This window comes from Musca vetustissima, unplaced genomic scaffold (genome assembly GCF_032173495.1).
Source record: "Musca vetustissima isolate MV318-11 ecotype Yass unplaced genomic scaffold, APGP_CSIRO_Mvet_v1 utg6013, whole genome shotgun sequence".
Classification (NCBI taxonomy): domain Eukaryota; kingdom Metazoa; phylum Arthropoda; class Insecta; order Diptera; family Muscidae; genus Musca; species Musca vetustissima.
Genome location: NW_026889308.1, coordinates 1,106,731 through 1,178,819, shown reverse-complemented (window position 1 = coordinate 1,178,819; position 72,089 = coordinate 1,106,731). Strand labels below are relative to the sequence as shown.

Genomic DNA, 72,089 nt, shown 5'->3' with positions numbered 1-72,089 from the left:
TTGAAATTACATACGACAATGATGGTCGTGTGACAAAGGCTTAAGCGTTCTATTAGTATCGTATGGAACGTTTTTAAATGTGGTTGCACGGGTAATGTGGTATCAATGTAGACTAGCCAGAACAGCTGTTGGTGCATTGAGCTGTCAACAAAGTGTTATTTAAAAAAAATTAAAACATAATTGTAAGTGAAAATCTAAAATTTTTTGTGGATTGACAATAAATTTCGCACTACATTCTGAATTAAGTTGTGTAAAATAATCGTGTAAATGTGTTAGTTATATTCGACATACCGAATATCGACAACAGTTTTTGTAGTAGTCGATTACTGTTGCACCTGCTTTTAAAATAAGTGTTGTGTATGGTATACAAACGCATCAAGTACTTAGTAAATAGGAAAGGACGAACTCCTGAACAACACCGTGGATATGGATATTAATAAGAAAATAATTTTCGCTGTTCGAAAAAAGCCTTGTTTGTATAATTCAAACAATACAAAGGAAAGAAATGAGGCGTGGAAAAATTTGTCAGATGAGCTCAAAATTGATGGTATGTTTTAAGCAATGACCATATTCTGTAATTTTTTACAATTGTTGCTATTAAGCCTAGCTTAAGCCTAGTAGTATAGGGACCATCGGGTATCTTTTAGAATTTGTTACCACATGTAGTCCTTATTATTATTTGATATTCTGTCTCTTTATTTTTAAAATCATGGCTTCAAATGCTTTTAATTGACACCAATATCGCCTTAGTGAATTTTAAAAAATCATGAGAAATTATAAAGGTCGCAACGGAACTTTAGAGGTCCATCTCTTACAATAAAGCCATATTGGCTCGAGTTGTGTGGCATGTGACATCTCTAAATTTGCGTTAACATGTTTCGCTGTATATTCTCAAATTTTTTGGATGTAGTTTCTTTAGTGGGCCCGGCAAACGTCTTGCCTAGCAATATTCTTGATGTATAATTTCTCGCAAATAAGGTTTGTTTGTATACCCTACATCATAAGGTGGAGTGTACAGATCTTTGTATTTATCAGAGCACGCATAAAGAGACATTACAGTACTGAATACATACAATATGATGTTTATGAGCCAGTCTTGTTGCTATTTTTTCATTCTAAAGTTTCGGTGGATATACATTTATTAATATTTGAATTCGTGGAAAATTTAAACTTAATACATTTATATATATATATTTATAAGACTATTTATAAGACTAAGATAGAGCTTTAAAATTTGCACATACATTACTACTAATCCTATTTTTCGCTTTTTAGAGTAGATCCCATATAACGGTATCTCCAATATTTAAAAGAATCGTTTCTAATTTAATATAAGGATACGTATTGAGCAGGAAATCTCAGTACATATAGGGTAAACGCACCTAATTCCGGCATGTGCCAATAGTCGGAATCTGTTTCATATCACTTCACATAAATAAAATATCCTATAATTAAATATGAAAAATACGTTGAATATTCTTCAGTTCTTTTGTTTGCTTTGCGGGGTCTACAAGGGGGCCATATCTAAGGCTCCCCCCATATGAATGTTAATGTTAATAGATTTACCTACCCTTGAAAGTAGACGTTTTATGCTAAGGGCGATTTTTATAATAAAATTGATACGTGGCTTAATTGATTCCTCTATTTTGTTAAGTGAAATAAATTTCAATATTCCATCCCGTACTACCCGTAACTTTATCCCAATAAATTTACCGATCGCAAGGTTATAACTCGCGAAATATGAACATATTGCATATAATTTAAATTCAATTCTATATAATGAAGTGTTCTTGTCAAAATCTTAAAATATTGTTAATAAATAATAAGTTGCGTGGAAGCTGTGATGTTGGTAATGTAATACAATGGGTGAAAATGTGTTGAAGCCAACGAGTTTTTTTGAGTTCCTTCCTGATTTGTGGCTAAACTACACAACGCACGCACATGTGATCAGTGACTAAGTTGCAGAATACCCCATGGACAATATGGTTCTAACGTATGATTTTTCGATATAATCACTGCATCCACCCAAAATGGATGCTGATATTTTGAAGCCGGATTTTTCGTGTTTTTTGAATTTTTCTTATAATTAGGATGCGCATCCAGATAATAGAATAAACTAATTATAGGATTGTAGAACTCGTGATTCTGCTCCGTTTAGTGTATATCTCATGAATGTGCTCACTGTAGCTTCTTTGCAAAAATACATCGATACGCGAATAATATGCGTATTTTATCCAAAATTTATTGTGGAGGCACATCCGCGGTTCTTAACCGATCCTTTTAAAATAGGTGTCTTTTTGTGTATTTTCATTGCAGATTACTGAAATCTTATGCGCATAAAAATCGTATGCACGTTGCGTGATTTTTAGCCATTTTTAGGACTTTTGCATAGTAAAGTGCATCGTGCGGCACACTTTCACCGCTAAATTAAACATCGAAATATTAATAATTATTGAAAGACATTGATTCGTTTTATACGAAAATCGCATGCGCATCAACTGATTTCAACTAATTCGCGAATTGCAAGCTTTTCAATATTGATCATTTTTATGTATTGTAAGTGCAATATATTTAGCCATTAATGAAGTCGAAACTTTTATTAGATGAATCTACCGATATTTAACAATCATCTAAAAGAATTTGCAGAAGAAAGCGTCGTATATTTAGAAGATTAAGGCAAAACCGTATCCTCTTAACCATACTAAAAATATCGAAAATTCAAAAAAAAAAAAATGTTTTAATTCAAAATTTAATTTATTTTATTATCCGATATCTTCATGTTTTTATTTGTTTCTCGCGACTATTAAACCGTATTTCAGTGTGATTTGACTAGTATGTAAAGAAAACATTGGTGTTTAAGCATTTGTGAAGAAATTCGCTAATTATAATTTAAGTTTCTTAAGAAAAAATTAGTGGTCATGTCGATATCAAAAGACTTGTAACTGTATTAAAATTATATATTTTTCACAAGAATCTTCTTCGTAACTGTAAAGAACATAGAGGATAGAGGAGAATACTTTAGATTTTAAAATCATTAAAAAATATTTATAATTATGGTATTTTTATCGATGCTGCCTTTAGGAACAAACATGTTTAAGGTTTTCCTATAGTCGGCATATGGGTGATCATTTTGGCTTAAAATTGGAAAAATATATAAAAGCATCTTTTCGATCAAGTTTCTTAAGAAAAAATAAGTGGCATGTCGATTTCAAAAGGCTTGTAACTATATTAAAATTATATATTTTTCACAAGGATCTTCTTCGTAATTGTAAAGAACATAGAGGAGAATACTTTAGAATTTAACATCAATACAAAATATTTATAATAATGGTATTTTTATCGATGCCGCCCTTAGGAACAACAATTTTTAAAGGTTTTCCTATAGTCGGCATATGGGTGATCATTTTGGCTTAAAATTGGAAAAAATGTTGAATAAGTGTTCTAAATAACGATTAATTTATAAAAAATTCTGTTTAGAGTGGTTTTACATAATGGAAGACATGGATAAAATGCTCCCGAAGTCGACACCATGTTTTATAATTGCAATATTGGAATTGGATGGTGAAATATTGCAGTGGATGGTGATAGGTTTAAAATGCGAAAATCCTTAAAGTGCCGACTACTCCCTATTTTTAGACGCTGTGGTGGATTTGTGCTCGTTTTCCAATATACAATATTATCCAAGTTTTCGGGTAGCCCCCATATAATGGTATCGCCCATTGTTCGGTATTTCCTCAAGTGGTGTCAAATCATCTTACCAAAAAATAATATATATCCATTCCTATTGGATATATATTATTGGAGTGTAAAACACATTGTTGGCGGAAATTTTTCTATTTAGGTTTAAGTTTTGATATAGTTCCTACATTCAGGTTCGCCCATTTTTGGTATTAAAAAGACGTTGACCGAATTTTCCATTAGAGTTTGACATAACGGATTTCTGTGAATGAAAAACGTATTCCCAGAAATTATGCACTACATATTTCCCTTTTAATTCAGGTATTTTCGGTATTTTAAAGTTCTTAACCCCTGAGTGTCTGTAATTTTGAAGATAATTTTTTCAAAGCACGGACAACCTATTACCACATAATGCTGTATATATCCGTAGTTGACATATTGAGGTATTTGTAATTTTATATTCACATCTTCAATTTTTATAACAAATGTTATTGGCGTTTTTTTTTAATTTTGCTGTTTCTTGATAGTTGTTCTCTTTCCATATGAGATTAGTGATAAAAATTTGCAAAGAAAATATAATTGCACTTTATGGACAACGTGTACATACAATGATCGCGTGTACATTCAATGACATACTTCTCAATTATTTCTTTTTATTCTTACATAAAATAGTTTCAATACAATGTGAATTCAATTGAAAAAATAAACCAGTGAGCGGAGCAGTATAGTCGGACGGGGCTGACAATACGATACCCTACACAACTACCACAGAACTCTATCTTTCTGTGGATTTTTATTCCGAGCCTGGGTAATATTTCGTGATAGTTGCACTCTCTTGCCCGATTAAAGGTCAACATAACCTCTTCCTTATACTGACATATTTTCCGAATATTACCAATATTCAGTACAGCCCTTCTAATTACTTGTCCATACTCCCTTCACCGTGGATTGTTTTGTGATGTTCGGCTTATAATTGTAGCCTATATATGGAATCAAAAAAAAAATAAAATAAAAAAAGTTTTCGGTCCACTTCATCCCAAAATTATTATCTGATCATCACCGAAAATTATAGGCGTTGTCCTTGACCATAACGGGAACCTCATGGAACATTTCAAAGCGATTAGCGCTATATGTGGTAATGGGTTACTAAACAACTACAAAATACAAATTTTTTCATTTTTCACACAAAAGTCGGGGTCCCTTTGACCCGCTTATTCTTTGGCCCAATCCCCTTCTCCATATAAAAATTCGATATGTTTTGGGCCATAATTGCGGCCTCTGGAGCGACCAGAAAACCCGACAAAATTTAGTATTTTGTCCATTTCACCGATCTTTACCAAAAACAGTAGGGGTCTTCATTGGGCCGAACCCATCCTACATGCAAAATTTCGTGAAGATTGATCAATTACTGTGGCCTGTATCGTGTTTACAAATTATAATGGACGGACGGACGGACACACATGTCTAGATCGATTCAGCTAATCGAGATATTACGATCGGTGTACTTAATGGTGGGTCTAGGACCATTTTTTCGCGGCGTTACAAACTCTTGGGGCTGCACGCAGCTATAATACCCTGACAACTTAGTTGTGTAGGGTATAAATATTTTGAAAATTTTCAATAATTGAAAATTTGTATACCCAGTTTGATTTAATTTCAGGATGTCATATTGTGTAAGAATCGCACGTTCTTTTTGCGCAGGCTTTATTGCAACAATTTTTATCTACTTCAATTGCCTTTGCCCTACTGATAATTTCTGGGTATACTATATATATATATATATTTATATATATATATATATTTATATATATATATATATATATATACTATATACATACATATATAAAGCAACGTTTATTAAAATATCTTACAATATTGTATCGACTAACTGTCCGGCATCTTTACGTAACAAATTTGTATTCTCGCACTCAACTCGTAATACTCAACTTTTCATTCCACACTTCTCCTCGTTGATTTTTGAACGATCATTTGTTGTTCGAGTGGCACGAATTTGTTCTGTTTGAGTAAAAGTATTTACATACTATGCTGTTGCCGCGGACGCCAAACACCTAAAACTCCACATGAAATCAAAGCTGAATTATGATGTATTATTACCGACTAATTTCATATGCATGTAATTACAAAAACAAAAACTACAAAACAATTGTCAAATGTCGCTAAACTTTTAACAGAATCAGGTTAATCCTTATGTACATACAATTATATTATTTTTGTTTTCATATAACACATAAACATTTAATTTTCAGAACAGCTGTTGAAAATTCGATGGTATTTATTACTAAAACGCTACCAAACGGATGAACTTAGCAAATATGGACATTTGATGCGTTTCGTGGAACGTAAATGTGAAATTCAAAGAAATAAGTGGCCAGAATTTGAGATTTCGGAAGATGATGTAACAGAGTGGCGCAGTAATAAAGATGAAAACGTTTTCTTAGAAGTTGAAGATTTGGAAACTTCGTTTGAAACTGTTGGCAAATTGAAAGAAGACAGCAGAGGGAACGTGGACCTTAGCTCGCATAGCGAAAACAGCGAATGTTGGCAAAATAATAAAACGAAAGAGTTTGCGGGGAATCAGGCTTCTGAACAAAAATACCGAAAAAATAGTGCTAATGGCGATAATAGCCCATCTAAAACTTCTTCATTGGATCGTTGCGAAGACGTTATATTTGGGGAACTCGTAGCCGCAATGCTTAAACGAATGGACGAAGACAAGAAACGCACTATTAAAAAAGAAATAATGAACATACTACTTACATAAATAAAAACATGGCAGGAAGCTTCAAAATATACATTTCGGTCTGCGGTCAAAAAGGGAGCTTCTATTAACAAAAAACAAAAAGACGTAACTACAAGTGGTTTTATTTGATAAATGCAAAAAGGCGTAACTAACAAAAAATTCAAATTTTTACTTAATTGTTATTACTGCCATTAAACTAAATAACTAAATTTGTTAAAAAAATATATAGTCAATTATTCGTCATATGCAATATCACCCTGCCGGGCATACTTTTTAATTTCACATGACATGTTTATAGTTTTCATTCAAAACAGTTTTTTGCTTCTCCTACACAATTATGTTTTTGTTAGTTAGGCTTTTTTGCATTTTAGCTAACGATATGCGAATATATTTCACCATGAATCCTTTTTTTTATTAAAAAACTAGGTATCTTTGCAATTACTTTTTAAAATATACACAACATTTTTAACGTTTTATTTTGCTGCTAGTATTTGGATGTATATAGGTGCACATTAGCATGGTAGTTGTTCAAACGAACTAGGCCATCCTGTAGATACATATCGGTTTAGTCGTATCCCCCGTTAGAATGAAACCCTTATACATGTTCCAATTAAGTCAAACATTTTATATAGTTTGGAACTACATACTTCCACACATGCACAAAACCTGCAATTTTGACACTACACCTTCTCATAAATGTATATTTAAAATTTCAAGTGTAATCGGTCCCAAAATATCCACGCCTTATTCTGGATCTACATAACTATCGTTTGAACTATATATATATATATATATGATAAAAAAACGCATGTAATAATATATATATATATATGATAAAAAAACGCATGTAATAATTTTCTATTTTCATACATAATGTCTTAAGTGTATATAGAGAAAAATGTTCTGACTCCGAAACCGTTCGCGATCAAATTTTTGGTTTATGCGCGCAAACGTTATCAAGGTTTTAATTTGGGGCATAAGACAAAAATCTTAAAATAACGCCGTTTATTATATTGATTAAAACATTGGTATATATATCTTGCTTCGTAAAATATGAGAAAAATAATAAAAATATAGGAGATCAGGTCATTATTTGCATGATATTCATGAAGGAATAATGCCATCGAAGGTATAATGTCATCAAATTGACATACATATATAAAAATATTCACTTCTTGTGTATAAGTATACACCCTGCGAATTATAGCAAGGTTCTTCCGATAAAGCTTGGGGTTCTATAAATAAAAAGTGCACAATAAATCTAAAATTTTTAAAAGATATTTTCGCCACAACAACAACTTGTGACAGAAAATGCAGATGTAGGGCTGTATATTTCCTGAAATTCGCCTTCTGGATGACCTGATATTTGGGCCATGGGTGAAGGGCATAAAAACATTTTGTTCTGATTGGTTGTATCAAATTTGCCTACATTTTGAAATGTCAAGTCGAATTTTATTTGCCTTGTTTACAAATTTTGACATATAATGTTACCAAAAAAGTTGCTTTGTTCAAGGTTTATTCATAAGGTTAACAGGCAGGCGAATTACCAACCAGAACAGAATAAAAACTCAAAATATCTTTCAGGAAAACGTTATTGTGGTAATGTGCACATATATTTTGGATCGAATAAGTCCTGATTTATATTAGGCGAGCTTACTTGCGGCAATTTTTATCGATCTCTTTTGAACTTGCTCCATGCGTCTATACAAGGCAATTCGGTTTCCAATTTTTTTTTTTTATTTGTTGTTTTTTACATTTAAATATATATAAAATGTCAACAAATACGAAATACAGAAAACGAATTGCCAGAAAATTGTCGGTACGAGCAATTTTTTTTTCATTTCTACAAAGACTTGCCGCAAGTAAACTCGCCTAATTTAAATCAAGACTCATGGTACAATTATAAAAGGTAACAGCAAATCCCAGCTGATTTGATTCCAACGTAATACTAGTGTCGATATGAATTTGACAAATTATGTTTTTAAAAATCTCCCAACAGGAAAATTGGGAACGCATACAATTTGAAATTGTTCTTTATTAATGTGCTCCCGTATTCAATTTACTCAATCTGCCTGCCAACTAATGTATTTTCTTTCATATATATTTCCTACAAAATAAGTCCTAATTTAGATTAGGCGAGTTTACTTGCGGCAAGTCTTTGTTTGTAGGAGAGAGGGGCAAGGGGAATAGAAATGAAAAAAAATTGCTCGTACCGACAATTTTCTGGTAATTCGTTTTGTGTATTTCGTATTTGTTGACATTTTATATAGTTTTAAATGTGAAAAAACAACAAATAGAAAAATATTTTGGAAACCGAATTGCCTTGTATAAACGCATGAAGCAAGTTCAAAAGAGAACGACAAGAATTGCCGCAAGTAAACTCGTCTAATCTAAATCAAGACTAAGTTATTTTAAATTTCCGTAAAATACCACAGGTGGTGCACCTTTGAACATACGCAGTAAACTCCAGTAAAAAACGGAGTTTTTAACTTTTGGCTTCCATTTCTCAAAAATTTCAAATGGGCTAATAAGATTACGAAAAACAATCTAAATTTTTGTTTTTATGTCATTTTATGTTTTAATAAATTTTGATCAGAATTTTTTAATTTTCGAATATTTTTGTAAATATTTTTTAATAAATAAATGCATTTCTGATATATATGAATGCAATACATATATATTTGAACATAAACACTGTAAAAAACCATGTCGTTCAAAAATACCAAGCTTTGACTTCGCAAAATATGTATATCAAGCTTAAAGTATGTCATATGTATATTCATTGTAAAGGTTACATATGTACCTTTTATAAAAAAAAAAACCAAAAATTATAAAGTAAAAAATTTTATGAGGCTTGAAAGAAAAAAGCGTTCAAATAAATGGCACACCTTGGACATAATTGTCATCATCAAAAAATAGTTCCACTGAGCTTATCATCACATACAGTGGTGGTCACAGCATTAAAACATTTACTAGTGTTCTGAATTAAAAAAATTTCAAAAATTTTTTTGATCAAAAAATGTTTACCACAGTAAATGTTTTAATTCTGTGACCACCACTGTATGTGATGATAAGCTCAGTGGAACTATTTTTTGATGATGACAATTATGTCCAAGGTGTGCCATTTATTTGAAGGCATTTGAGAGATGAATCTATTAGAACTACCATCAGTCCTGTGAGTAGATGCTGACGTTTAGAGAAATGTTCAATCAAGTGATCATATTAGCTTGAAGGCGTATTTTCGACTACCAAAAGATGCCGTTGTGTACATGGATGAAGCCTTAAACCCTGATTTCCGAAAAGCATGGCGGTCAACAGCAATTCCTCCTCTCTTAAAAATGTGTGCAGCTCTGATGTTTTTTGTGGAGAGAAGTTTTCAAAAGACCCATAGCAATGACTTCAACCTTGGCATGGCTCAACCGACAATGTCGGTGGTTTTCGCCGAAGTTATCCGGCTAATAGAGGAAAAACTGTGTAAAATGTTGATTGTATCCAAATTAACGGAGGAGGAAAAAGGAAAGAATAAAATTTTTTTATTCGAAAACTAACATCCAGGGTGTTGTCGGATGTATTGATGACACACACGTACATATCATGGACCCAAAAGAAGATGTTCGCCACTTTCTGCCATTCATTTGGAATGCGTGTTGGTGGGCCATAGCAGTTAAGGTCTTCTAAAATGGCCTTCCACACATCATCGATAGTGACATTGGTTTGACCAAAAGTCCGCACGCCGCCTGCTACATTTGGGTGAGCTTCCATCCGGGCAATAAGGACCTCAAATTGTTCTTTTGTAGTAATATTTACCATTATGGGAAGCCTACAAAGTTCAGTTATTATAAACAGCAACCAGCAATAAATGGTTGCCGAAAAATTCTATTTGAAGCAACTTAAGTTGACAACAGTTGCCATCCATAATGCAAGTTTGGCAACTGGAAACGCAACTAAACTATGGTTGCCATCCGTAATCGACCCATAAATATTAATATTTTTACTCTGTTATAGTTGTTGCAACAAATAGCATCGAAACAATAAACAGCTGTTTCACATGCCCTTGTATGTTGCCATATTTTCAAACTTTAATCTATTTTCTTTTAATTATAAAGCTGCTGTAAAACTACTGGGTTCTTCCTATTTCACTTTTATTTCGTTATAAAGTTTAAATAACAACAAAAAATAACAATTAAAACATCAATAAAATATTGAAAATATTACCAACTTAAATTGGAACGAGTCTTTTAAACCACCATTTTCAAAAATTCGAATCCACATCTCGCATTTTTTGCTCCACCTTATTCATTCAGAATAAGACGGGAATGTGAAAGCGAAACATTTTTCACAAGCGAGATCTCTCCTTAACAAATATCTAGAATAAGGCTGAATATAAATTTTAACTGAAGTAGGGGAGACTGGGGCACCTTCGGCACTTTTTTAGAGCTTTATATCTCAGTACTTATTCACCATATATAACAACTTTATGGCTGATTATTGTCCTCTGACACTTAATTATAAAAAATAGTACAAAAAAGATATCAAAAAATAGTATTAGTTAAAAATTTTACAGTTTTGTAAAAAAAGTCAAACCCGGGGTAGCTTCGGCATTTGATGGCACCATAGTCATAGCCGGGTAATTGTCATCGCTATCAATCTGGTTGAAATTCTGAACCTCTAAAGGGTCTATTTGGTTTTAATATGCCACACAATGTTTGAATTATAGGGCTTTATTTTCTAACGGCGGACGTTTACATCTCAAGGTCGCACACACCATCAGAAATAGGGATTTTCTATCGCATTTTCGTCAATACAAGCACGTTTGATCTTATATATGCAATTTCGAACCATATTAAAGGATTAGTTTTAAGGACAAACTCAAAAACATTTTAAGGAAATAATATCGCACAATCTATATATGGCCGAATGTGTCCCACTTTAAAATGCCGAATGTACCCCGAATGTACTTTTTATAGTTTTTTTCATTTTTTATCAGTTTTGTAAAAACATTATATTTTTGAATATTTTTATAATAATACACATCGTAGTTACCCGCTTTTTAATAATATTGTCTTAAAAATTTAAAAAGTTTTATACACGAAATACTTACGAAATGAAATTGATATATTACAGAAACATCTATAAAAATACAAAAACCTATGTATCTAAATAAGCTTATTAGCTAGAAATTTCAAAATTTGTGTCAGTGATTTATTTCGATATTCGATACCTATGTATCGAAACTAGTGATGTACGGTGGTGAGAGCTTCATATCGAAACGCGATTGCCGAAGGTGCCCCAGTCTCCCCTACGTAGAATTGGTTAAGAATTCAAATGGGATCATTTGAATTTCAAGTGAATTGTTTTAGAATGAAATCATCAAAGTTGCAATTTAAATAATTTGAATAACATCTGAAATTGCGTTATTCTACGATTCTTGTAATAAGTTAGCTACTTGTCCTTGAAATAACAAAAAAAACACACATTTTTTTTAAATTTATTAACACTTTGTAAATAATTTTTATTATTTGTATATATTTCTATAAGTTTAGCAAAAACGACAGTTACGTACAATAAATGTATAATAATTTAGTTTCATTTGTATCTGAGGAAACACGGTACTAAGAAAAAAGAAAACGACACTTACATCTATAAACTCTGTTGTTGAGAGTAGTTCTAATGTAATATAAAATGTAAATTTCGAATTTGTTATTACTTAATGCTTACCTTATATTATACGAATTTGTTTAGTTTTTATTGTTAATTCCATTGTGCAACAAATCATTTATAATCAGTCCAAAACGCACATTGTAGATGGCCAATGTAATATTTTTTGCAAAATCAGAACTTCAATGCAATCGGCAACCGAAAGATAATCAAAATGCATATTCCATGTGTGGCGCATAGATACTTACATTAAAAGCTAATTGAAATTCTCCGAATGTGTCTCTGCAAGGTTTATGGGCAAAGGGTAATATATTTCATATTGAACAACACTACGGCAAGAAATTATGTTGTCTTTTAGGTGACAGTGAAGAGAAATATTCCAGTAATATTCTATTAATGGCCCCCACAAATATATATATATACCTACACAGTTGATTTTTTTGTTATTATCATTGTATTGTATCACTGTACAATGATAACATAGTAAAAACATTAATATCGACTAATTTTCTTTCAATCTTTCTGCATATTTTTCACATGTAATTTTAAGTTTCATTGATTTCATATATTTTTTTAACAATTACAAATGGAGTAACTTTCTAGTGACATGTTACGACTTACAATTGAAATAACTTGAATTACAATTGCACTTCTCAAATTACAAATGAAGTGTTTTGGAATTACTTCTGTATGTTCTGTTTATGTTAAATACATGTAATGTGACACTTAGTGGAAGTGATGCAAATGTGGTATAGGTTGGTAATGTGGTATAGTCACTTTTTTTGTAAACTGAAAATGTTAGAATAACTGAAACATGTTCTATAGTTTGCTGTTCTCAAAAAAATAAGATATGACCTGTTTAATTTATTTAAATCACGTTGAGAATCAGTACCAAAAATAAAAATTTTCATGAAATTTACTTTTTTTCGGTTGAAGTTTAAAAAATTTTTTTTGTTTTACGGATGTAGTTTAATCGTTATTACTAAAGCATTAAAATAATCAGTATGAACTAAAAATCAAATAATATGCGCGATTGCACCACATAATCACCAATTTGGAAAAAAAACTTTCTTCAGTAAACACAAGTGTAGGTAATGTGGTATACCTTGATTCTGCATGAAAAAAGGCCAGCACTGTCATCTGTTTATGTGAAAATAAATTTTTTTACACTTTTTATGGGATTTCAAATATTTTCTCAAATATCTCTTAAATTGTTAGAATAATATTATTTTCAAATTGATACATGGAAAGACAACACATGTAGCATGTTAAGTGTAAATTTTCAATTTAATCGGATAAAAAATAAAAATTTGGCAATCTAAAAACAAATTGTGTGTCCATATCATTGCGTATTAGAGAAGACTAAGGAATGAATTCGCGACATGGCCTAGTTTCTGTATGTGTGAATACTATGTCAAATAAACTCAAATAAAAATTGAAATATATTCAAATTTAAATGAAATGAAAACCATGGATGAAAATACAATGTTAGAGATGAAACAACAATCTGTTGCGTATATTCACTTTATATTTGACCAGTACAGAGTTGCTTTTTTGTTTTTATCATTGTATGGTATTACTAGCATATGCCCACTACTTCGTTAGCGCATGTGAGAATTATTTAAACATGTCTAAAGCTAATCAACATACACACCAATATTGACTATAATTAAAATGTTAGTACCACTTAGTTCCTTTGTTATCTTATACATAGTATGTATTTCGAAAACTACATACATGTCTGAACACAGCACACTGATTCTCACCGCAACACAAATCTAGTTCCATACTAATTTTGGTACCATTTATTACCTTTCGTACTCTTGTAGTACCACATTAATATAAACCAATAGAAATCTTATTTCTAAATTCCAGGATCTCAGACCGATCGCTTCGCCAAATTTGTACCATTTAGAACACATCAGTATCAATTTCCAAAACTTCATACATAGCCCCATCCTACACCCTAAATTCAAATTTCAAAACCAGCTAACGAATTAAAATGTTTCGGTTTGTCAAAGGGAAGACAAAATATAAGTCCGCTTTTTATAATAAATTATAGTTCCATGTCATAATTAATTTTTTTTATATTTTTAATTTTGTCAACATTCAGCTTTCAAAATTGAAATGAGAATATCCCCTATCGAAATCTACGTTCAACATGTGTGTAGTGGCAAAAATGAGCAAATTATTAATATTGTTTATATTTTTGTAGTTTCCAGCCTCTATAATCTATAAATATAAGTTGTAATACCATTAGCCATATCTTGAGAACAATGTGCATCAAAAAATTAAGTCTCGATCGAATGGTTCCCATTACCAAATATTAAAAGTTCAGTTTCAAATCTCTCTAACTACCACAACAATTGCCCAAATTGAATCAAACTGAATAGGCCACAGGTCTGTGACAGACAGACAACTGGGTGGAATGTGTAGATTTTCTGAAAATACTGTGTTGCAAATATGATGAGATTGCCTTTTCTTCCCAAACTTGCGAATTTTTATCTACGAATATTGTAACATTGAATTTGAATTATAAATAAATTTGAGAATACTTTGAAAATTGTCTATAAGTTCGAAAACGGAACACACACACGAAAATATTGAGTTATGGTTTTGTCGGAAAATGGTCAACAAAAGTGAAAATATGTATTTCTTGAAATGTGCATTCTTCAAATGACATACATACGTATACAAATGCTTGGGGCTTGGGGCCTTATGGCATTGACTAGTGTACCCTTACATAGCCGTCCATGCTCCCTATTATAGTTTTAAGTTTTATAATTAACAATTAAAAATAGATAGATACCAAAACGAAATGTGCCATATTGTGGATGCAATGTGCAATTTCTGGACTTAATACATATTAAAAAAATCCTATTGTCTACAACAATGTAACTTCTTAAGAAATACGAATAAAGTGGCTATGCTATCAACATTTCTGGACAAATAGTTTTGTGTTTTCAACAAATTCCGATTACAATCAATTTGGAAAAGGTCTTTTATTCATATTGCTTATATTTTAGTAAAGGTTAGAATGTAAATTTGTTTACACGGGTTTCTTAAGATATAGGATGTTTGTTTTGTAATACGGTTTATTTTTATTATTTAGTGTCTTTTGGATAATTGTATATATCTTTCTTGCGATATTGTGTCGGATGAGGGCTTTGATACTTGTATACTCGATACCGGCCAGATTCGAGAGAAAACATGTGTAGAACTGGTGTACATATTTATTAATAGTTTGGTTTTTCATAATTTGCTCAACACCTAGATAGGAAGAAGTTTCAAAAATAGTTTGTGTAAAATGTAATATGTACGTGTTGTAATTTTTACGCCTAATTCCTATTATGTAGATGTGGACCCATTTTGAGGATGACTTCCCCATTTGTTTTGTAATGTTAGTAACCTTTTTATACACTGGTAAATAAAGTGTTAAGGCTGGATGTACTGGGATAAATTGTATTGAGGTATTGGGGAACAATTACATTGACTGGATTATAATTATTTTCGACGCGGGTGTGAGGTCGTATCGAAGGAATGTATTGTTTCTCCAGTATACTCGAGCGCCAGATTCTCTATTACTAACGTAGGAAAAGGTGCAAAGATGCTGCATCATTCGACTGGAAGAGTAATGTTTGACATTCTTTCCAATTTGTGCATGGTGTATATTGGCTGTATGGATGTCTGCGTTTACAAAACGTGTAAATTTTCACAGCTTTTCGATTTGGAATCCCTTGCCCAAACTCGACCCAAAAGTCCTTTGACTTTGAGACTGGTTGACGTACGAGAACCTCGATACTTTCTTGGGCTGAAAAAAGAAAAGTTTTAAAATTACCTCATAATGTATGTTTTTATTTTGCAGGACTTCGCGAGTAAACGTTATCAAAGCAACACCGAATGACTGAAACTGGCTGTAAAATGGCTTGGCTCTTAAGAGGGAACACATACGAGGATTTAGGCATGGCATGTTAAGTTGGTATAATATGCAATGCGAATTTAATTAAGGAATATAAGAGACCACTTTGATTTTGGACGCCGTTCTCTTTTATTCTTCTCTGCTAAACAAAACCAACTTTACATGCCACGCCTGAAGTCATCGTATGTGTGTTTTCCTTTTAGGCTGAGGTTCTTGGCTGTTTACGTTTCAAATGTCGCATCACAAAATTTGAAGTATTATTTATAGAAATGACGGACGTTACTGTTACTCAAAATCCATTTCAATTCTTTATTCCATCCGCAAAAGCCTATTTTGAAGGGAGTGAGAGAGCGATAGTGATGCTGCATTGCTTGCAAGTTTCGCTCACTCACTCCGCTTCCAATGTAACAGCCAATTTTGATTAACAGCCAAGGTGTCAGTGTCAATGAACAACTACGGGAATAGGCACTAAAAGCATATCCATATTGTATTACTATCTTGTAAAAAACTCTTATTGACCCCAAGGGTTTTTTACAAAATATATTACAAGTAAATAAGTTTCCTTACCTGCTATGAGCACTTCCAGGCGGTGTACTTATATCCGATAGTACATTGGTAGTTGGCCCCAGTGGGGTATTTGCATTAGCATTACTGCTTAAACATGCACCACTCAGCGGTGAACAGGCTCGCCGCTTGGATTTTCTAATGGAACGCTTGCGAAACATATCTCTGTGTAGAAAGATAGGAATACAGTTGACATGCCATATTTTGTATTAATAAACATTTATTTCATCGATTCCATTTTGTTTTTTATATAATTAGTCTTTTTACATTATTATGTGATGAGATTATTATTTTTAAATCATAATTGCACCTTAAAAATGTCTGTCAATATATCATTCGTTATAACGAAGGTAGGCTGTATATATAATATAATTGCAAGGAACTTGTTTTGAGCTGGGAGGGAACTAGCAAACAACTAGAGATAATATTTAACAGACTGTTTATCTATTACATATAAATGAGTCAAATGAAAAATAAAAATCCAATCACAAATTTGAATATTAAAAAATGTCAAATGAAAATGTTCAGTATTTGTAAGAATTTTGATACATAGTTCGCGATTTTACAATTCATTCGAAAGTTTATGATGAGAGCATATTCGTCGTACATAAACCCAATTTGCCAAGAAAGAGTATAGGTTTACACAAGGCACATACATAAGGTAGTCGCATCGGCGAATTACTACAACAAAGCAACTTTTTTGGTAACATTTGGTCTGTTCCCGTACTGCAAGAATCTACTACTTTTTACCACGACAACGAATTTTTCTTTGTGATATCGAAGAAAATAGTAAAATCGAGTAGATTCTTGCTGTACGGGAACATTCCAATTATATATCAAATTTTGTAAACAAGGCAAATAAAACTCATTTCGCCTTGACATTTAAAAATGTAGCAAAATGGATTCAACCAATCAGAACAAAATGTTTTTATGCCCTACACCTCTATGTTATAAGTATGTGTTGCCTCAAGAGTTTGTAGCTGCACGATATATTTATTCTAGATAGATATATTGATTCTAGAATCGTTCTAGTCATGTGTGTTCGTCCGTCCTTTATAATTTGAAATCTGATTATCACAACCCGAGTCAAATGTCGATTGAAAACAATTATCATCTGAAAACAAATTTTCTGTACCGGCATATTTCAATAATTTCCATTGTTAAATTCTGGAGATTTTGCATGTAGATTCGGTTCTTGTCTAAGACGACTTTTATTTGTTTTGGTATTGATTGGTTTACAGTAAAATTTGAAAAAGTCACGAAATTTTAATTTTATTTTCAAAAATTTATTTTATTTATGTATTTTAGGTGAATTAAAATTACAACAATTTGTTTTGACATTCAATGTTACAAACAACTGGGTCGATGCGACTACCTAATACATCTGCCTTCGGTTAAAGTGTAACAACGTTGCCAACGAGGCGTACAAAAATATTCAACTTCCCCACTATGGCGAAACGTAGTGTACGGCCGTATTACCAAAATACGTCGGGTCCATATCTCTCAGCAAACTAAACAAAATCGAGGAAAAACTTGAAAAATTATAAAATTTGTCCAATTACTTCATATTTTTTTTTGAAAAATTCATATTTTCTTCATATTCTGTTTCTTATTTCAGGGTTCATGCATACGATTTTATTCACCTCAAAAGTTAAATACATGTATTTCAATGAATGTTACCCATATACGCATTGCGTATAAAAATATAAAGTTGAAAATTTTCAACATTGACAAAGCGTATTTTGGATTTTTTGTTTTTTGAAAATAGAATTCCAGTCATTGAAAAATTTGTTTTTTTATACATGAGAAAATATTTTCATCCTTGCGTATTTGGGTAATACGGACGTTCAACAAACCCTATAAAGGTGAGAAGGTTGGTATTTTAATACGCAACGCACTGAATTTAGGTACGACGGGCCTCATGAAATGAAAAAACAAAAATACGTTCTGTCATAGTTGAATTTGTTCAACTTTGAAAATTCGTATGTCGACGTCAAGGTAGATATATAAGGGAGCAGCATCGGCGAATTGGGAACATGATATGTCAAAACGGCAAACAAAGCGAATTTTAATTAATTCGCTTTGACTTTTAATTCTTTTTTTGAAATCATTAAAATGAAAATCCGTATTTGTAAATGGAATAAAATGGCGGTGGAGTGATTTCAACTTGCACGCTGAAAATGTGTTTATAACGCCACGAAATGTTTGCCCTATACCCACCCTTTCGTATAAGGGATTGGTAGATTGGTGAATTGGCTGAATCAATCAGTCATGTGTGCCAGTTCATCATACTTCTGTCCGCAGTTATGAACCAATCGTCCTGATATTTCGCATTTAGGTTCGGTTCTGGTAAAACACAGCACCCATAGTTTATGGTAATGAAAGGTTTGGTTACTCTTGGGGACACAAGTATGACTCGAAATCCATAAAATGTTACATTTGAAGCGGACCTGGGCAACTAATAAGTATGGATGTTTTAATAATGGACACTAAACATGATATGTTAGATTTTGTGTGAATAATAACCAATACTTAATTTTATGACTCGGGGAATGTATGAATTTTAGGTAGGGCTGTAAGTGCTTAACTTGTTTTGTCAGAGCTGTCAGAGTATATTAGGGTATTCACTTCAAATGCAGTATTTTTCGGTTAATTCAGCCTACAATAAATTGGTTTGCACGCTTAATTGAACCACATGAAAATATTGCATACGAAAATACATGTACATTTCCTCGGATAATTAAACCTTGTTAATTGTTTTTCCCGCTTAATTGGTTCAAAATTCATGTCATCAAAAATAAATTTTCTCTTATTTTTCACCGGTTAATTGCATCATTATTGAAAAATAATTGCATTATTATTGAAAAATCATTTTTACATACATATTTGACATCATTCGTGAAAAACACTAGGTGGCATCTCTACTAATTGAAAACATACCGCTCATTTGCTGCAAGACAGGCATAATTCAAAAAACATGATTTTCGAGTTAATGTTGCACGATTGTTCGCTATAATAGACCTCATATTGTGTAAACAATTCATATGAATATCTCTTACACACTCTAATTGAGAAGGTGTAAAAGTTCCTCTGTCCCATATAAAGCCTTTTTGAGTTATGCCTGTCTTGCAGCAAATGAGCGATATGTTTATTGCTAAAGAAAAACCGCGAAAAAAGCGAAAGGTTTTGAAATTGTGTTTGACAATAACATTGGAAATGAAAACGAAACGTACTCTTACACTTAAAATGCGCATATGTGCAATTATGTGTGATTTCTGTAATTGAAATTCAATTAAGCGGGTATCGGATAAATGGGTAATCGGAAAATACTGTAATGTTTTCAATGAACCCATTCTATGTTGGTCCCAAAACGTACCGGAAAAAGGAACGAATTTTTAATTGTGCCATTATGCTTCGGTAATACAACAGTATGTTTATTTAGGGGATTCGTTTTATTAAATACACCTTGGTTCGACTCATTTTGCCTATAATATGTTGTTATATAGACCAAAATTGATTTTCTTTGGCATTGAAAGCGAAAGAAACATTTCTTTCCATGTACATACATATACAGGCTGTAGTTTTCCATATATACCAAGGAATATTATTACTTACCTAGACTTCTCGGGATTTTCCAATTTTAAACGAATTTGCGATAATAAGCCCACCAGTAATTCATCAACATTGTGATTGATTCCCACCGATGTCTCTATAAATTTGCAATCGTAGGCAGTTGCCATTGCTTTTCCTTCTGCAAATGACAACAACAAAACAAATATTTTATTAATCGTTGTTTTAATGGTTCTTCGACTTTAAAATAGATTTTTTTACAATACGAGCTATGCAATAGCTACCCACCGTCGGCGCTGACTGAACGGCTGCGTGCCAGATCGGCTTTATTAGCTACCAGAATCACGGCTTTTTGGGCAATATTTTGATTTGTCCATAAGATTTGCAAAATATGCTCAGCAACATTAAAGCTATCACGATCCGATGCTGAATATATAACACAATATCCATGTGGATCGTAGCAGGACAAACAATCATCGGGCTGTGTTTAAAAGAAATACGGATAAGTACAAACATATTTATGAAACCAAATCCATTTTCCGTTACCGTCATTTCAGCGTAGGGATGATCGATGAATATCAATTCCGATTCTTCTCCGCTTAATAATACTGATACCGACTTCTCACCAGAATCATCATCTGTATTTGAATAAGACATATAGAACAATTAAACGTAAATTTTAACATTCAACGGGACTATTCATAATGTGAATGAAAGTGGTAGCATGCGTCAGAAGAGCCATACTTTTTAACGTACATAGGAACTGGTAGAAGGCGGAACTGGTAGAATTTAATTTTACTTTTAATGTGAAACATAACGACGTAGTTATTTTAACCAAAGTCAAGCGTGACACAGCACAAATGAAACATTTTAAGAAATTGCATTCAATTGATGTTGATAAACACAGGTGCATCCAGGAATGTTTAACAATAACCTATTACAGAATATTAACATGTAATCACTGATATAAAATTATTTATGAGCTAAAAAATATTTATCGTCACCTCAAATGCAAACGGTCGTCCAGAAGATGTATTTGTTCTCTTAAGCCTATGGACCTAGCAAATTAGGTCCCTACTAGTTCGCTATAACAGTACTCGACTGTATATGTCAAGGTGTATGCATAATTACTATCTGGTGACACATTAACAAATAAGCAATGCAAAATATAAGTTGTGTCTGCTTACTGGATATTTACTAACAATTATTACCAAATGTTACTTTCTGTTTATTCCAACATCCAGTAAAAGAGAGCGAAATGAGGGACCTAGTTTGTCAATTCTATGCTGAGAACTTACTGACCTTACTTACTGGTAAATTCAGTTCGATTTAGCAATTGCAAATAAAAAAAAAAAATTATTTTCTGATGAAAAAAAAAACAAAATGAATTAAAAAATTAAAAGGCATTTTTTATGTTTCGGGAGAATCTTATAATTGGGGGTATTCATATTTATTGAGTCCAGTGGAAAAATTACGTGATATTTGAAATCATCAGATAGATATTTTTTACTAATACAAACATTCTGTATCGCCAATTAAGTGGGTGAAAACTTAGAGAGTCGCTCTCCTGCTCGTATACATGTAGCTGTGTGTTGTACTTTTTCCATCAAGTGCATTAGGTGGGGAATATATTAACATAGATGTAATTTTAATAGATATCTATATAATACGCAACATTCTTCATGCATATATATATACAGTGGCTCCATCGCATAATCGGACAAAAGGAGTATTTACTAAAACCAGAAGATTTTTGGAAGCAGGTAATTTGATGATAGATCATCTTAAAATGCATTTCTATTGATAGTTTTCATTATATTAAGGTTCTGTTTACTGACGAAAGCAAATTTAACTTGCACGGGTCAGATGGAAAGATGTATGTGTGGCGTAAGCCAAATGCTGAATTTAATCATAAGAATACAAAAGCCACTGTTAAGCACGGAGGAGGTTCTGTTATGGTTTGGGGCTGCATGTCGAGTGCGGGAGTAGGCAATTTGCATTTTATTGATGGTAAAATGGACAATTTTGTCTACCTCAACATTTTAAAACAAAATGTAAAGCAAAGTGCAGACAAATTGGGAATCGCGAACAACTTTGCCTTTTATCAAGACAACGATCCCAAGCACACATCAGGTGTTGCAAAGCTTTGGTTGATCCATAACTCCCCAAAACTTATACAAACACCAGCACAGAGCCCAGACCTTAACGTAATTGTGCATCTTTGGGAAGAATTAGCTAGGAGAGTGTATGGAAAAAAATTTAACTCCTTGGTACAGCTTAAGGTGGCTTTACTGGAATCGTGGAACTCCATAGAGCCGGAGGTATGCCAGAATTTGGTCAAATCAATACCGAAGCGTTTACAGGCCGTTCTGGACAACAAAGGATATGCAACTAAATATTAATTTTTCGATTTTTTTTATTTTTTTAACATTGATACTTTGCTTTGTCCGATTTTGCGTTGAACACAATAAATTGAGTTAATTTTGTTTTTCTGACGAAATTTACTGTTATCACTAGAAAAGTTGTTGTTTTTTTGTATTGTTCAGAAATATAAGTAAGTAATGTGTAAATAAAAGCGAAAAAAACTACACATTTAGACAATTTTTTTGAAATGTATAGCATTATTATATCTGGCAACCACTTGTCCGATTATTCGATGGAGCCACTGTATATGGAAGTGCCAACCATTTCTCGCAAACTAACAATTGCCGCTAGAAAACAAAAAAAGTTCTATAAAAATATTGTGTCGCTTTTACTTATTTTGGGTTAAGAGCTATGCTTACGTTTGATGACAAGGGGGAGGAGGAGATAAATAATTGCAATAAATCTGCTTACGTAATACTTGAACGGTCCCTTGGTGTATACAATTTCCTATAAATGTTCTATGGGATTGAGAACTGAGGATTGTGCAGGCCAACCCAATACCTGTACCTCAATGGATTTGCAACCTAGATGTGTGTTTTCAGTCATTATTCTCAATAAGTGGCTTATTCTCTTCATCCAATGGAGTTGAAATCCGTTATTGTTTTCGATTTTAATACCTCACTATTCTTTACTCTATACATTTTGCCAATCCGGCATTAAATATGCTGGTGCTCTTATGGAAATGGAAAAGGTTGTCGAACGAGTAATTCAAATGATAGCAGTACAATATACATACATAAATTTTACTTTATACATTCTTCGTGCAGAATTTCGATACGTAATAAGCGTGCCAAAAAAAAAAAAAAAAAATTGTTCGAAATCGTAATCAATGGGACAAATGTTTGAATGCATTATGTATGTACATGTGGATGCAAGCAGTTGAGGCTACTCAGAATAAATGGTGTATATTTTTATGAGCTTAGCTTCATTTTTTACCGTCAACTGGCTTTTCAATGTGTATCAGAATGTTACAATTGCCTGCTAGTCGTCCACAATGTGTAGATGGTGATTGTGTTGCTTGGATATGATGTAAAGTAGATTTCGGGATATTTAAAAAGGACAATTGTTATTGCGTTTAGGTTTAGAATTGAAAACAAAGACATAACAGACAGAAAAGTGTAACAGGGAGGAACTGAACAGACCTGCATATGTATGTGATTATAGATTTCAATTACGCTATGTTAGAGCAGTTTCAACGGTCGAATGAGTGAAGGAAATCAGGAAAGGATGGGTGAAGCGCAGCACATTTATGGCAAAGTGTGTGGTTTTCATCACTCTGGGTAGTTTAAAAAATTACTTGACTCGGTCGGAATGGTTGGAAATAAAATTGACCGTGATACGTTAAACTTGTTTAAAGATGAATTTTACAACATTGGTAAAAAGAAATTTACGACTTGTGGATGAATCAATATCAAAATCATACTCCCAACACGATTTTGAAAAGAAAAACTAGGAATTACCGAGGTTTTTATTTACTCATGAATATACGTAGAGGCAAACGTTTTCGCTTTTTCCGTCCTCCAATTGGCACATTCGTTAGACGGCTTTGGCGAAACCATGCGACAAGTGATTGCTCAAGCTCCACGAGGATAGACGGAGAGATGTGGTAGCGACTTGCCATGACAAATTCGATATTATTCACTGCATTAATGCTCACAAGCTTTATGCGACCGTTTTGTGGCATTCAAATTAAATTCACTGAGATGCAGAAAAATGCGATCAACGTTAGAACAATGAGAGCTGGAGAAAAAGACATAAAAACATGTTTTGCCACTTCAGTTTACCGTGAATGCCGTACGATGAGCACAAGAAACTCGCTTTTTCTCCAAAGAATGCGGCGTTCCCGCTACATCAAATGCACAAAACAAAACACTCGAAGTTTACGAATTATCGAGGTTTTCGAATATTGAAACATTTTACGAATTATCGAGGGGACCGAAATGTATGGAATTTTTACGAATTATCGCGATATCTTCAAGCGACTTGGATTTTGTTACGAATAAGCGGGGTTTACGAATTAGCGGGGTTAGGAATTATCAGGATTTTACTGTATTAGGTACACAATGTAATAGAATTGATCCATCGCAAATGTTTATACTGCTTGCTATCCCAGAGTTAGAGACACATTAATTCTCTGACAAAGGCCTATTCAATACAGGCAAATGCGCATATGGATTTGGAATTGAATATGTGCTGATACACACACCCGCCATTTAAGTGCACGTCCAATGATTATTCATTCGCATACCCATACGAATAACAAAGGCTTCGAAATGAGATTGGCTTTCAGAATCATCACAACATATGGAAACAATGAAACGGCCAAATTAATATAAACTATAAAAATGCAATGCTCATGATGAGTCCAAATGAAAACTTCTGTTGTACACTTACCGATGCTGGTATCGTAGGCATGTAGATATTCTGATGTCATAAATTGCGAAACAAGGGAACTTTTACCCACAGCTGGGCCACCCATCATGAGTACTCTGTAAGAAGAACACATTTTTATAAGTCGCATGGAATCGAATAGTCACTGCAAGGGCGAGGTTGTACCTGTAAGGCCCATTGCCAGGATTCGAAGTGCTACTTTCCCGGCTTGAGGCCAAACTATGTGTGGCGGAATTACGAGTTGATTGCGTTACTGGAGGGGGTGCGGTTAGATGTTCATTGCTAAAATTACAATAGTTTAAAGACACTGAAACGAGTGTCGACCCTTTGTGACGACTCACCTGGAATTCGAGCTGGCTACACTGTTGTTTGATCGACTGCGACGGCTCTTTAGTGAATCGCCACGATTTATTACACCTTTGCCTGTTATTGAGAAATGCCTTAGTCTGTAGTATTCCTCTTCGACGCCAGTGTTGGGCATTGACGCCACTCTATTCCACCGAAGGAAATTGCATTTTGTAAAGGACGAATAAGAAACGATTTATACACAATAAGTCTATGTATTAATATTGCCAAACGCTGGCCAATGTCATTGCCGAGCCTTGAAATACATACCTTGAACGTTGTTGCGGCAGGCACAATTGATTTGGCCTACCCGACGCCCGACTTCCCGGCGTTTTCACAGACTGTGAACGGCTGTGGTGTGGTGAGCCATATCTGAAGCAAATAAAGCGTTGCGGTTTCATAGACACTAATGTCCGACTTCAACGATAGTCTTACCTCATTTCAAAATCTCTCAACTCCTCGAGTGTTAGGGTATTGGTAACGTCCAACAGTTGTCTAATGTTGTCATCACGCTTTTGTTGTTGGTAATGTTGGCCTACGACGACCGGTGCCTGATTTAGTTGATGCGAGTTGCGTTTGCGTACGTTCACTGACGTAGCATTTTGTGGTTCCTTATCTTGTTCCACACTAATGAAATCGTTTTCGCTTTTTATCAATACGGTTTCAATTGTACTGTCTAAACTAAGCGATGGCTGCAAAGAACAAATAAAAACGGCATAATTTGAAATCGAATATTAGGTAGTTTCATGCAGTCATATGTTTCCAATTTTTTCATAAATTTACTTTTGGCAACATTCAGTTTTCACAATTTAAATGAAAACCCTTCCTTCGGAATGTATGGATAGTATGTGTTTAGTGGCAAAAATTGCTAAATTATTTGAGAATCCCTGCTTCTAAAACCTATAAATACAAGTTGTAAAACCTATAAAAGTTGTAACATCCAAATTTTACATCTAGAGAACAATGTGCAGCTTTAGAAAATATAAATTTTTAATTTATTGAAAATATGTCAAACGACATACACACAATTTAATGGAAATTTAATTGAAATTGATATATGACAAGGCCTGTATAACAACGTTACCTAAATTCCATGGCACTACCCATGGTACAATTATAAAAGGTAACAGCAAGTCCCAGCTGATTTGATTCCAACGTAATACTAGTGTCAATATGAATTTGACAAATTATGTTTTTAAAAATCACCCAACAGGAAAATTGGGAACGCATACAATTTGTAATTGTTCTTTATTAAATGTGCTCCCGTATTCAACTTACTCAATCTGCCTGCTGGGAAGTTTGAGGAAGCAAATCTTTCTTCAAGGAATAACTCGCTATTCCCTGCATTTTCATATGTGTTACACATATATATGGCAATGGCTCAATTATAGGAAAGATGTGGAAGCGATAGAAATATAAAATTGATAGATTTTCATTCATGTTTTTCAATTTTTATTTTGAGGATTCGAAAATATTTCATTTTCAAAATAAAAATAAATTGATGATAATTTGTTTGTTTACATTTTTCTGTCAAATGAGTTGACACTAGTAGAACTTACAACAACAAATTTCCATGTGGTTGTTGTATCGATTTTTGTACAACAACACTTGCTGTTAGCTTCTATTATTATACCATGGGTCGGACAGTAAGCACAGTAAGTTTGCTGTCAAATCAGGTTTTGAAACCTATACATATATACAAAAATATGTTAGACGTCAAAACGAAAATATTAATATTTTTTCAACATTCAATTCAATATCAATTTATATCGTCTTTGTGAAGCACATTTGGACCATGGTATAATTATTACAAGGTGTGTATTGTTTGAATACTATGTCAAATCCCAGTAGTTCGAGTAACTAGTTATGAACTAGATATTTTTCTAATTACCTGTAACTACCACTAGTTACCACTTCAATGCCCTAGACTGGTGAATTTAATATGGTTATGTCATTGGGGAAGTCAATATTTAGTTATATTCCTAGTTATATATAGCAAATTGAAAATATAAAAGTTATTTTGAATACATATTTTTTATTTATTTCATAATTATGTTGTACAATATATATTTCGGCATAATAATATCTGATTTTTCACACCACCATTTTTCTATTTCTTTTGTCTCTCGACTGTTTTTCGCATCTGTCCTCTATGAAATATTGAAGCATCTGAAATAGAAAATTACAAAATATTTCTAAAGATATGGGTCTGTTAAGTAGAAGCTTTTGGAGAATTTTTACCTATGTATTTCAAACTTTTATTTGTTCCCCCAATCTGTTGGATGACATCTATTGAAAATCTGTACAATAATTTTGTTTACAAAAATTACGTATGTATTTATTGTGTCGCAAAACCAGAACTTACCTTAGATTCAACAAATGCATTTTAGATTCTTAAATTTTTATTTAAACGGCACTTCATCTTCAACATCGTGAATATTGATTGCTTATATTTTTGTATAAAACACACATTTTTATTAAACATTTGCTTTCACAATTCAAAAAATTATAAAGTCTAAAGAAAATGACAATTGTTTTTTTTTTTCTGTTTTGCTTTTTTCGATTCATTACTTTTCGCATTACCAGTAACTACATAAATAGAAACGTTTTCAATCAACAAATGAAGTCAATAGTATATTTTGTGTTCCATTTTTGGGTATAAAGTAACTAGATAACATAGTAACTAGTTATATAAGTATACATAAGCAGACCATTGATATTTATTGAACAACTGGGATAAATTCAAAATATATTGAAATATATTCAAGTTTAATTGAAATGAAAATTATATTTTTAACACGCTCTTCGGGAAGTAATTACTTTGTTATGGATGAAACAAACATTTGATGGTATCCCTACTGGATTTTGGGAAGAAATCATAACCTTTCATTCATTTTTCGCGTTTTAGTTTTGATTTGGACAATTTCAGAGTTTAAAAAGGAGTTTCAAGTAAATTATTCTACAAATTATGAATTGTGTTGTGTTTTGGATGTGTTTTTCTTTCTTCATTCATTCTTGCAGTACATATGACGTGTTCATATGTATGACACACGCAGTTATGGTCCCTACTACCGTACTGCTAAGGCCGATGAACCCTTGTGCACGGGTGGGATTTAAAAGTGTGTAGTAAGTAGACTCGTCAATCTATCAAATGTCATTTTAACCTTCACAAAAATGACCCAGTTGTTCAATAAATATCAAACTACTGGGAATGCATGAAGAAATTTTCACCACTAATAAATGTTTTTTTTTTATATAAAAACAACAAACTGGAATTAAGCCTGATTATTTTGCAAAAACAGAATTAAAATGGTACCCAAATTACCCACCAACACTTGTGAAGTTGTAGACGCATGTATGCTCAAACTGTTTGGATTATTGCTTTAACTAGCAATACCAACAACAACGTTATGTGCATTCGTCGCAAAGTGATGACACCAACGAACTTCACAGTGAGGTGGTATCGCTGGTAACGGAAGTACACACAGAAAAAAAGCGAATGTAAAATCAACATTTTGCAATTTTGATTTTACATTCGCTTTCGCATCAAATGTAGAAAAAAGTTTTAAAATGTTTACGTTAAAATAAAAATACAAAACAAAAAAAAAAAAAAAAAAAACAGCTATAATCTAATGTTAGTACAAGACCATCGCCGACTTTATCCTTATCAACATCATTTGCTAATTCTAAGTAGTCTAAGGTAAACTTTTAAAACATACATCTCATCTACATCTATTCCATATTAATGATGACAACATATATATATATATATATATATATATATATGAAATAAATATATGTAAACTTAATAAAAGCTTAAATTTTACAAATGAAAATAATAAATAAGTAACCAAAATATACATAACATTTCGACATGAATAAATATATAATAAATATATTTCAACATGAAATTCCCAGTGGTTTTAATTCGGGTTTCATATCATTTCAACATGTCTTCATGTTATTTTAATATGATTTCATAATTAATTCAACATTAAATTCGTATTAATCCAACATGAATTCTTGTTATTTTAACTTTTAAAAATGTTAATGTTAATTATTTCAAAATGATAATCACATTGATTCAACTAGAACAACACAGTTACATTAACATGATTTCGTGTTATTTTTAGAAAAAAAAATGTTATTTTAATTTTACTGTTAAATCGTGTTGAAACAACATGAAACGATAATGAAACAAAATCATTATGAAAATGTCATACATTCCCAACTAATCCCAAATTACCCGCCAACACGACTGAAAATCAAAATATTTTTTTTTGAAAATGAAACCCTTTTAATCTGCTGAAGAATAATTATTTTCAAAGTTGCCACCAAATAATTTGTGTACGAAAATGATGGTATAATTATTAGAAAGTAGCACACAGCTACCAACTGATAACAATTTTATATATATATATATATATATATATATGGGAAATTACAAAAATCTTTTAAATTCCTTGAAACTGAGGTTTGCAAGGTTATAAATCGCGAAATATGAACATAAAAATAAAATTTAAATTCATTTCTATAAAATGAAGTGTTCTTGTCAAAATCTTAAAATAAATAATTAGATGCGTGGAAGCTGTGATGGTGGTAATGTAAATGTAAAATGGGTGAAAATGTGTTGAAGCCAAAGAGTTTTTTTGTGTTCCTTCCTGATTTGTGGCTAAACTACACAACGCACGCACATGTGATCAGTGACTAAGTTGCAGAATACCCCATGGACAATATGGTTCTAATGTATGAATTTTCGATATAATCACTGCATCCACCTAAAATGAATGCTAACATTTTGAAGACGGATTTTCGGTGTTTTTTGAATTTTTCTTCAAATTAGGACGCGCATCCAGATAATGGACTAAACTGATTATAGGATTGTAGAACTCGTAATTTTGGTTTGTTTGGTGTATATCTCATGAATGTGCTCACCGTAGCTTATTTGCAATTGGATTCCAAAGACGAAAATTTGGTGCGTAAATTTGTATAAAAAACCTATTTTTTGAGTCCTAATATAAGAAAGTAGATTAAAATTTTCGTGGAACCCCGCGTGATTTTAGTTTTTTTACGTGCCGGATCTAATAAGCCCATCCATGTTCAATTCCGCCCAATAAAACAGCGGATATAGGTACCTTGAATGTGGCAAAAACTGTAAAAACTTATTTTGACAAATTCGCGTATATAATCGCGGATTCCTTCGAATTGATTTCACATACATTCATTCTTGTGTTATCATATTCGCGAATCTGTGTGAAAATAGGTCAAAAATATATCGGCACGCGAATAATATACGTATTTGATCAAAAATCGATTGTGGAGGCACATCCGCGGTTCTTAACCGATCCTTTTAAAATAGGTGTCCTTTTGTGTATTTTCATAGGAGATTACTGAAATCGAATGCGCATAAAAATCGTATGCACGTTGCGCCATTTTTAGTCATTTTTGCGGGTTTTGAATAGTAAAGTGCTTCGAGCGGCACACTTTGGCCGCTTAATGAAACCTCGAAAAATGCATAATTATTGGAAGAGATTGATTCTGTTTATACGAAAACCGCATGCGCATCAACTGATTTCAACTAATACGCGTGCTTTTCAATATTGATCATTTTTATGAATTGTAAGTGCAATATATTTAGTCACTTTTAATGACAAAACTCTTATTAGATGAATTCACCGATATTTAACAATCATCTAAAAGAATTTGCAGAAGAAAGCGTCGTATATTTCAGAAGATTATGGCAAAATAGTATCCTCTTAACCATACTAAAAAATCGAAATTTCAAAAAAAAAAAAAAAAAAATTGATTTTTGTAATTTCCCACATATATATATATATATATAATATATATATATATATATATATTTAGTGGGGAATGTATGGCATTGTCCGCCGAGGGGTAAGGCAGGCGCCAACGAAACGAACTTCGCATTGGGGCGGTATCGCTGGTAACGTAAGAACTTCGAATCGTCACAAGAGACATTTGGGTTTGAAAGGTTTTTTGTAAAGAAGCTATTAATAGCTTCTGGGGAGAATATCCTAACAAAAAACTAAGGGAACTGATGAGGATCAGTGGCGAGATCCGAAACTATAGTCTTCCCTGCCTTACCCCTCGGCGGACAATGCCATACATTCCCCACTAATAAATAGTTGTTTTTTATAAAAACAACAAACTGTGATTAAGCCTGACTATTTTGCAAAAATAAAATAAAACTCACATCTTCATAACAATATATATATATATATATATATATATATATCTAAAACTCACATCTTCATAACAATTTGCAGCCTTAGAAAATAATCATTTTTAATTTTTTATGGAATTTATTTTTTATTTTATTTGAAATTGATGTATGAGTTACATATTAAAAAGGCTTGTCATTATCCATTTCTAAAATGAGACTACCTTGAATAATCATGCCATGCACGTTCGTCTGGAAGTAATTACTTTGTTATGGTTGAACAGGTGGTTGACAGGATATACATATCCTTATGCAATAACGGATTTTATATTTATAGATAACATTATTTGTCCTGCCTTGACATTTTCTCATTCAAATCTTTCAATAAGGACAGAGGAAAGTAAAATAATAAAAAGAAATGCACTATATAGAGTATGTCTTTATATAAATATAAGAAAACCATATATTATTATTTATTACAATTGGTCTGTTCCAGTACTTTTTTAATAGTAAATCTAGTAAAAGGTTGAAATGTTTACCTTTTACTAGATTTACTATTAAAAAAGTACTGGAACAGACCAATTATAATAAATACTAATATATGGTTTTCTTATATTTATATAAAGACATACTCTATATAGTCCATTTCTTCTTATTATTTTACTTTCCTCTGCTCTCAGAGTACAAAATAATTTGAAAAGTTCCAGTACTTTTTTAATAGTAAATCTAGTAAAAGGTTGAAATGTTTCCCTTTTACTAGATTTACTATTAAAAAAGTACTGGAACAGACCAATTGTAATAAATACTAATATATGATTTTCTTATATTTATATAAAGACATACTCTATATAGTCCATTTCTTCTTATTATTTTACTTTCCTCTGCTCTCAGAGTACAATATAATTTGAAAAGTTCGGGAACGCAAATCTAGTAAATATACCAAAATTAGATGGCAATACTTCAAAATCAACATAACAGTCAATCAAAAGAAGGCATTCCTGTTTACCATTTTTACTCGACCAAATTTCTCGAGTAAAAAGTTTACAAAGAGAACGCAATTTTGTTTTGCGCTCTCTTAAATTTGAGTCAATGCTTTACCAGTTTTGTGGGTTGAGGAACGATTTTCGAGTAAAAAGTTGCAAAACATGTAACATGAGTAGAATCTTTTAGGTTCTGATACGGAACTAATATTTTCAAATGTGTCATTCGCCGTACGTAAATGGTTACGATTTTAAATACAAATTTTATTTGAAAATGGCGAAATCATTGGGGTTGCCATCACCAATTAAGCAAATGAGACCACCTTCAATAATTAATTATATCATGAATCTGGCATTTCGAATGATATACGCATGACGTAATTATTCAAGGTAATCTTATTTGAGAAATTCATAGTAAGATTTAACTATGGATGTTACAACTTATATATATATATATATAGAAAGCTGAACATGTCATTTAAATATTGAAATCTGAATGTTGTCAAATGTAAATTTATGAAAAAAATTAAACCTATGACTGCCTATGACCTTGTACAAAAAATAAACAAAATTCTTTAAAAGCAGTTTTTACAACACAATGCATTTTTAAAAATATAATTGGGTTTAAACTTTTTTAAAATACAATCTTTTTCCGATTGTCGTGTACGTAGTTCCCAATTATATGGTTTTGGTTATATGTAGAAATATATCCATTTTTAAACAAAGCAAAGGGATTTCATTTAAGCCTCGACAAATTAAACAAAATATATTTTCTAAAGCTGCACATTGCTCTCAAGATTTAACCATGGTTGTTACAACTTATATTTGTAAGTTTTAGAAGCAGAAAACTTCAAAATATTTATAAATATAAATGATTTAGCAATTTTCGCCACAGAACACATGATATGCGAACATTTCAAAGGTAGGCACTTTCATTTAGTTTGTTGGTATAATAAGTTTTGTGGCAAACCTGTTGCAATCCATACAAGTCTGTACTGTCCTTTGTGGTTGACAGCAAGGCTAACCTCCTTTTATTCGAATTATTACATCTTGGAATTATTTACTTATGTATATATTTTTTTTTGAAATTTTGCACAAAATGTTTTGTAATTTTATTTTTCGAAGAGGAAGAATCTATCTCTAATTCTCGCGACAGAACTAACAGAGTAATCATTACTGGAGAAGTACGCAGACAAAACGTATATATTTGATTGCAGCGATTCGCAAATTTTTCAAAAATTCCTATAAATTCTCTTAAAATTAAAATTCGAATGATTTTGTGCGTAGGGTTGTCATAAAATGTTTATCTTGGGTAAATACTCATCAGAATGTGATACAGGGATACTAGGTTGTAAAAAATGCATAACCCTAATATATTTATTCAACATACTTTTATAAATTCTGTTTTGTGGCGCATTTATTTTAAGTCTCAATGACCTCGCCCTTGTCATACGAAAGTATATTTATATGCCGGGGTTTTTTTACTCAACATAACCCTAGGCATATGTCTGCATTCACTTACCTTTTTTCTAAAGGAAATTTTTTTACATATGATTTTATATAACGTCGTCATAGTAGATTATAGTGATTCACTCACGATGCCTTTTACATTTATAAATTCAAAATTTGTTTATGTTTTGGTGTTTTTTTTTGGATTTGTTGACGTTTTTTTGTTTGGACAATAAACACTTCAATGCTAATTCAAATACTATCGATGTTGATATACCGCAAACAATTCCCACAGATAAATTTTCTTCGTACTTTTTCCAATTTATTTATTTTCTGATTTTAATATTTTTTTATATTTGTTGTTGTTTTTTTTTTTTTTTGTTAAATATATATTTTTGCCAAACGGTTGGGCATGTGTGCCTTGAACCACGTATCGTAAACAAATAATAAGAGATCGCAGAACGGCTGCCACTTTTATATGAATTACATTTTGGCCTGATTGTGCGAAGAAAAGATCTTCGCCATTGGGATGAACGAAACGGCCTGGCGAGAGAGAACGGTCAGGGGATTTTTTTCGTGGAAAATAGTCTATAGTGACAACATTCGTTATAAACATTTTCCAAAAATACACCATTTACAAGTGAAATTTCCAACGAGCCACCAGAGATTGGGATATTCTCTTTTGTCTCTCAATATAGTATTCGAAGTACCAACGATTCGAGACAACTTGGATGTGTTAATTATATTTTCATTCTATTTGACACTTTACTATCTATAGTCCCGGCCCACACATGGGTAATTTCATGAAATAAATTACATCGAATTAGGCATTCGTAGATACCGTTCCTCAGTACAATCAAGTGTAGTAATCGATCTATGAACTCACAAATTCATATAATTTATTTCGTGAACTTTCTTCAGTGTAGACCCGGACAGAGTACACAGTCACATAACGGTCCAGCCTAAGCTATTTAAATCGCTGTGTACTATGGCTCTGTTGTACATGTGGTTAAATTATTGTCATATTTACGTTATTATTTGCTACGCTTTCTCGAACAGAATTGGACCAGATTTCCTCAACGAATGCCCATACATGTCTTACACAGAACCGACCAATCCAGTGTACAATTCAGTACCCATTCGAAGGAATGTATTTTTTCCTATGAATTTCGAGCAGAACTGGACCAGATTCCCTTTAATAAGACATATACAAGTATCGCGCATAACCAACCAATCCAGTGCACAATTCAGTCCCACTCTTTGGAAATTATATTTTCCAATTAATTTCAGTTTCGTGTTGTTTTCACTCTTTTTTATGGGGACGTGAAAGTAATTCCCCGTTTCCTTTTAATGTAGACATGGTATGTGTACATGGGTGTGATTGTAGCAGCGTGTGGTCGATTTTAATTTAGATGCACTTGTGTGTGTGTGTGTACATATGTAGCAGTTGAGATTTAGGAATCGATCTATAATAGTATACTTACTTGTTGTACTACAATTGTGGCCCGTGGTGGCTGCGGACATACAGCAGTAGTTTCCAAAGGATTGGCTGTCACATTTATGGGCCCGCCAGTTGTGTGGGTTGTTGCAACGTGAATAGCACCATTATTGGGGCAAGGCAAGGCAGATTTAGCGTTGTATTGGCAGTCACCCAAAAAGTCGTGCGCTGCTGGATTGCCAGAGGCAGCACTTTCGATTTCCTCAATGGCTGGGATGACAACATTCGTTTTATTTTTAAACGATATCTTTCGCGAGTGCATTGGCGGAATTTTCTCCGCAAAGAAGTCTACTCGCACATTGGGGAGGGGTGGTGTAGTGCTGCGTGAATGACTCGGACTGCTGTTAGCTGGTGAGAGGCATTCATTGTTGCTGTTGTTCGGCAAATTCTTCAAATTGCTGGCGTTGGGACTGGGTGGTTTTATGGCGAGGTTTGAAATGGACCCATGTTTGGGTGCCATTTGTTCGAATTTCGAGGCTATATCTTCGAACTTTCTCAGTTCTATGTGGGAGTTGGGTGAATGGTGGACGTGGGTGGGAGAACTGTTAATCGATTTTGGACAGAAAGCATCCGATTTGGGTACATATTTTTGTGCGATGGAATCTGAACGCAAACGTTTGGAGTTCTTGCGGGATATTTGTTTTTGTTCCGTTTTCGACAGGAGAGTATATTGTTGATAGAAATCGGCAGGATTGGTGGTGGTATCGCAGCGCTTAGTTCGCTCATACACGGAACTATTTTCCGCTTCGTCGGTGTCGCTGGTGGTTGTTGACGAGCTTGAATTTTCATTGACGGCAAAACATTCGCGCTGAATGCGCTCATAGTCCAGTGCCTCCCTGTCAAAGGGGAACATAATGTTGTCCTTGTATCGCTCACTGCCGCCGGAAGACGAACTAGAGGAATATTTGCGTTGTGCCTGCGAGGTTGGAGAGAGTTGCTTTCGTATGGGCATATTCGAGTTGTCGAAAAAATGGCTGTCTTTAATGGTGGGCGGAGCTGAATTCACTTTCGAAGTTGCAGACGAAGGTGAACGACGTCTCTCACGCTTCGGACTAGTTCTTTGCGGGGCAATGGTTGCGCGGGCTGCATAACGATTGGGCTCCCTGGTAGTCGTCTCGTCCCTCGGCTTTCTTGCTGTTTCGTCGAAATTAGTATGTTCGTCATAGAAGTGGCCCACACACGTTTGCATCTCATATGAGTCATTTTCCAATCCTTGTTTGCTGTGTTTTTGTTGGTATTTTCTGTGTTGCGGACAGCTTCCTTCGTCTTGGAATGTAAACAAAGTACGTGACTTGTCACTGCAACGAGCGGATTTGGGCGACCGAGGCTGGTCAAATGTGAAGTGTTTGCCCTCACTCGATGGTGGTGGCGCCGTACTGGGCAATCTCGGCTTATCTGTCTTCGTGGCACTTGACGACATTGTAGCATTCTTTCGGCATGACGCTAATAATGGTGTTGTAGATGCAACGTCGCCTGTCAATATCGAAAGGCACGACTCTTGGCTCTGATAACAAAGATACGACAACAAATAATAATCGGTTTCTCAAACTTTGTGCAGGGGAATTTGTCAAACTTATTTCGTCCGTCCCGAAGAAAAATAAGTGGCAGAACGTCATTCCCCAAAACTTACCTCCTCAGTACTATCTCGAAGGATTACATCAGGCCTCGAGTATGACGAACAGCTTGTCAACTCAAATTCCGTAATTTCTTGCTCGGAGTCAATCTGTATAGCAGTGAGCAGGGGTTCTTCTAATGAACTGAATATTGGTTCACTTTGGCCTGAATTGTCACCTGCAAAGAAACAAAAGTCAGTGAGATCTTATGACAATCATTGCTGACCGAAAGGGACTCGGGAATTACATGCTCGCTACTCACTAGACACAACACACTCATAAGTGGTATACGAACATACATTACCTAAATCTAAAGAATCGCATGTTTCAGAGGTATCGGTCTGCGTAACGTTGGTAACCATTGTCGAAGCTGAATCCGTTGATGTGTTTATAATAGCGTCGGACATCGAGGCAGTGGACGATCCCATAACTACAACCTGGTGTGTCCGGTGTTTGTCGGCAATGGAATGGAATATTATTTAAACTTAGTACAGAATGTGTGAATGGAAAATGCAGAGTGGCGGCGCTACTAACCTTGGGTACAGTTTTACTATTGGACGTTGTTTGGCTGCTATGAGTGACAGGGGTTCCCTCCATCGATGCATGGTATAGGAGGGTCGTGTTGCTGACCGCAGAATTGTTCGTTAATTTGTTGCTTGTAGTTGCGGAAGATTTTGCGCTGGTTTTCGCTTTGGAGCTGCGACCACTTTTAAAGTAGAAACGACGTAAAGCCGTAGCGGACGAGGAGGTGGAGTTATATACGCCGTCATTGTCAGAGCTGCTAGAACCACCCGAATACAACTCACCAGTGCCATTTTGTCTTACGGCCGTGGGCCGAACTTCCGTAGTCTCCGACACTGAAGTGGACATGTGTTGCTCCTTTTGTGTCGAGAATGTAGATTCCACAGAGCTGTTGGCCGTGGACTTTTGTCGACAGTTTGGGGAGCACTTCAGTACCGATCCCTGGCCAGTTGCTGTTGGGCTTCGCAAAGTCAGAGCCATAACTGCGGCTGACCTTGTGCTGGTATATGAAGTGGGAATGCTAGTTTTCGGCGTGCCCTTGTGTTTGCTAACTACAGTTTTTGTTGGGGAAACACTTTTAAAACACTGGAAGTGGGTGGGGGAGGTATTGGCGGGAAGGCCAGCATCTGGAATGATTCGAGTTTATATAACATGCTTCAATCAATAGGCAACATTTTGTACATAACCCAAATGCTAATAAACTACTACAGAATGCATGGCCCATAACATGGATGCATATCGATGTATTTTTCTGAGAACCAATATGTATATACACACAAATAAAATCTAAACACGTATATATGTACATACGTCTGCTTGATGTGTGACTTACCGTTTCCATTGCGAGTCGGTGCTATCGGCAGCGTTTGAGTTGAGTCGCCTGATACTCTTGAACAGGGAGAGTTTTTACCGCTCTAAAAGAGAGAAGTTGAGATATTTATTGTATATTAATTTTAAGTACCATATATATATATATACACTAAAAGATAGCCATGCCATATGGAGATTATTCCCCTATCATATATATTATTATTTTTTTATTTTTTGTAAATGCTTTAACCCTACGGTCAATAACCAAAAAAGTATACGTAGATCAATAACCGTGGTACATTTGTACCCATCCAAAGATAGCTCGGTAACTCATTAAAAAATTGGACTATCTTGAGGTTTTTTGTTTTAAATGAGTCTATGCGGATCTGGTCTAGATGTAGGAACTCAAAATTATATATTCATTAAAATAATATATATTTAAATCCATGCTTAAATGATAATCAATCTAAAACAATAATAGTAAATTCATTATAGCTTTCGAATGAGTTAAGCTTTTTTAGTTATTTTTTTTATTGGAATCTTATTTAGGTGTTCCCCAACGCCTCTGCAAATTTTTGTGGCCGTAGACAACATGCGGCCATCAGGGCGACTCGTGAAAGTCAGAAACTACCTTGGTTTTCCTTTGGTATATAGGGACTAAAATAATTATTATTGCCAATTATTCACATTTTATGAGATTTGAGATTGTGATTGGCGCATTTTTAACATTATTTAATACTTTAAAACGTTATTTAATGATAGTTAATATATGTAGGCCAATTTAGGATTGTAATAAATCAGACTAATTAGATTATAGAAAAAGTTTCAGGTCCAATATGAAGAATAATTGGAAAATTACGGACAATAATCGTTGTTTTTGTCCCTGTATACCAAAGGAAAACCAAGGTAGTTTCTGACTTCCACGAGTCGCCCTGATGGCCCTATGTTGTCTAGGGTCACAAATATTTGCAGAGGGGTTGAGGAACACCTAAATAAGATCCCAATAAAAAAAAAATAACTAAAAAAGCTTAACCCATTCGAAAGCTATAACGAATTTACTATGATTGTTTTAGATAGATTATCATTTAAGCATGGATTTAAATATATATTATTTTAATGTATGTATAATTTTGAGTTCCTACATCCAAACCAGATCCCTATAGACTAATTTAAAACAAAAAACCTAACGATAATCCAATTGTTTAATGAGTTACCGAGCTATCTCTGGATGGGTACAAATGTACCACGGTTATTGATCTACGTAGGTAATAACTTTAAAAAATTGTAAAAATTATATATATGGAAAATATTTATATCTCCATTATTAAAAATTTTACAGCATTTTTATTCAAAAAAAGGTACAAATGTACCCGGTTATTGACCGTAGGGTTAAAAGAGTTATGTTAATTGTAAGCTCCGGGGCGATGTTACGACTGCTAACTTGCCGATCAACATAGATCATTTCTCCAATTTTATCGATGCATCTTCAACATCTACTGCGAAATGTCACCCTTCCAACGAGCATAAATCTGAAATTGTTTGATCGGCACTATATCCTGGTACGACTTCAGTAAAATATATTTAATTCCTATTGTCTACATATGTATATACATATGTATATGGGCAATATTGCCAATTTTTTAACACTCCATTTTCAAAAAATCAGCTTTTTTGTTTTTGTGGCACATCAACGATTTTTGGCACACATATAGAGAAAATTGTTCTGACTCCGAAATCGTTCGCGATCAAATTTTTGGTTGATGCGCGCAAATGTTATCGAGGTTTTAATTTTGGGCATAAGTAAAAAATCTTAAAATTACGCCGTTTATTATATTGACCAAAAACGTTGATATATATCTTCCTCCGTAAAATAAGAATATGAATATATTATAATAATCACGATAAAGTTGCACATATTCGCGAAATATGAAAAAATAAAAAAATATAGCAGATTACATCAATATTTTCATTATATTAATGACATACACACACCTAAAAATTAATTTAAAAATATCAACATAATCTAAACACCATGGTGAGTCAAATGATATCAAAATCACACAAGTCCATGTAGCGGTTTCTAAATCGAAGCGACAACAAAACAAGATATTGGGGAAAAATATTTGTTTTTGGTTCGAAAAAATAATATCATCATATTTATTTTTTTAATTGTATACAAGAAATTTCAGAAAAAAATGTTGGGGTTATTCTGCTATTTTACCCGAATTTCGCCGAAAAATTGAGATATATAATAATCACTTTCTGTGTATAAGTATACGCCTTGCGGATTATATCAAGACCCTTCCGATAAATCTTATAATTCTATAAATAGGAATAAATCTTAAAATAAAACATTATGAAATATACATTTTAAATTGCGTGTAAATCGCGTAATTCTCAAAATCATTTGATGCGCATGCGGTTTCCAGGAAGTACTGAAGTTTATCTTCCAATCCATATATATTTTGCGAAATTTCATTTGACGGTTAAGATGTGCCACACGTTACATTGAAGTACCCAAAAAATCGTAAAAGGCTAATAATTTCCGAAAACACCATATGCCATTAACGAGCATCCGATTTCGGTGTGCACCCTAAAAAATACATCGATCTATACCGATTTCAATGTGGTCCATTAAGAACCATGGATGTCCCAGCTCAAACTATTTTTGAGATAAATTGCGTCTAAATCGCGTAATTCTCAAAATCATTTGATGCGCATGCGGTTTCCAGGAAGTACTGAAGTTTATCTTCCAATCCATATATATTTTGCGAAATTTCATTTGACGGCTAAGATGTGCCGCACGTTACATTGAAGTACCCAAAAAATAGTAAAACGCGAATAATTTCCGAAAACTCTATATGCCATTAACGCGCATCCGATTTCGGTGTGCACCCTAAAAAAATACATCGATCTATACCATTTCAACGTGGTCCATTAAGAACCATGGATGTGCCAGCACAATCTATTTTTGAGATAAATTGCGTACATCTCTCTTTCGGCTGAAGTTTTTAAAGTTCTCTTTTCGAAAAATATCAAAATCCGTATGAGGTCATTTATTGACGATATTTTCAAAAACATTTTTTTTTGCCAAATTTCGTGTTTTTGGAAGGCCAGTTCCCGCCGTTCTAGTAGATGGATTTTCACGAAGAAGATTTTATATCATCCGAAACGTAAAAAACCTTATTGATCGCGGGTACCCATATCATTCAGTTGACAGATCTAAAAATTTGGACCCAAAAATAGGTTTTTTAGAAATTTGATCGCACAAAATTTTCACCTTCGGATGAGTATTACTCTGAAGCTGTGCATTTTACATTAAAGTAGACACAGCTTCCACCAAAATAAAGTTTGGAGGTCAATACATTGAACAGTTTGCAACGACAGATCAATCAACCTCCGCTTCAGCTATGTTAAAAAATTGGCAATATTGCCCATATATATATATATATATATGTCTTGCAGATCCTTCTTACATGTGCTGAATGTTTTCAAATACAATCGTTAATAATATCTGCCAAGTGAATGGATCACTAACATTTGATGGATGGGGCTCACTTCACTGTGAAAACGTGAATTGGCGTTATTTAATTTTCATTCTATGATATTGACTGGCAATTTATACATATGGCCAAAATAATGAGTACAAATTAATTGTTGTGTAGATCTTCAGGATAAATAGACATTTATACGCGATAGGAAGAAGGTCTCAAAATAAATTTGTTGTGTATAACTCCAATTTTAATCTTTATTGTGGAACAATTGTGTGTCAATTCGCAGAATTCGACGCCCAAAAATGGTTTGGGTGAATATAACAGCAGTTCCCATGATAAAAAAATTACCCGAGATGAATTTAATGGATCTCTTTAGCGGGAGCAACAATGGGACTATCGATTGTTGTTGTGGTCGTTTGACGGCAATTAATGTTGAAATTGTTGTTCAATACCGTTAGCACATTTAAAGTACTAACCAAACCTTCCACAAATTCACTCGATTATATATCATATATGTGATGGTGGACACAACATCGAACATAATCTATGATGTAAGTATTATTTTGGTCATATTTGTACAAAGTGTTGGTTGATTATATTTGAATTTAGCTTTTTATAGAAAATAGTCGGACTTAAACTCTGTTTTTATAAAGCTACGATTTCATAGTGGGGAAAATATAAAATGTAAAAACCTAATTACCTAATTTTGCCTTCAAAAACTATCCACAATTTTAAAGTTACTCGAGTACCCTAAAACTCTGCGGTTTTATCTGCCATGTTGCCATTATCTAGACATGTAGTAGTACTCCAACTCCAGTCACATCGATTTGGGGCTGTGCATTCATTTTTTTCTATAGTGGAAATATGATTCACATCGTATCTCAATTGCCGAGTAGATAAACAATATTTGTGCTGCCGTTGATAACATCAACAACCAGCCGATTGTCGCAAGACAAATTGTTGACGGTATTGATTAGTGGTCCTCAGATGTCAGTTCGTCGTGGACTTATTGGTGAGAAACAGCAACAGGCGACAGAATAAGTGCCAGTGTACTTGCGGAAAAATGTATCGTTTTGTTGTGGCAATTTTTACGGTCAGTACGATGGTCTCCGTCATATATGTCGCGGATGGTACGTACACGCATATGTATGTGTGACATATATTCCTAAAGTAACATATATGTCTTTGTGTGTGTGTCAATGGCTTTTCAATTGGTTCAGTTGAATGTGTGTGAGAGAATAGAGTGCACGCGTCTTTATGTTCAGCGAGCAATAACGTATCTTTCAATGTCTATTTGTAGTGATGACGTATACATTAAGGGTTGGCAGTGTGTGGGCGGGTGAATGGCTGTTTTGTGAATCGCTACGTAAATTCTGACAATATCCCCTAGAGAGAAATCAGTTTAATAAGTATCTGCTTTCGAGAATTTGGTTTTCTTAAAAAATGCACACACACGCAAACACCTTCATGTATATACATTTTGTTGGAAATGTTTATTTGTAAATTATTATGAATGATTTCTAATGACGATATTTTAATATCCGACTGAATGGTATTCCAGTAAAAAAGATTATGGTTTTTATCTCAAAAACGATTTAAAATAGTAGAAATGAATGAACTTTTGCCTACTACTGAGTTTTGTTCCATTTAATTTTATTTACAATTCAGTGTATCATAAACTTTAGATGAACTTTAGATATATATATATATATATATATGTATAAACAGGATAAATATCTATGCCGATTTCTTCAAGTGAGTCTGTCTCTTGAAATCACGATATATATATATATACATATAAACAGGATAAATATCTATGCCAATTTATTCAAGTGAGTCTGTCTCTTGAAATCACGATTGAGCTCGTAACATTTAGAGTTAGAGTTGTTACACAACTCTATGTGGTTTGTCATAACGCTTCACGTTTTGGTATAACTCCCTAAGAGTAGTACCAGCCCATTTTTGGTATTTTGTTTTTAGTTGCATTTTCTTAAATTTCACCGAATTAGGGCCCCCACATTTTTGGTATGTTGAAAGGCCTTGCTGATTTTCCCACAAGGCTAATAAAAAATAGATTTAAATCAATCCAATTTCAGTTGTAATGCATATTTATTACTTCAAAGTGACACATATTAAATGCGTGCTTGATAGGTAAGACTGGTATATTTTTCTAACATACAAAGTTTTGGGCTAAATACAGCGATATTTGTTTAAAACCTCTGCTGATGTTCTTTAACATTCGATTTTGAAGTTCTTCCGCATACATAGAGTTGCAAGTGTAAACCCAGGCATTCTTTGCTATTATTAGAATCCTACTTCCTAAAACCAAAAATACATTCCAATTTCCTACTCAAAGTTATTGTTTGGGGATGCCCGTTCAACATTGTCCCTGTTCATTTACCATTATATTATGAGTAGATGAACAAGGACAGCAGATTCACAATTTCCGTTTTGTCGTTTTGGTGGTTACGTTCATACTTTGTTAGCCTTGCTGTGTTACACCTGTAGTTATAGCTGGGCCAGCGTGGATGACGCATGCATAGTGAAGCCGACACACCAAACAAACTGCACCAAGAAGTACTGCACTATTGTTCGCCAGGAATTGGTGGTAATTGTGATTCATCAATATGTGCCATGCACAACACCCACATATATTGATATTTTAATCGAACTTCGGTTTTCTATTACAGCGGGAACACGGCAAAGTGGCAACGTTTCTGCGCGGGTGTGAAGATAAATTGCAAGTAAATAGAATCAGTACAGACGTTTGGAATGTGAACACACACAAACATGAAACGAATTGTTTTTGCATATTTCAGGAATACAATTCTGTGGTGACGGATTCGACATACAAAACCTATTACCGGTCTTGCATTTCCGATCTGTGTAATGATTCGGATGGTAGACGCCCCATTTCAAGCGCAGACCCCAACATCGGTGCAATGGACAACATGATTATCAAAGGCAAGCCCCGAAAATAAAATGGCAATGTATTGTTCCAGTTTTATGTCGCCAACTGAAAACAGCATTGTCCACATTCTACGGCCAAATATAGCCATAATAAGAACATTAATCCGTTGTACCGAACTTTTTATTTATTTCATGGAATAACTGTAAAGAGTTTGTTGTGAATGGTTTCGAAGTGGAGTGGTAATAAAGCCCAATATATTACTTCGATAAAACAAGGGGATTTAAAGAAAAGTTATTTTCAGCCTATATATTTAGCTATGCCCTAGCCTAATAATTATTTAATTTTAGTACCAATTTAACCAATGACTAGAAAACAAATACTTATTTACGAAATTATAGGACAATTGTACATACAGTGTCAAGTCCGATATGGCATTTTGTGTTTTCATAAACGGCACAATAGATCGGTTGGTTTAAAGCGGTACATAAATGGGGTATATTTTCCAAAGCACGGTTTAAGTATCTGGGGATCCCGATCTATCTCCCGCTAATAAATATTATGAAGTGTTTGGCATACTGAACTCTATGGATTTATTGTCTTTGAGGCCCCTGTCAGAAAATCACGTCTTAAGGTATGTGTTCAGTTTTCGGTTCAAGAAAATAAGCGATTTTAACGAATAAGCCGCAAAAGCTGCAAACAAATATATAACGCTCCCTTAATGTACCCGGCAAATCTTCTTGCAATTTCTAAAAAATATTTACATTTTAGATTTCGATTCTAAAAGAAATTAAGTTTGACAGTCTTGCTACAATTAATATCCTCATATTACGAATCACTTGTTCTGCTGATGCAGTTTTCCCTATGAAGAACAATGAGAAGTTAATTTAATCAGTGTAGATTCAAATTATATATATACATATTCATGGTATAACTATATAAGGTAACAGCAAGCGTTGTTGTATAACAAGCGATACAACAACCACATGGAAATTTGTTAAGGGGACCCCCCCCATTCTCGGTGTCAAAAATTTTTTTGATTTAATTCGAATCTACTCTAATTCTAGAATGTTCCTACAAAATTTCAAGTGAAAATCTCAAGAACTCTTGAAGATATAGCCGATTTATTGTGTCAGCATCAAGTGACGGCTAAAGGGCTTCTCAAACTTTAAACACGTTTTTCTCAAAACGAATGGCGGGCACGATAACTCAGAAACTAATAATCCAATCGGTTTCAAATTTTGACACGTTTCTCTGGGAGTGTGTAGCTCTCGTATGAACTAGGATAAAGCCAATCGGTGAAGATCTTCCTTATTTTTTAACTTAGTTCGTGGTAAAAAATAGGCGATTTTCCAAAAAAAAAATTTCAAAGTTCCGCCATTTTGTTAATTGTTGTGCGAAGTCAATAATCCTAGTTCATACGAGAGCCAGACATGTCCTCTTTCTAACACAGTTGGAATTTTCGGATTCCGATGTTCCAGTGAGGAGTTATCATGCCCGCCATCGAAAATATGGACTTTTCTTTGAACCCAAAAAACAACAACAAAACAACAACAACAAATTTTGGTAAATTATTTTTCTTCCTTTTTACATCTTCAAATATATATGTGCCAAGTTACAAACCTTAACAAGCATTGGTATTCATTTACCAGCCCATTTAAAATCTTAAAAATAAAAAAATCGAGAATGGGGGGGGGTTCCCTTAATGTAAGTAATACTAGGGTCAATGTCATTTAAGGGCCCCCCACCCATTCGCGGTTTCAAAAAATTTAATTTTTTATTTCGCCTTAATTTGAACCTACGCTAATTCAAGAATGTCCCTATAAATTTTCAAGTGAAAATCTCAACGATTTTTGAAGATATAGCCGATTTACTGTGTTAGCATCAGGTGACAGCAAGAGGGCTTCTCAAGCTTTAAACGCGTTTTTCTCCAAACAGCGTTTTTACGAATGGCGGGCACGATAACTCATAAAGTAATAAACCAATTGATTTCAAATTTTGGGACGTTTCTTTGTGAGTGTATAGCTATCGTATGAACTAGAAAAAAGCCAATCGGTAAAGATCTTCCTTATTTTTAAACTTAGTTTGTTGTCAAAAATAGGCGATTTTTGAAAAAAAAAATCAAAGTTCCGCCATTTTGTTAATTGTTGTGCGAATTCAATAATCCTAGTTCATACGAGAGCCAGACTTTCTAACATCGTTAGAATATTCGGATTCCGATGTTCCAGTGAGGAGTTATCATGGCCGCCATCAAAAATAAGGACATTTCTTTGATCACAAAAAACAACAACAAAACAACAACAAAAATTTTTTTAAATTATTTTTCTTCCTCTTTAAATCTTCAAATATATATGTGCAAAGTTACAAACCTTAACATGCATTGGTATTCATTTACCAGATAATATTACTAAGAAACTAATACTGAAAACACCCACTAACAGATTTTTGAGTAGCCACGATGTCACGAAGTTTTTACAGTGCATCTGCATAATTACATTCAAAATGTTTTAAAGTGTTAACATCATTTATTTATGATAACTTGTTCAAATAGTGGTTATGATATTTGAGTAGTCGTGATGTAATGCAGATTTAAACATGTTAAAAATATCTAACATATTATATTTTTAAGAATTTGTTTTAGAGTACCTATGATTTAAGGTGGTTTTGCGACATTGTTAAGAAGAAATTTAGGACTTGATGTAAATCATAGTTCCAACACGATTTTGAAAATAAAATCTTACATCCCATTCATATATCGCGTTTTTAGTAAAATATTTAAAAATATGTAAATTGAACAGTACGACTTGTTGCATTTGTTTTTATTTATTCTGACATTATAGCCAACTAGGTAGAGGTGTAATTTCTCTTTGTTGATGAAAGATACCTTGTGTAGTTGTACCATGGTAGAGTCATTTCCTTTCCGAAATTGATCCAACAGCCAGATCCAGGCAGCCAGAACAGGTAGTTAGAAACGAAATGAAAAAACTCGCTGTTGCAAACATAAATTTACTGGGAAAAAATTAACTTTGGGTGAGACCGACCCCCCTCCCCCTTCAGACTACGTCGTTGGAATAGACCATATAACAATAATGTTGTTTTAAATGAAGTAATTCTTGCATATACCTTATTAAATTCAATTGAAATGAACACCGTTCGGAGGCATTTTCCGAACGCAATGTGCAACAAACTCTACAACTTGTTGACGACTAATTACGTAACAAATGTAGACTTGAGTGTTAAATCTGTCTTTCAGCTATCTGCCAATGTCGTTGGTCATTACCGTTCTTCATCTGGTAGTGGTTGTGCAAGTTGCGATGGTGGTTCGGCTTAAGGATGCTTGTTAACATAAACATTATTCAAAGTCGTTTCCTTGAATGGCCTACCCTTCTGTTCATCGGCCATATCAGTGATTGAGAATTCATTGAGTCTTTTATTCAAATATTCCTTTATGCATCAACGTCGCAAGCAACACATAAACAAACATCCTTGTTTGTAGCTACAATATATATATATATATATATATACTTATCCACATTCACGTATAGGTTAAAGGGTAGAAGTTTAATTTAATTTTATACCCAATTAAGTATAAAATTCGTTTGATGTATCTGTGAGGAGATATAGAATGGGTGGGTGTGTTTTGTATATTTTCCTCATAGGAAAATTGTAGACTTGGACCTTATGATGGGGTAGAAGTGGCAATTGCTACATATACCACTAGCAACGGTATATAGACCGTGAAATGTGTGCATAGATGAATCGGCGACTAAAAGAAGGTAAACACACATTAAAGCGACGGATTACATTAAGGGAATCGTATTGGATGGAAGACGATTGTTGTCCTTGCTGCGACTTGTTGAGTTTGTCGTTCAAGCGTGACCCCTGTGGGGTTAAAAATAGATGCAAACAAACAATTGATGTATACAGCCAAAACAAGTACAAGTCACCGCTATGGAAAAATCGTTACGATATTTTGTATGTAAGTCTGTTTCGGGCCAATGAAGACTCCTATTGTTTTTGGTAATGATTGGTTTATTTTTGGGGATGCAATGGACCAAAAACGTTCATATTACGACCCGAAAATCACTAAACTTTACGCGGATAAAGGGATCTGAACAAGGAACAAACATGGTTATTTTGATGATGATTGGTCAAATGGACCCAGACTTTTCTGTGAAAAAAGGAACCTACCTATTCTGATATTCTTCATTAATGCCATAACCACACCAAAGGGCGGAAATGTCGCGCTGATCGCTTTGAAATAGAACATAAAGTTCAGGTTATGGTCAAGGATGACGCCTAAAATTCGGTGATCATCAGATGATATTTGGGGGTGTTTTCTAGGCCCATTTAAATCATTTAAATATTTTTAAGGATAAAAAATTGTTAAAAGGTTTTGTTTTAAAGGTTTAGACTTTTTAAAATATTTTAACAAGGGCCAAACACAAGGATGGAATTTGATAACCTACACAACTATGTTGCCCAAGAGTTTATAACTCCTCGCAATATTGGTCCTAGACCCACCTTTTAGTATACCATTTGTCATATGTCGATTAGCTGAGCAGAAAGATCGAGTTTAGAGGAGATGGTGTGTATTATAAAATCGGTCCCATCTGAATATACTGATCAGCTCACGGCTTTCAGATTTTTAGTGTATTCCCACGATATAATATAAACCCTTGCACATGTATCCAACGTTATATACGATAATATTGGTCTGTTCCGTACTGCAAGAATTTACTACTTTTTACTTTATGATAGCGAACAAATACTTTATTTTTACCAATTACTTTATTTTGTGATTCCATGAAAATAAAGTTATACGTTTTTTCAGTCCAAACTATTTAAATAGCTTCGTATTCAAATTTTGCGAATTGTAACTTCAAATTTTTTTATTCTTGTAAATAGATAGATAAATAATAATTTCATGCTTTTCCGACAATATTGCAATTAGTTTGGATTTCTAATTGTCAGAATAAATATACTGTATATCCCGAATGTAAGGATGTAGCGACTTCAAAGTTTGTTCATATCCTCTTTAGATATTTGTATTAAATCTGTGCACAGAAAAAATCTGAATTAATTGCTAAATTGAGCTGATTCACCATACAAAGTAAAATCTCCTCATTATCTCGACTTGCTCTAAATCCTATGCTAAATTGAGACAATTACAAACCTGGCATTGAATAAAAAATACATCACTCCGGTAAAATTACCAAAATGCAAGGCTTTATTTAGGTATTTCATTTGTTTACTTTAAAATTCAACGTACTCAACGTATTCAACGTTCTCACCTTTATAGGGTTGGTTTATAGGTTTATACAGTTTTTTAATTGAACGGATAAATAGAATCGAACACCAACGCTTGAGTATATGCCAAAAAAGTTCGTCTAACGAAACCAACATTATTTTGTAGTCGAACCATACATATTTTTTTAAAGGTATTTTGAGTTTTTATCCTATCCAACTCCTGTACATTAGGTCATCCAGTAAGGACAGCTGATATCAACATATTTTTTCAAACTATGTTGTTTTGATTCGAATTTCAATAAAATACCCATACTCAGCTGATTTGATAATACAATTTGAGCTTTACAAAATATATACAATATTTTACTTACATTTCGGTTGGATCCATTGCTGCTGGCTAAGGTAGTTGTGGATGTTGTTTTTGTTGTTGTTGTGCTAGTGGTCAGCTCACGGCCGCAGCTGACGCCTGTTGTGGAGGGATGAGGTGAGGTAGGTGGAGATGGTTGTGGAATTGAGGGGCCCGTTCTATTGCGTAGACGGGCTAAAGCACTCCTTAGGCCTTCCGTATTTGTATTATCGGGCCCCCTTCCAAATAAAATACATCCACAAAACAGTTTGAATGTTTTGGGATTTGAGGTCCAACTCGTTTTTCGTCACTTGCAGTTGGCTGTATAATGTGGGTCTTGACTTCGAAATTGAAATACTACACTACATAAACACTATACATAAATACATGCATACAATTAATTAGAATGTAAATTACAGTTTTTTGTCGATTTAGATGCAATGAACATTGCTCCAGATTCAAATCACACTTCGGATTTTAATTTTCACACTAAAAGACGAAATACTAGTGCATTTATTTTATTTCACATTAGAGCGCTTCGGATTATATGTTTTATCGGGGTGTATTTGTTTAGTCATTAATCTTGCAATTATCTCGTTACGCAACATTGATTTGGTATGAATCGATGGAAGGTTTAACTCAGCATCCGGTGTCTTTCGGCTTAGCCTTAGTTCAAGAATGTTCCTATAAAATTTCAAGTGAAAATCCGAACAACCGATTTATAGTGTCAGCGGCGGTAGAAGTGCTTCTAAAACTTCAAAGGAGATTTTCTCGAAACAGTGTTTTTACGAATGGCGGGCACGATAACTCAAAAACTAATAATCCAACAAATAGCTATCGTGTGGACTAGGATAAATTTAATCGGAAAAGATCTTCCTTATTTTCCATGGTATAACAATATAAGGTAACAGCAAGTGTTGTTGTACAACAAACGATACAACAGCCACATGGAAATTTGTAGTTGTAAGTAATACAAGTGTTAAAGCAAAAACTAATTTTTCCAACTTAATATTTTTGAAAAATTGTTGATGGCATAATCTTTGAAAAAAATCTTGATAAATACGAATTCCAGTACTCGAGTTGAATATTTTTTCTATATAAAAATTTGCTCTGCTAAATGTTTGTATTTCTTTAATATGTGTTTTTGGTGTGTATTTTTTTTTTTGGTGAAAGTTTGAATAGTTTTATCGTTTTTCGTGGAGTAAAACTAAAAATGTAACAAAGTGTTACAGGAACTATTTATATGTGACTGTTTGTAGAAAACCCTAGTTTTATGCCATGGTAAAACTGAATGCTAAAAACTCAGGATCAAAAATTACATAAAAGGAATTATTCCATACGAAATTCACAGCAAATTAAGAAAATTAATAGGAATTTGAGCTTGGAATTTATCTAATTGTTTAACTAAAATGAAATAGATTTTCCAGAAGTGAGAAATTTCCTATATATGACGCATTGTGTACAATAGATGTTGTAGAATCGAACCAGTTTATTTAAACAAATATTTATGGAAAATACTTCAGATTGTTTCGATCCGTCCCTACTTGCAACATCTGTCTTTCCAAGAAATAGGAATCCAAAATATAAAATTACAGCCAACTTGGTTGAACATGTGCCCAAACTCCCATAAAGACAACCAATTTGTTTAAAAAAGTGCGCATAATCCCAAAACTTCCAAATTATGGGGTATACCGTTATATGGGGGAGATTTTCTATACAATGGGAAATCAAAATACCAAATTACAGCCAATTCGATGGAAAAACGAACTCAACATCGCCAAAATACCCAACATGCTGGGGCGCGGCCCGCCCTTTTTTCATAAATCACTTTTTGTGAAATTAGAATTCTACACTCCAAATTTGGTTAAGCTAGCTTTTCGGGATATATTTTATGCCGCGAAAATCGCAATTTCAGCCATAGGGCAGTTGTCGGAAATTTTCTTTCATTACAAAAAACACTCCAAAACAATAACAACTAAATTACGTCAATTAATTTTCCTTTTTTTTAATTTTCTCATACCTATATGCAAAGTAACGATCATTTTCCAACTGGTTGAAAATCGCCTCCAAATGGGGAATCTCTTAGACTCGTGGATATTAAGGTTCTTTACTCCAGATATAGCGATATAATTTGCCCCCACGCCTACAATTGCTTCAACGACAAACCAATTTTTTGTGCAACTCTCGCACACTATGTGGCCTGGGAATTTGGGTTCGAATCCTAGCTGGCATCAGCTTGGAGGAATTGTGTTTTTGCCTTTCATGATTAATGTACATTCGGGATTAACTGCAGCCTGGTGTTTACGAACGATTTTTTTTTGTAGACATAAGCAAAAATACTATAAAATATTGGTTTTATTCATAGATTCTAAATTCTACTTTCAAATTGTCGGGAAACTTACGACACAAGGACAATTTTTAATTTTTTGACAATTAATTTATGAACTCAATTGCCTTCGACTGTCCTGTCGCTTCTAAATGAAGGGCATGCGTGTTTTCAATTGAAGAAATAACATTTTCATGGAAACTCTACATGAGTTAAATTAAATCCAATATCTAATAATAAATAAAGAAGCAAAACATTGTTGCTACAAGCGGAAAAGTCACACCTTTTCTTTGGTTTTCACCATAATGCGGGCGATCTTTATTACATACATATGCGGAAATAAATCAGTTTATGTATGTATGCGTGTAAGATCCGCCTTCGTATATGCACAAAAATGCAACTAATTTTGGTGCTGTATACGACCTATAGTATAGTATTTCTTCCACCCTCACCCACTGCTATTGATGTATTCGTAAAATCGTACTGACCTACTTCTGTGTATTAAGAACTGTGGAAATTGGAGAAGTAGTCTCATAAGCGGCGATAGAAAACGAATGTGAAATAAGCCCAATTTGCTGGATTGTAACTCTAAGGCTTACGCTGCCAAATCAAACGAATGTACATGTCCTCGCGAACATTCGTGTACAAATAACAGCTGATTATGTTCGAAATTTAAACACACTATGAAACTTCGAACGCAGAACACTTTTAGCAGTAGCATCGCACTTCTATCGTCATTCAGTGAAAGCCCAAATCATGTTGGCAGTCAGACCGACGGAAAAAATCAATGGCAGAAATTGCGATAGCCGGCAGCAGATGGGGCCAGGGTAGGTCGTAATCACGGTCGTGCAGTAGTATTGTAGTCGGACAGCGGACGAGTGTGTTTCTGTGTACGTTATACGTTGACTAAGTTCGTCCAAATATTGAAGGATTATCCTTTGAGCAGGACCTCGGCACTGTTTTGCATGTAATTGCACACAGCCATTTCCACGGGCGTGTATACAATGTCTGAGTTATTGAAAAATGGTTTGGCCTTTGACCTAGTTATTACACTTGTGCCGATATTGAATTACTAGCCACCACTATGAGAAACATTCGTGTAATGCTCTACTGTCCAGGGTGTATGCATGTGTGTGAGCGAGCGAGTAACGGAGGTCTTACAGAAACGAAATAAATACAACAACAACAATTACATTCAGCGGAATTGCAAGAAAAGTTACATAAATGGCATAGAACAGATTGGAGGGGAATCCGAAGATTGTCTAATGTCGTTTTAATGGAAGACATGTGGACACTAGGGTTACAAATTTACGAATGTTCACATGTATGTATGTGCAATTCTGAATTCCAACTTGGAGTAGTCAATCGTATGGATGATTAGTTGATGTATGTATACAACTTCTAGGACAGTGCCACAAATGTTTGTCGGTATGTTTGTAGATACACAATATTCTATTTCATATATATGTATATATACATATATGTGTGTGTGCGAAAATGTTGTTTAGAACGTTGTACCATTTAAAATGAAATCATTCTCACTGCCAATTTCCTCTTTGTAGACTCACTTTCTTTTTGTTATTTATTTGCTATTATTTTATTGCACCAACGACGACTAATTCCGTAATTTTACGTTCGCTCCTATATTCCGACCGTTCACGACAAAGCTCTACGACAAACTAAAACAGAGTAAATGTACGAGTCTCTCCGCGTATCTTGTAAATAGATTAAGTAACCGTTATTTCACCGTTAAAGGATATGTAAAATTGGAAGAAGGGTGCTTCTTATATATACACGTCTGCCAGTTGTTGCGCCGTTAGTTTTTGTTGCGTATACGTAGTTGCCATTTAGTTGTTGGCGCGTTGAAGCTTTCTCTTTCGCTCTTCGAACTAACAGCCCTACCTAAAATTTAACTAGCTCGTTCGACGTTTTTCACCACAATAGTAGAACCCATGTGTTTATAGGAATGTTACCGAAATACGTTGAGCGTACAAAATTTCACGTTGAACAATTTCAACTTTGACAGAACGTATTTTTTGTTTTTATTTTCTTTTGTTGAAAATAAAAACAAAACATTCAAAAAATATGAAATTTGAATGTGAACATAAAATTTTTGGATTAAATTTTCAATTTTGTTTGGCGGTTTCTATTATTTGCTTGAAGATATGGATTCGACGTATTTGGGTAATACGGCCGTACACAACATTTTGCAAAAATGGGGAAGTTGATTTTTTCTGTACGCCCCGTCGGATAATACATATTCGTTGTAATACATATTCCCTGCAAGCATTTGGAAGTGAGTTTCTAACTCCATCTCCAAATAATTATCTACTTCGACACTTCTTTTTTGTAAAAGAGTGATACTTCGTAATTTTACAATAACAAATGAATTGTTATCCAATTTCTATCGTCTATAGTAACTACTTAGTTAAATGAAAGAAGATGGAAATTCGATAGCTTCGCCGTTGTATAAATATTTGTCATTGAATAAAAATTTTTGGATATAACTGAATTTTCATTATAAAAAATCTTCGGCCTGAAACATTTTTGATTGCTGTATCAAATAATATAGAAAGACGCGGAAACGTATTACTGACAGCTTTCCCTTAAATTCAATAATGGGCACAAATAATAAAGGTATATTTTATAATACAAACTGCAAACATAAATTCTGAAATATACATACATATATATTTTATGCAGAAAATGTAATATACTTAGATCATACCAATGGTCAGCAAATGATTTATCATCAAATGTCAACCATTAAACAAGGTAATTTGAGTTATATAATTATTATTATTAATTGATCAATTGATTTAACTATATAATTTTTTAAAAGCCGCTGCCGCCGATTATCAGTACATAAAACGGTCAAATTGATTAATAATCATTTTTTATGTTTAACCAGTAAGGAAAATACTAAAGTCGGACTGGGCCGACTATATGATACCCTTCACCACTTTGGGTATATTAACATATGTATCCTAACAGACGACGCGTTTTGTTATAAATATATATCTGAACCGATTTCAGGGAAACTTGCCAGAGACTAATTTATATAACATCAGTACGTTGTGTCAATCGGCCTAGCTATGGATCTTTCACGAAGCTTAGCACATCATTCTAGACTTAATTCAGTATCCTATACCAAAATTCGTGAAAATTGAAAGATATGTAGGGACTTTGGTGCACCATTTACCTTAAATCGGACGAAAATATATAGGGGAGCTATATCTAAATCTGAACCGATTTTTCCCAATTTCAATAGGGTTCGTCCTTGATCCAAACAAATGTGCTGTGCCAAATTTCATCCAATTCGAATCATAAATGCGACCTGTACATTGTTTACAATTTAACATGGACAGACAGACAGACGGACGGGCGGACATGCATAAATCGACTTAGAAAGTGATTCTATGCATATTAAAATTAATTAAAATTAAATTAAAAACTAAAGCACTTTTTATGCAATACTTACATATAATTATCTTAAATCTTAAAGATGTTAAAAGTCGGAGTGTTTATGAGCATCAAATTGAAATAAAAAGTCTAAAAGAAACCATGGACAACTTTTTAAAGGAAACTAACAAAAATCAAATCAACATATTTTACACGCTCGGGATAGAATACACAAAAAACAACCAAAGACTGTAAATCAATAAAATTGTTGAAAAATTAACTATTACAGTATTTTTCGGTTAATTGAACCTACGGTTAATTGGTGTCCACGCTTTATTGAATGTTTATTTCATTTCAAAGTAAGCGGCGGATGATTGGTTCCTCGGTTAATTGAACAAAAATTTGTGCAAATTTTGATGTGCAATTAACTACTGTATTATAAATTAACTTGTTTTTAGCTTTGCTTAATTTTAACTTCAATTTTATGTTTGTTTAGCTTTAAATGTTCGAATTTGTATGCATAATATACGTGAATCATTATTATTGCAATTACTCATTCAAACAAGTATTTTATTTCCTTTGGGTATCAAAATTGATATTGAAGAAATGAAGCACGCATTCGTCACATCTTAAACGTATCTTCTTAGTGAAAGTTGAAAGCAACTAAGGCGATAATATTTAAGGTAACAAAACAGTGTCAGTTTGAAGTGTCGCTTTATTAACTTCAAATTGTGACGAAGAAGATACTTTTTAAAGGTAACGAGTACGTGGTTCATTTCTTCCCAAACGGTATAACTTATTTGTTAAAAATACGATATCGCCTACGAGTGTTTTCATCGTCTGGTAGTAACTTTTTGGATATTTTTTGGATAGAAAATGCTTGCTGGGTTTTCTTGTATAAAGGATCCCATACACTATACATCATGCCGTACAGCATTTATCATAGTATGTGTTATTTTTTGAAAGTTTACTTATGTATGTGTGACACACACAATGCATTAAGAAAATCAAAATAGTTTTGATTTTGAAAATGAACCCCTATCAATCTGGTGAATAATATTCATTTTGAAAGTTGTCAGTAAATAATTTTGTGTACAAAAATAATAAAATTGTGACGGAATAAAAAACAATTGAATTTACGACTCAAAATCGATGGGACAAAAATCGATTTTATGGGATAGTGATTGAAGAGTTTCCCATACACTAGTCAATCTCACATATACAAAAAGGGGTTCATCGGCATGACGGCATGATTTATAGTGTATGGGGCCCTTAAAATGTCAATTTATAAAGGAATATCAGAGTCAAACTTGATTTTGGACGCCGTTCTTTTATAACCAAATAGACCACGCCTGAAGTCCTCCTATAAGTTTAACCCTTTAGATAAACTTGTACTAACAGATTTCGTAAATCCACATCATATGAAGATAGAAAGTTATTGCATGCAATTTTCCGTAAATAACGGGGTTTCTTAAAAAGAAAATGGATTTGAAAAATTAAAATTATTCTGTAAAATTGATCTAAATTGTCTTCAATTTGAAGCATATTGCCCATGGTACAATTATAAAAGGTAACAGCAAATCCCAGCTGATTTGATTCCAACGTAATACTAGTGTCAATATGAATTTGACAAATTATGTTTTTAAAAATCACCCAACAGGAAAATTGGGACGGATACAATTTGAAATTGTTCATTATTAAATGTGCTCCCGTATTCAATTTACTCAATCTGCCTGCTGGGAAAGTTTCAGAAAGCAAATCTTTCTTGAAGGAATAACTCGCTATTCCCAGCATTTTCATATGTGTTACACATATATATGGCAATGGCTCAATTAAAGGAAAGATGTGGAAGCGATAGAAATATAAATTTGATAGATTTTCATTCATGTTTTTCAATTTTTATTTTGAGGATTCGAAAATATTTCATTTTCAAAATAAAAATAAATTGATGATAATTTGTTTGTTTACATTTTTCTGTCAAATGAGTTGACACTAGTAGAACTTACAACAACAAATTTCCATGTGGTTGTTGTATCGTTTTTTGTACAACAACACTTGCTGTTACCTTTTATTATTATACCATGCATATTGCCCAAAACCGGCACAATTTTGCGTAAAAGCGGATTTACATATAACATTTGATCATAATTAAAGGACGAATCAGGGTTTATTTCCTTAATCAGGCTAAATTTACCATACAAAATTAAATCATCGTGCGGCATGGTTTATTTTAAATCATGATCGAAATCATTATACAACTGAGATGCAACGGGGTTTTTGTGCGAACAAATACAACTCTCTCACAATGTACCAAAATTTGCAACCGTTTTCACATGTTGTTTGTTTTTAAATTTAACGGTTACCAAATACAAAAATTAAATAACAATTATTTATAGAATTTTTGTGTTTTTCTTTGTTTTTTTTTTTTTTTTTTTGAATTTCCAAACGATCGCACCATTGCAAAAACATTTCCATTGTTGTAATTCTTCGTTTCATGTTCAAATTGCAAACAAATATTTTTGCAGCAAATTTATAATTTTGTATGGGTTTATTTCCTTAATCAGGCTAAATTTACCATACAAAATTAAATCATCGTGCGGCATGGTTTATTTTAAATCATGATCGAAATCATTATACAACTGAGATGCAACGGGGTTTTTGTGCGAACAAATACAACTCTCTCACAATGTACCAAAATTTGCAACCGTTTTCACATGTTGTTTGTTTTTAAATTTAACGGTTACCAAATACAAAAATTAAATAACAATTATTTATAGAATTTTTGTGTTTTTCTTTGTTTTTTTTTTTTTTTTTTTTTGAATTTCCAAACGATCGCACCATTGCAAAAACATTTCCATTGTTGTAATTCTTCGTTTCATGTTCAAATTGCAAACAAATATTTTTGCAGCAAATTTATAATTTTGTATGTATACTAACAAACATCAGCTGATCCGTATTTAGATCATGATTAAAGGTATGTGTAAACAATTAGGGTGTATTTCTGGATTTCGTTATTCGAGTCGATTTAAAATCGTATATGTAAATGTACTTTAAGTTACCATACAAAAATAAATCATTTACTTTAAACAACGCCCGAACAAACCAAACCATGCTATACAATCCTGTTTTGTGCCAAAAAGATTAACTACACTTTTTGAAAAATATAAAATATATTTATATAATAAAATATATATAAAAAATAAATAAAATATTAAACAATTCTTTAAAATGCAAACACTTTTGACGTTTTTTCTTTCTTTTGTATTTTGATTCGCAAATTTGACAAAGAAAAATTTGCTAGCGGAAAAACAAGCGAAAATTTCAACAGATAAAACTAAATATTTGCCAAATAAAAATACATTATTTAGCTATTTTGCCACTAAACACATGATATGCGTACATTTTGAAGGAAGATATTTTTCTTTAAATTTTGAAAGCTGAATGCTGTCAAAGGCAATTTTATGAAAAAAGCGGAAACATATGATTGTATGAGACTACCTTGTATAATTATGGCATGCGCAGTAAGTAATAAAATTTATTGAGTCTTCTTTGGAGTCTTCTCGGAGTTTTGCACTTATTGGGATTGGTGTTGAGAGTTTCTCTCTCTCTCTCATTGGTAAATTGTGAATTGAGTTGGAAAGCATTACCACAGGTAGGAACAAAAAGTACGAAAAGGTACCTAAAATTCTACTTCAAATGATAATAAATCATAATTATCGAGAAATATTGGCCAGTATTTATACAAGTTATTTGCATAAATAATATATGTTATAATTTAAGCGTAAATGTATTCACGAATAATAAAAAAATCTACTTTTTGTTTTGGCATTTTTATGTCAATTCGTACCTTTTGTGAACAAAAAGTACGCTTGTTACAAAATTAAAAATTACGCAACTCTAGTTACTCTCTCAAGAGAGAAAAACTCTCACCACCAATCCCAATAAGTGTAAAACCCCACTTTGTTTACAATTTGTTGTACATCCTTATCGATAACAACAATATATATAATGTCTCGATTAACTGTCAAAGTGCGTAATTTCTACTTGAATTCGATGTACAGTGTTGCCAACCATGTGAAAAATTATAAGGAAACATTTGACAGATAATCGAGATAAAAACAAAGTTTTTTGTTTTGATACATCACCTTATTATTGCATCATGGTTCGGTGTACACACAATAAGGTGATGCATCAACACAAAAACCTTTGGTTTTGTCTCGATTATCTGTCAAATTTTTTCATATAATATTTCAAATGGTGGCAACACTGCACGTCGAATTCAAGTAGAATTGCCCACTTTGACGAATTGATAAATTGTAAAAGTATCAAAATAAAGTTAAAAGGTGTCGAAAACACATTACTGGTCGGTTCCCGTACTACAAGAATCTACTACTTTTTACTACGATAACGAATTTTCCTTTATGATATCGAAGAAAATACTAAAATCTAGTAGATTCTTGTAGTACGAGAACAGACCATACAAAAATTTTTTTTTTGTTTTTTTTTTCATGGTTCCGACTATGATGCAATAATAAGGTGATGTATACCAACAAAAACCTTTGTTTTTGTCTCGATTACCTGTCAAAATTTTCCCTATAATATTTCAAATGGTTGGCAACACTGCACATCGAGTTCAAATAGCAAGGTAGATATATAAGGTAGCCGCGTCGGCGAATTGGGAACATGATATTTCAAAATTGTTATCAAGGCGAATAAATATGAATTCGCCTTCTATTTTTCCACCAATCAGAACAAAGCATTTTTGGAGTTTTATAAAATATTTATTTACCTTATTTAAATTTGTGTGCTTTTATGCAAATTGTAAATTTATGAATTAAAAATAGCATAAAAGATAAAAATTATTCGTTAACGTAACAAGCATACCAAACAACATACATATGTGGAAATCTAAGGTTCGAAATAACCAAATGATTAAAATCGGGACGTACATATCATTGTATGGAATTGAACATAGAGTTTTGCAAGGAAATTTGCATTCGATAAAAAACCAAAATGCCAAACTGAACTCTAACAATGCTTAACAATAAAACTCCAGAATGTAGTTCTGGTTTCCTTTATCAATATCCTTAGCATATGTGTTGTCTATTCTGATGGTCTCATTTGAAGATTAACGCTTCGCTCTTCTATTATTGATATTGTTTGTAATATGGTATATAATGAAAGGATTTTTACGTGAAATACGCCGCCAATCATTATAGAAAGTCCAAAACAATAGATTCTTATAAAAATCCAAAACCCTCTTCTCTTGTAATAGTAATGGTCTTCCTATAGTAGTTCATGTGAAGGTATCCTAGACATGACTTATATTTTTTGTTTCTTCAGAATTTGTCTTCTTTCATTTTTAGTTTTTCTTTTTTTGACGGCGATTTCAAGAACAACAATTTTTTGTGGCATATAATGTTACCATCAGCTGGCTTGACACGGTTACCTTATTAATATACCTTGTCAAATAGAAATTACCCACTTTGACAGTTAATGAAGACATCAGCTGCGCTAAATGTACTACCTATTCATTGTGCCATGGTTCCGACAAACACAATATTCGAATACCGTAATCTTAGACGGGTAATCAATATTTTAACAACACACATTCACACTCAAATCAAAACAGTGCAACGGTGAATCGAACGGTGTGAGTGTAAATCCAATAGATAAGATACGCAATCCACCGATTGATTTCTTGTGTATCGCACAACCAACAAAAATTGTTTGTTTTTACGAACGAAGAATTTACCCAAAAATGTACATCTTTATTCCTATCGTAGAAACAGGTGGCGGCCGGTCGGTCAGTCAGTGCTATTCATTTGGTAAAGTCAGTCTATTCATTTGGTAAAAAATAAACTAGTAGTTGACTATCTTGACGAAAATGGATGGTCGGAGTAAAAATATTAGGCGAAGAGTAAACACGCCTAATGCCGATCAAAGTACAACCGATCCGCTACTACGGCAAACACAAACGGCTGATGAGGTGAGTTTTCGTTCGATACCTATATTTCATACATGATAGATTTGAAAAACTTAATTTGAATGATAAGATAGGTGTGTAGTAAGTCTAGATACGGGTGCTATTTTGAGGACAAAATATGTTTAATTATTAATTCGGTTATACTCGACTCTTTTTTATGATTTATTACAGAACGCGGGACTGAAAAGTATATTTGTCACTCGCAATAGAATCAAGTGGTATTGGAGCCCCGTGTTCCTTTCATTGTGGTTGATTCTGTACTTTACGGTTGCTATACCGGCATTTCATCGTCTGCCCAAACCTCTAAATATCAAAGATGAAGCCAAATATCCAGATCGGTTTATAGCCGAAAGAGCGGAAATTAACCTGCAGAAATTAATTGAGCTGGGACCACGGGTTGTCGGTAGTGATGCTAACGAGAAAGGAGCTATAAAATACTTTCATGCATATGTTCAAAAGCTCAAGAGTGAAGCAAAGGATGTTTACGAAATTGAAACAGATGTTCAAATTGCATCCGGCAGCTACGTACATTGGGAAATGGTAAATATGTACCAAAATATACAGAACTTTGTGATAAAAATCGGACCTAAAGGCTACAACGGGACATCGTATTTGTTGGTAAATTGCCATTATGACTCAGTTCCTAGTGGACCTGGTGCTGGTGATGATGGTGCAATGGTTGCCATCATGTTGGAAACTATACGTGTGTTATCGAAAGCCGACAAACCTTTGAGAAACCCGGTGGTTTTTCTATTCAATGGTGCAGAAGAAAATCCGCTACAAGCTTCACACGCATTCATCACACAACACAAATGGGCCAAATATTGCAAGTAAGTAGAGTGCAGTCTTCCTTTTTATTCTATTAATTACATTTTCCTAAAAAGGGCATTGATTAACTTGGATTCCGCTGGTAATGGGGGTCGGGAAATTCTATTCCAATCTGGACCAAATCATCCTTGGTTGATGAAGGTGGGTAAAACGTGCAGAACTCTTTTCTGTGAGTTTTCTTCAGCTGATTAATTTACTTTATAAAATGTAGCATTACAGAAATGCAATTGTCCATCCGTACGCCTCGACAGTAGCAGAAGAAATGTTCCAGAGACACTTTATTCCATCAGATACAGATTTTCGCATTTTCAGAGATCACGGAAAGGTGCCCGGTGAGTTGTCCATTTGGTATCATATAGTAAAGATGTTTACATGTACACATTTTGAAGTTATTTCATTACTCCGACAAATATATGTTAGAATGTCTACAATAAACACAACACTGTAAACATTCATTAAAATAGAAAATATTAATGATAAAAGAGAACTAGAAATAATCTTCACCATGTCAAAAGTTCTTTACACTGTTTACCATAAACCCACATTTTAAATTTTGTTACGTTCTAACGTAAATGCCGTTTAAGGTCTGGATATGGCTCATCAATACAATGGTTATGTCTACCATACACGCTTTGATCGCCCCGAAATTTTACCACGAGGTAGCTTACAGAATACTGGCGATAACGTGCTGGCCTTGGTGAAAGAAATAGCTAATGCTCCCGAATTAGAGGATACTTCGGTAAGTGGTGCATTGAATAAAGTAATACTTGTCAATTCGTTTTAATTCTTCAAAAACTTTTATTAGAAATATGCTGAGGGACATACGATTTTCTTCGATGTGATGGGATCATTTTTAGTATTCTACACTGAAACCGAGGGCGTAATTTTAAATATTGTTGTCTGTTTGACAGCTATTGCTGCTTGCGGATATTCCTTCTTCCAAATGTCAAATTGTACTGGTTTCAAATTGCGCCATGTTCTGAGGCGCTCTTTCAATACATTCTTTGTTCAGGTCATCGCCGTCGTAGTGGCGGCCGCTTTAGTTTTCATAATGGGCATATTTATGGACCTAATTCACCTACCAATGTCTTGGTTTACACATTCGTGGCTGATATTGGGTTTATATTTCTGCCCCCTGTTTTTCGGTTTCGCGATTATTCCTGCATTATATTTCCAATATACCAAAGATGTATGTATATCTGGCTTTATTGGAATGCAAATAGTTGAACGTTTATTTACCTCATTTAGGATCGCTTTCCAATGGGTTACCGCGTGCAGCTTTTGCTACATTGCCATTGTCTGTTCCTGTCAGTGCTGACCTTGCTTATGACGATTTGTAAGATTCGATCAGCCTTCATGTTTACCATATCAATTTTATTCTACACCACTGCGTTGATAATCAATTTGGCAACTAAACTTCACAATAAACGTAAGTCTCCTGCTGACCATGGAGTAAAACTCTTAAGAACGATTAAACAATTATGATTATTTATTACAGCTATGGCTTGGATGATTCCGCATATTATCTGTGGCATTCCACCGTTTATTTTTTATGCATATTTGTCACATGGATTCTTTGTTACATTTATTCCGATGACTGGACGTTTTGGAGCTTCTGTAAATCCAGATCTAATCATTTGCGCCTTTACTGTTGGTGTGGGCATATTGACGGGTGGTTTTATGGTATGTTCTACTCAATAACGATGTTAATTTGTAATTATCCAGGCTTATTGTATTTTTTTAGATTCCATGTTTGAATTTGTTCAGAAAATCTAAGACTATTATTTGCGCTTTGCTCGGCATAACGTTGATTTGTTTGGTTATAGCAGCCACTCCATTAGGCTTCCCTTACAGAGCAGAAACAAATGTCCAAAGGTTTTCTATTTTACACACACGTCGCACATTCCGCGATATGCACAACGAAGTGCGCCGAGTCGAAACGGGATATTATATTTTGCCTCAGGATAGACGGACATATTCTGTTAAAAGTAAGCACCATTATGACTCATATGTTGAAAAAAAATCAAAATAATCTTTATAATAACAGATCATGCAATTAATATGACATTGGCGGCACCAATAATGGACGATTGCGAAAAAGAAATGTTATGTGGGTTACCGCTGTACAATCATAGATGGCATAAGTCAAGGTTGGTTAGGATTTTTGCCCAGAGACTGTGACCCCACATGCTTTAAACTCATTTTGTATTCTTTTAGGGAGTCTAGTATCTGGATACCTGGACCAGACCCCTCGTTTGATCAGACACCTGTCATTAATATTACTTCAAAAAATCAAATAAGTAAAACGAAAATACGTTATGATTTTGAATTAACAGGTCCTGATCATATGGGTATATTTATACAACCTTTAAACGGAAGCAAGGTGATTGAATGGTCTTTCCATTGGACACCTTTGCGTATGGGATGGGAACCACCCTACTTCATTTATTTCTCATATGGAATCAATGGTGATCCTTTGAAATTTTGGTTGGAAATCGAGGTAAGTCATTAAAATATGCTTATATCGTTAGTTTTGGCTTATTTCTCTTACGTTTACAGAAAAAGGACGGTGATTGGAGTAAACCAAACGTAGAAATTGGTATAGGTGGTCATTGGAATCATCATGAAGATAAGCAAACCCCCGAATTTAGAAAATTCCTCGCCAGTTTTCCAAAATTTGTCGACCCAATTGCTTGGCCGGCTTCATATGATACTTGGATGTTTTAGTAATCCACTAATGTCCGATTGTTTGGTGTTTTCATAATTTAAGAGTATTTTATGTATATGTTAACTAGTTAATAAACTACAAATATATATGTATATGAAGTCCTGTATGTTATATGAGCACCAGATCTCATGTTATCGATGGATTAGTAAATAGCTATGAAGTAACGTCCAATGGAGTGATTTCGTTACTTTTCCTAATGAATGTTCTAATCGCCAGTTTTTATTATTTTATTACATATACATATCGTTTATGGTGGATTTTGATAAGATTTCGACAGCCTTTGCCCATTATATTAAAATGAATTTAGTATCGATTGAGGCGTTCGTTGGGTCAGTAGCTAAAATGAAAGAGAGCTTCGACGTTAATCCAGATCCCGAAGGATTTGTTAAATCTAAAAAAATAAATTGGTACTGGTCTCCCGTATTCTGCGTTTTCTGGTTTGTACTTTTCTACGCCGTAGTGATACCGAGTTTTTTCTCTTATCCCGAAACCAAATTGATACGTGACGAACGCCATCATCCAGATGAATTTATTGGGGAAAGGGCCCAGCTGCAATTGCTCGGCTTGTCCTCGATTGGGGTAAAACTTTCGGGCACAGTCGAGAATGAAGTTTATGCAATACAGTTTTTGTTGAATGAAATTGAAAAGATAAAATCGACATCGCGCCACGAGCTATATGATATTGAAGTAGATGTTCAATATTCATCGGGAGATTTTGAGCTTTGGGGCATGGCTACATCATATCATAATGTCTCCAACGTCATTGTAAAATTGTCGCCAAAAAATACACGAAGTAAATCGTATTTGTTGATAAATTCCCACTTCGATTCAGAAGTAGCGTCACCCGCAGCTGCCGATGCTGGAGTAATGATTGTGGTTATGCTAGAGGTTTTGCGTGTAATTTCCTCGTCGGAAAAGGAATTGAAAAATCCAATTGTCTTCTTGTTTAACGGCGCGGAAGAAAGTAATCTCTTAGCAGCTCATGGCTTTATAACACAACATAAATGGGCACCATACTGCAAGTAAGTTTTACTCTATTGATCGCACATTTTTATAAGAATATGACCGAATGTATAAATAATTTTAGCTTATATATAGCATTCAAAATTGATGACAAATTTAACATAAAAATTACCATTGTTGTTCTTGAATTGTAAGGGATTTCTCTATGCAGTTGATGTCCCGCCACTTTAATTACAATTAATTTATTTTAATAATTTACAAAATATTTGGGTAATAACAAATGTAAAAAAATTGCATGGGTGAGAGGTCCGCGATATCATCCTCTTTGGCTATAAAAATAGCGTACGACCTAATCTTAGACCTACACAATCTAAACACCACATTTTATCAAAACCGTTCAAGACATTTCGGAGGAATATTTATACAAACGCTGAGCCATGAGACTTTTCGATGTATTAATAAATGTATTTATATCTATATATATATATATTATAGAGCACTAATTAATCTGGACTCCACTGGCTCCGGTGGTAAAGAAGTTCTCTTCCAAACAGGTCCTAATCACCCATGGCTCATTAAGGTTGGTACATTCCATGGTACAATAGTACAAGGTATCATTTGCAAAATACAATAAAATATATAACAGTTTTTTTCATTTGATATAGTTTCAACATTTTGGTATATGACTTTGAAATAACATAAACTAAATTAATTTGTAAGCTGATATAACATACCTTGTATTATTATACCATTGTTCATATTAAGTTTGACAACTATTTGAAATTGCTAACATTCGATTGCATGTTGCAGTACTATAAGAAATCTGCACGCCATCCGTTTGCTACAACATTGGCCGAAGAACTCTTTCAAAATAACTTTGTGCCATCCGATACGGACTTTCGTATATTTCGTGATCACGGCGGCGTGCCTGGCTTAGATATGGCACATGCTCTCAATGGTTACATATATCATACGAAATATGACAATTTCCATAATTTAGAACGGGGAACATACCAAACTACCGGAGACAATGTGCTTGCTTTAACATGGGCTCTTGCAAATGCAGAAGAATTGACTAATCCCGAAGTAAGAATAAATATATCAAATTTGCTATGTAAATCCTGTAAAAAGATAATTTACTCCTCATCCTGAACTAATGTGTATTTTTTTGTAGGTGCACGCTGAGGGTCATGTGGTTTTCTACGATTTTTTGGGTTGGTTTATGTTGGCCTATACAAAGACAACGGGCACAATTATTAACGTTGGGATCAGTTGCTGTGCCATTATATTCATTTTCCTCAGTGTTTTTCTAATGTCTGGAAAGGACAGTAAAGGAGATGCCCAACCGTTTTATATTCAGTTTTTTGTCATAATAATTTGCCAGCTTATTACAGTTGGGGTTGCAGCCGGTTCCACGATTTTGGTTGCTGTTATTATTGACGCTCTGAGTATAACGCAGTCCTGGTATAGTGCGACGTGGCTAATTTTTGGTTTCTATTTTTGTCCCATGTTCTTTGTGATGTCTATGGGGCCTGGGCTATATATACGCTGGACTAAAAATAAGGTAACTTTTTTGGCCATACCTTGCTTATAAATAACTTATTATAACACACTTGTTATTTAAAACGAAGGATGATGACAGTTCTTATCGTATTTTAATGGATCGGACACCAAGCGAATAAGTTGACTCGAATTTTAAAATAAAAAATGAACAATTTGTCACTGTTATAAAATTGAGAGTTACACGACTAGTCATGGCATAACTATACGGTAGTCTCATTTAAGAAATGCATATATCAATTTCAAATAGAATGAAAAAAAAACATATAATGTTACGCATGGCGATTGGCAAATTTTCAACAAATTAAAAAAATATTTTTTTTGAAGCTGCACATTTTTCTCAAGATTTAAATATGAATGTTAAATATGAATGTGTTTAAATATGAATATAATGTTACGCATGGCGATTGGCAAATTTTCAACAAATTAAAAAAATATTTTTTTTGAAGCTGCACATTTTTCTCAAGATTTAAATATGAATGTTGCTATTTATATGTATGGGTTTTATAGGCAGGGAACTTAATAATATTAATAAATATAAATTATTCAAAAGATTTGCGTACATTTCGAGGAAAAGCAAATTTACGAAAAAATTGGAAACGTATGACTGCATGACGACTAGAATTTATATGAAACATAAATATTGACTCAGTATATTACATTGCATAAATATAGGATCTCACTACGTTTTTTATCCCATAGAACTCAATGCATCTGGACAATATCATTATATGTTTTATGCATGCCCATTGCTTAATTTTGGCTGTCATCTGTATGGTAATGACAGGCCTCGGTATACGGTCCTCTTTCTTTGTCATGCTGGCTGTATTCTTCTATACAATTTCAATAATCATAAATATGTCACTTTCCAAAATGACCAAACGTAAGTTTGCATATTCATTGCGCCACAAAGGAAATACAAATATATGTTAGAAATAATGGTTTGTTTGTTGCAGGGGATTACTATTTCGTTATTCATTGCATATGTCAAATAATGCCGTTCTGGTTTTACACCTATATGGCATTTGTGTTTCTGACATTTTTCATACCCATGCAGGGACGTGATGGTCCCACCAATAAACCTGAGTTGTTGCTGTCAGTCTTTTGCGTTATCTGTTCATTGCACTTTGCCGGTTTCATTGTAAGTATTTACGCATAGCTGCGATGTGGGCGGATGCTAACTGAATTCGATGTCCTCTGCAACTTTTTAGATGCCTATCTTGAATAAGTTCAAGAAATCAGAAGCTATTACCTCGATTTTCGCTGTTTTGTGTGTACTGTTTGTGATACTTGCTGCGACACCTGTTGGTTTCCCATATATCAAAGATGTCCATCCACAGCGGTTTTACGTCTTGGTAAGGATTTTCGCAAATGTATAGAACTGAGTTATGGATAAAATTGGAATATAAAGAATATTTTTTTTCTTGTTAGCATACAGAACGCATTATTCACGATAACTCGGGAATGGTGATTAAAAACGATACCGGCTTCTACGTTCAACCAGTGGATACAAGACCATACAGCTTGGATGACACTACTCTCGCGAATGCATTACCGCAATCTTGGACAGATGAGGAGTGTGCCACGGAAATGTTTTGTGGTTTACCATTGTATAGTTCGAGATGGAGAAACTGGATGTAAGGAAATAGTTTTTTTGTAGAAGTAGTTTTTGTAAATGTTTATATATTTGCAGAAACTCCACAAAATGGGTACCGGCCAGACCTCCTCATTTCGTTATAGCCACCGAACTAAAATTACTATCCAAAACATATCAGGGACCCACAAAGCTGCTATATCAATTCTCACTGAAAGCTGCAGATAGAGTAGTCATTTACATTGAACCACATGCAGGCAATAAAATAGTAAATTGGTCATTTAATCGAGTTCCTTTAGATGAGGGTTTTGAGACGCCATATTTTGCATATCATGTCTACTCCATGGACGAGACGCCGTTCCGATTTTGGATAGAAGTAGAGGTATGCTTACGGATGTTTTGCTTTGAATTGTATTTTTACGAGAACTTGTTTTACAGAGAGACGCTATACTGACCGGCCCCTCATTCCGTTTGGGCATAGGAGCTCATCTTCTTTATCACACCCATACTTACACTACTGAGTTCAAGGACTTTTTGACTTCATTCCCAGATTGGGCCTACCCCACTCATTGGGTTGCCGCCTACGAAAGTTGGCATTTCTAGAGCGTAGCTTGAAATATAGAAGACCTTGTTCAAAGTAAAATGGAAAACAAAATATACTTCAAAATGAAACACCCGAATTTGTATTCTTTTATTTAAATTTATATTTGCTTCGTTGCAATGTTTACGTTTGCACGATTCCATGCATTTTATATATGACGGACATTAAGTGGGCCATACACCTCAAACATGTGCGTTCGATCGGTGTGAAACTTGTAGTCCACACACGTCAAATGGATCCACAAAACTTAATTTCGTATTTATTTTTGAAGCGTGAAGATGGTCAGCGATAGTGATGATGGAAACAAATACCATAGATTCTAGGAATAACTAGCTGTGGTGGAATGCGAAAATCAAAAACATATTCTTAAAGCTTCAAGCCATTTTGACAACGTTATAAAAACAAATCAGGTTCCGTTGGGAAATAAATTCGTTAAATGAGCATCCAATGAAACGTTTGACATACTGAGAAATGTGGTCTCTTCTTTGGAAAACAAAACGTACAACAGAATTAACAATTCTGAGCAAACGAACAAGTTGAACACCATTATCTCCTGACACCACCTCCAAGCCATACAAAATTGTAGATATGACCAGTCCGGCTAACTTCCAAAATGTATCAATTCAATGTTTGCATAAAATAACACTACGGGATTTAAACTTCGTACACATGCAAAATTACCAAACGTTGTAACTATGAACTTTAAACGGCTTTCAACGGCTGCAAAAAATGATTTCGTCATATTTTTGTAATTCATCAGAATCTCAAAAAAAAAAAAAAACAGTCAAACTTCCCCCTCCACGATGTGTTTATAAAAGTTATTTAAAAGAATGAAATTAAAAAAAATAATAATAATCCTTAAACCATTACAAAAAGAAAGATCTTTCCAATGAACAACCTTAAAAATGCATTTATTTGCTAGACGTACTTATTTAGCTGGCTTATGACAGAATGGTTGTTCCATAAGCCGAGCTTGAAAAATATTCCCAAGCGCGTCGGTCTTGTGCACTTATTATCCCATTATAAAGGCAATTTTCCGAGATGTTGTCTTCTACTTGATCTTTTCATCGGATTCGGATCTTCCGGAAATTTTTTTCTCTCAAACAATCCAAAAGCTGCCTCATCTGCTTGCGCAAGTACCCACGTTTCTTTTGCTGCAGTTTGTGGGTAATTCTTTGCCATTGGGTGCCAAGGAGTGCTTTTCGACGCCGAGTTTCCGTGTTACATTAGATCGCACCATTGCTGCTACATTAATACGTCGGAGCATGGGTGCAAATAAGACTGATGTGGAAGAACTTCGCTTTTATTCGGATTATAGCAATACGCTCATCTACTGAAGTGAATCTGGAGACAAGGTCTTTTATTCTCCTATTAACCATAAATCCGCAGCCAAATTCATGTCACGTTTCATGGCAGCTATAATACTGGGCGTAACCATCTGATCTACTTACGCCGGTTTTATAGTTCTTATGGGTGAACTCGCGCCACATATCAGCTCACTATTTCAACGGATGTTGAAAGTAGCTATTTCAGGTGACACCGCGGGGAGGTCAGTGTCTACAATTGAGATGAAAGAGGGACCAAGATAAGTCTGGATTTCGCCATGTTAAAATCAGAGCCTTTGTTTGGTATCTATCATCTCCTATGTACTAGACATTATTATTTTTACTAAAATTATACTTTTGCGAATCCAAATTTGGTACCAGTTTGTACACATTAGTACGAATTTCCAAATCT

At 33.7% G+C, this 72,089-nt stretch overlaps 5 protein-coding genes across 6 annotated transcripts; 3 read left to right on the top strand and 2 right to left on the bottom strand.

The window, feature by feature from the left end:
* Positions 1-15,777: 15,777 nt before the first annotated feature.
* LOC133337005 (uncharacterized) lies at positions 15,778-34,047 on the bottom strand. Of its 2 annotated transcripts, XM_061545269.1 has the most exons (12): positions 33,997-34,047; positions 25,746-26,002; positions 25,581-25,682; positions 25,307-25,456; positions 25,131-25,247; positions 24,963-25,063; positions 23,511-23,552; positions 20,697-20,788; positions 20,439-20,631; positions 20,196-20,331; positions 16,584-16,745; positions 15,778-15,908 (listed from the first exon to the last, which is right to left on the bottom strand). In XM_061545269.1, exons 1-12 carry the CDS (start codon positions 34,045-34,047, stop codon positions 15,791-15,793), a joined length of 1,521 nt encoding a protein of 506 aa, XP_061401253.1. In that variant the 3' UTR covers positions 15,778-15,790. The 2 variants fall into 2 exon arrangements, with proteins under 2 accessions (XP_061401253.1, XP_061401254.1); XM_061545270.1 differs by lacking the exon at positions 23,511-23,552 and having other exon boundaries at positions 15,784-15,908; positions 24,969-25,063.
* A 1,342-nt stretch (positions 34,048-35,389) lies between these two features.
* LOC133337039 (mucin-2-like) lies at positions 35,390-39,828 on the bottom strand. The gene is made up of 6 exons (XM_061545303.1): positions 39,808-39,828; positions 38,389-38,470; positions 37,569-38,182; positions 37,339-37,471; positions 37,052-37,212; positions 35,390-36,925 (listed from the first exon to the last, which is right to left on the bottom strand). Exons 1-6 carry the CDS (start codon positions 39,826-39,828, stop codon positions 35,390-35,392), a joined length of 2,547 nt encoding a protein of 848 aa, XP_061401287.1.
* A 3,095-nt stretch (positions 39,829-42,923) lies between these two features.
* On the top strand, positions 42,924-44,841 carry LOC133337038 (uncharacterized). Its single transcript, XM_061545302.1, has 4 exons — positions 42,924-42,990; positions 44,293-44,468; positions 44,551-44,604; positions 44,680-44,841. Exons 1-4 carry the CDS (start codon positions 42,924-42,926, stop codon positions 44,839-44,841), a joined length of 459 nt encoding a protein of 152 aa, XP_061401286.1.
* Positions 44,842-61,979: 17,138 nt separating this feature from the next.
* Positions 61,980-65,633, top strand: LOC133337036 (endoplasmic reticulum metallopeptidase 1). Its single transcript, XM_061545300.1, has 12 exons — positions 61,980-62,081; positions 62,250-62,908; positions 62,963-63,047; positions 63,118-63,238; positions 63,491-63,645; positions 63,712-64,095; positions 64,155-64,335; positions 64,405-64,589; positions 64,651-64,894; positions 64,954-65,056; positions 65,124-65,406; positions 65,466-65,633. Exons 1-12 carry the CDS (start codon positions 61,980-61,982, stop codon positions 65,631-65,633), a joined length of 2,670 nt encoding a protein of 889 aa, XP_061401284.1.
* Positions 65,634-65,976: 343 nt separating this feature from the next.
* On the top strand, positions 65,977-70,354 carry LOC133337035 (endoplasmic reticulum metallopeptidase 1). Its single transcript, XM_061545299.1, has 10 exons — positions 65,977-66,656; positions 67,093-67,177; positions 67,408-67,683; positions 67,772-68,161; positions 68,860-69,040; positions 69,114-69,298; positions 69,369-69,512; positions 69,589-69,794; positions 69,851-70,133; positions 70,190-70,354. The coding sequence occupies exons 1-10, from the start codon at positions 65,977-65,979 to the stop codon at positions 70,352-70,354; spliced, it is 2,595 nt and encodes an 864-aa protein (XP_061401283.1).
* Positions 70,355-72,089: the final 1,735 nt, after the last annotated feature.

Coding starts and splice junctions, on each gene's coding strand:
- LOC133337005 (XM_061545269.1), bottom strand. CDS start 34,047: ATGACGACGTTATATAAAATCATATGTAAAAAAATTTCCTTTAGAAAA. Junction 23,553..24,962: donor CGATACCAGCATCGGTAAGT/GTACAACAGAAG, acceptor GACGACTAGCAG/GCAATTGTAACATTCTGATA. Junction 20,789..23,510: donor CATTGAAAAGCCAGTTGACG/GTAAAAAATGAA, acceptor ATTCAAATACAG/ATGATGATTCTGGTGAGAAG.
- LOC133337039 (XM_061545303.1), bottom strand. CDS start 39,828: ATGATCTATGTTGATCGGCAA. Junction 37,472..37,568: donor ATAGTAAAACTGTACCCAAG/GTTAGTAGCGCC, acceptor CGGACACACCAG/GTTGTAGTTATGGGATCGTC. Junction 36,926..37,051: donor TTCGAGATAGTACTGAGGAG/GTAAGTTTTGGG, acceptor CTTTGTTATCAG/AGCCAAGAGTCGTGCCTTTC.
- LOC133337038 (XM_061545302.1), top strand. CDS start 42,924: ATGTATCGTTTTGTTGTGGCAATTTTTACGGTCAGTACGATGGTCTCC. Junction 42,991..44,292: donor CGTCATATATGTCGCGGATG/GTACGTACACGC, acceptor GAACAAGGACAG/CAGATTCACAATTTCCGTTT. Junction 44,605..44,679: donor GGTGTGAAGATAAATTGCAA/GTAAATAGAATC, acceptor TGCATATTTCAG/GAATACAATTCTGTGGTGAC.
- LOC133337036 (XM_061545300.1), top strand. CDS start 61,980: ATGGATGGTCGGAGTAAAAATATTAGGCGAAGAGTAAACACGCCTAAT. Junction 63,048..63,117: donor ATCATCCTTGGTTGATGAAG/GTGGGTAAAACG, acceptor TATAAAATGTAG/CATTACAGAAATGCAATTGT. Junction 63,239..63,490: donor AGATCACGGAAAGGTGCCCG/GTGAGTTGTCCA, acceptor ATGCCGTTTAAG/GTCTGGATATGGCTCATCAA.
- LOC133337035 (XM_061545299.1), top strand. CDS start 65,977: ATGAAAGAGAGCTTCGACGTTAATCCAGATCCCGAAGGATTTGTTAAA. Junction 66,657..67,092: donor AAATGGGCACCATACTGCAA/GTAAGTTTTACT, acceptor TATATATTATAG/AGCACTAATTAATCTGGACT. Junction 69,299..69,368: donor TGCACTTTGCCGGTTTCATT/GTAAGTATTTAC, acceptor GCAACTTTTTAG/ATGCCTATCTTGAATAAGTT.